This window comes from Phaethon aethereus (assembly GCF_964289735.1).
Source record: "Phaethon aethereus genome assembly, chromosome: 19".
NCBI lineage: Eukaryota > Metazoa > Chordata > Aves > Phaethontiformes > Phaethontidae > Phaethon > Phaethon aethereus.
Window position 1 is genome coordinate 535545 of NC_138595.1, and position 71252 is coordinate 606796.

The window sequence follows — 71252 nt, forward strand, 5'->3', positions numbered from 1 at the left end:
TAAAGCTCAAGCCTCTTTCACCCTTCAATAAGGGAATTTAATTATGACAGTGGTGGCTGAAATGATATCTTTGACACTGCCTAAAGAGCACGAAATTTGCAGAGGTATTTTGGGTTTAGAATAGTTTTCAGTTGGTATCTGAAGGGATGAAGAGGACAGATTTATTTCCCCTGATGAGTTTTTCTTTTTTTTGGTTTGTTTGTTTGTTAGTTACAAGCACACTTGAGAATGCAATTTTAGTTTCCATGAAATTTTGATGACTTTTTTTCCTCACTGTACAGCTATATAGCATTGGGAATCGCTCCATCCACATTCAAGCCAGGGTCTTTAGGCATTGAACAAGTTGTGCAGCCTGTCGTCATTTGCTCCTGTCTTGCTCCTGGCTTGCTTGTGTATAGCAGAAAACATGGACTCTCACATTCAGGACTTTTACACGTATTCTCCCTTGCAGACCATGAAGGCTTTAATAGCAAGCTGTTACTGTCTCTTTTGTATGCTTTGCGTGCTTTTCCCGTACGCATGTTGGAGACAGCCAGGTGAGAACCAAGTTGCTACAGACAAAATGGGTTAGAAAATGCCCATTAAATTTCATACTGGAACTTGAAAATGGGTCATGCTTAATTTTCATTTTAATGTAATCTCACAGTAAACTCTTCTAGGTGAGGCGGTTACAAGTGCGTACCTTCACAGAAACCTCGTCCTCCTGCGCATGTCACACTACTGATGCTGCAAAGCGTTTTCTGCTGCAGGAGTTACTACAGGGACCTCTGGCTTAACCGTGAGGAGCTGACACTGGGTTAAGTAAATCCTTGCAGGCTAAGGTGGGCTGCCCTGGCCATCGCAGTGCACGCAGCAAACCTGCCCGGTACTGTACACTTTGGTGCCGATAGGCTGTGATGGGCTTGGTGATACAGGAGGGTGCTATGAGCAGTGGGGTGTGGCGCAAATCCCGCAGTGCCGGGGAAGCTTATTTTTGCAGCCTTAGGGTAAAAGCAATAGTCGGAGGCTCCTCTGGCAGGGTAAGGTAGCATAGGCAAGTCCTGTACATCTCACTCCCTTAAACGGTGAGGCTGGGAACGTAGATGTGCAATTACCTCATACGTCTACTGCCCCTTCCTTCCAGGGGATGTTTTACTTACAAATTTGAAGTGTTGTGCAGACTAAACTCCACTTGTGATGGTGTTTCTCCTTCTCTTCCCTAAAGTAGGCATGGATAATCTGAGCTGGTGTTGAAATATTTCTTGCAGCTGAGGTGCTGTGGGAGAGGATCTCTTGTGCTGAGGATCCTGATGTTACGGGAGAAACTCAGTCTTGCAAATGGATCTTTATTGGCCTTCTGAACTAATACAGCTCAATTTGACATTCAAAATTGACCTTAGTGGACTGGAAAATTAAAGGGCTGGTGGTGCCATTTGGTTTGAAAGTGAATTTCAGCCTTTACAGTTAACTTTCACAGTACTTTGAATAGGAATGACAGGGTTTTTTTCTAATTTATACCAAGTTGACCTTCTCGATAGCAAATGCACTATAAAACAAGTAATGTAATGGTCTGTCTACAATCCATGTATTTTTTTCAGGGACAATATGAGGAATGCCCTGGGTGTATTCAAAATATGATGCGAGTATCACTAGAACAGTTATTGTTCCCTGATGTAAAACTCAATGAACTTTGTACAGTCTCCAGAAAACAGAGTGGGTCTCCCGTGGTTTGGCTGAGCTCGGTGTTCTGCAGAGAGTGCTCACTCACCCTCTTCTAGTCTCAGAGGAGCACGATGGCCTCAAAAGGATGATTAAATGAAATGCTCATTTGAGAGGGCCTGTCAAAAGGTGAGACCTGTTCTCTCAGCCTCTTTATTCAGGTTACTCAGCTGACTTCTGCGGTTATTGATTTACACAAGCATGAGCAGAGAATCGGGCCCTAGCTTTTAAGACTCCTCACAAACCAGAGAAGTCAGTGTGATCCAACAGCCGTTAACGTAAGTGAATAATTAAGACTGCCTCTTTTTTGCAAAAGGTCCTTTAAATGCAGGAAACGTTTGTGCCTGGCACATCCCGCTCGGCTTCTAGCGTAATCTGGTTCAAATAAATAATGCACGCCGATGCTCTGTCGGTTACTGTGCTCGCCGCAAAGAGCGGGGATGCAAACCTGGTTCCTGTGCCTCCAGCCACCACTGCTGGAGCAGAACTTCCAGCACCAAATAGCCAGACATGGCACTGCAAGTACCGAGGACTGTGCCCTCGGCTGCGTGCTCGCCATGCAGAAGCCGTCCATCAGCGCGGTGTCGGGACACCCGCCAGCGGCGTGACTTAGAGCGGTCGCGTGGCATCCCTGTGCTCTGCGTGACTGCCTACAACAGCCCTGGAAAGCAGCTGGGCCCCCCGGGGCGGCGGGCCGGGGCTTCGGCCCCCCCCCCCCACCCGGGGCGGCGGGCCGGGGCTTCGGCCCCCCCCCCACCCGGGGCGGCGGGCCGGGGCTTCGGCCCCCCCCCCCCCCCCCCCGGGGCGGTGGGCCGGGGCTTCGGGCTTCGGCTTCAGGCCGCTGCGCCGGTGGACCGCGGGGCCGTGAGCCCCTGTGGGTGTGTGCACAGGCTGCCGTCCCACCGGCCCGGCCCGGCCCGGCCCCGCCGCTCTCTCCCTCCAGCCTGGCACCAGCGGGTGCGGGGGCCAGGGAGCACCCCCCGCCCTCCTGTCCCTCCTCGCACTGCGCTGGGGCCGTGCGGTGAATTGGACCGGGTTTACTTACACCAGAATTTTCTAGGGGGGGGGGAGAAAAAGACCCAAAATGTGTGGGTCTCTTATAATAAGACCCAATAATAATAAAAAAAAATTACTCCATTCATCAGCTGGCCTGCTGCTTGGGACGAGTGTTTTGTCTAAACTTCACAGCGTCTCCAGGTTTTCCCGTGGTACGTAGTTGTACGCAAGTTCTGCCATACAGGAGGACACAGGCTTAACTTAGTCCAGACTCATGTATAGCAGGTACACTTCAGATGCATCCTATCTGTTATTGTAGTAATCAAATACAAACAATTTATCTTCTAATTGGGACTAAATTGTCATTATTATTCCTGAAAACTGAAATAATACTGCTACTTGATCCCCTGAGACTATTACTATGCCCGGAAAATCCTTGCAAATAGGCATTTTGTCAGACTGCATACTTAGTCAATGGCAAACTGGCAGCTACACAGTTTTATGCAAAATTAAAATGCTTAATTCTTCCCCCCCTTTTTGGAAAACGTTATGCACATTTGTAGTCTGACAGTTTTCTGAGGAACGTGTAGATGTTCCATACCGAGGAGAAAAGTACATGCTTGTCTTAGGTCACTTTTTTCCCCATCTGCTGTTTAATATTAATAATGTAAGTTGCTGTGTTAAAATATTAAGTAATTTTAACCTGTATAGGAAAGGAGTTCTATTTTAACCTTTGAAAACTGCATTTACATGTTTTAGTATATATGAATAATGCATAAAATTAGGTGCTAAGGTTATTTTCAAAGTCAGTTATTTCCAGATCAAGCCGAAGAAAACAATAAAAGAGAAGAGCGGCTTCTTTTCTCTTGCTTTCCCCCTTTCTTTTAATTCCCCAGGATTCAGGAAATAACACTGAAGTCTTATGCCATTGGGATTTCTCACTAAACTTCAAAGCTTAATTTAGTCTCTGCTGGAACGGAGAGGGGCATAAAACAGGCACAGTGGAATCCATTTAAATGAATGACTGCAGAAGAAATACAGTTTCTAAGAAAACAAATGTTCTGCACAGGCTCTTAACAAAAAATACCCCATTGGAGCGCGGTGGCTAAAACGCAGCTGTGCCCCCGTCCTCTGCACCCGCGGCGGTGGGCGTTCTGCGCGACGCTGCCCGAGCTGCGCCCTCCCCGGCGCGGGGGTGCGGAGCCCGGCTGGGGACGTGGGGTGTGGGCCCCGGCCCTGTGCACCCCAAGGCAGCGCAGCGAGTGCAGGGGACTTGCGGCAGGGACAAGCCGCCTGGTCCCCTCACAAAGGGTGCGGGACCAACTGCCTGCGTGGTCGTGCCTGCACGTGCTTGCGTACATTTAACAATTTTCCAGAACATCATTTTAATAGGGTAAGTCAGCATGGAAGATTTGGGTTATTTTCCAGCATATTTGATGCTTCATGAAGGATGCAGTTTTACTTCAGAACGCTCCTTTATAAGCCTACTCATCAAAGAAATGTTCTTGTCATTAGCAAGGTATTTCCTTTAAATCATTTCCCAATCTGTAATTTTTATCCATTGTGACATGAATTTTTTTCTACAAAATGAGCTGTATAATTTTGCTAAAGCAGTGCTAAGTGCTTTATTTTAGCAGCAGTATAGGTTAATGCAGCCTTTCGACATATCTTAAAAAACCAAAGGCTATGATCGTTTGTTCTGCCTCTGCAGTGGTTTTATGATAATTGCCTGTAATCCGGTCAATGCCTATCTGCAGGAAGTGCTTCAGCTACGCAGTATTTCTTCTGACCCACCCCACTGATGCAGAACTGACCTTGAACGATCTCTCCACTGTGGTCCACACAAATTATTCTCCTTTTCAGTAATTGTAAGAGCTTTCAATTACATAGCATCTCTCATCTGCAAACCTCAGTCCTTTATATTTGGCGCTGCTGAAATTAATAAAGGCAGCAGCGATAACCAGGTGGGCAGCTGGATGTTATTCACTACACTGGGGCAGGACCTGAAGGAGCTCTGCCCAGGCTTTGGTGAGCCTTGAACCTCAGAAAAATCCTGCCTCGCGTCCCCAGGGTGGACAGGAGGCAGGAGCCAAATTGATGGCTGTGGACCACCCTCCCCTGGGCAGGGAGGAGACGAGCAGGCTCTGAAAGTGTAGGAGAGACTGGCTTGATGACATGAGATAGCATTCATTAGAATTGATTTAATTTAAAATCTTTGCGCCTATCACACCATCTTAACTATTGCATAAAACATTTCATTTTAATAATGCACTTTAATCGTATGTCTTTCATTTATGGGAGTGCTTGACACCGTTTCATGTGACTAGGTACAGCCGTTCTTCTCTTTGCTCTTATAGCTAGCTTGGTCAAAAATATGCATCCTTTAACGATGACCACGCCCCATATGCAGAAATTATGTACTTTCTAATATGTTTCTTGGATTTTCTTGGATGCACATGTGAGTTGCTGTATTTGTAAGAAAAATAGCATTACGGTGCCGCTTGAGAGGCCTGCCGATTGAAACTGCAGCACGGCGTTTGGGTGGTAGGCTGAGTATTGCAATAGGAAAAGCTTCTGACCCGAGAACTGTTAATTGAAAATAAATAGATGCTGTAGGGAACATGAAGAAATGCTGAGAGATCGATGTTTGCTGGTCTGAGTATGAAGAAGGCTAAAAAATGCCTTCTTATGAGATGTTGTGGTTCAAAGGGGAAGAGCTGATTTACAGTCCATTATAATTTGTACATCTGGAAATTTGTTAGAGTAATTAAATGCTAATATAAAAAGGACATTCAAAGGAATAGCTTCCTTAAAGATTACTCTCAACCACCCAGGGTCAGAAGTAAATTATAAGTAATGCAGTTGAGAAGTTGGATCTTTCTGGTTGAATAAATGTCACAACTGAGAAAAGCGGTAACTCAACTTTCTATATTTGAACATCTCATTATATTTAGGCCATTGAAAGACACAGTAGGTTCCGGAGAGGTGACACATGAGGTCTCGTGCTGATAATCCATCCTTTAATTATTTTACGGAGGTTAATGTTGCTGTAGTAGAGTAGTAACTTGGGCTTAGCAGTGAATAATAGGTTTTAGTAGAAATGAATTTAATGGAAAATTAATAAAGCGGTGCAGAATGGCTGCATTGCATGTGAAGGCTGGTGCTGACGTTCGTGCTGCTTTAGCATTGCTTTAAAGGCTTTATTTTGCAGCTGGTTTCCAGGAAGCAAAACTATTTTCTCTCCTATTATGTTCTCTGTTCCTAGCAAGGTTTACCTCCTTCTCCCCTGCTGAAGAGTGCAAGTGCTCTTGAGGAGTAAGTAGATCCCTAACTGAGATACACTTACCCAGCCTCTTCCTGCAGGTTGTCTCCTACCTACATGTAAAAGCTTTCCAGGACCTCAGCTTTGGCAGGTGGAGAGGGGCTCCCTGTTCCTGTCTTCAGGCCAAGTCTGGCAAAACTTGTTTTTGGTTTTGTGTCATTGCAGCGTGTGTCTGTAGTAAGCTTACGTGCGTATGGCAGTTTTTTACCTGGCCTGGTTCGTAGGGAATGTGGCCACCTGCGTTGCTACTGCCTGTTGTCTTTGGGGATGTTAGCTTGAGCGACCAGGCTTTTTGGTATCGGGGAACATTGCTCATTGACATGATGGGCCTTGCAGGGGTTGCAGAGTGGTGGGAAGGGTGTCTGCAAATGTTTTATTCTGTAGGTCCCGGCAGTGCCTATTCTGGAAGGAGAGGAGAAATGCAAAGCATGAGCAACTTGTTTCTTTAAGAGACAAGCTGGTTGAACTTGGTGGTGTGGCTGGAGGTTGGCTTCGAGCTCTTGAGTCAACAGGAGAGTGGTTGGGGTAACCTGAATCCAGATGTGCAGCAGGACAAAATGTAGCTGCAATTTAATGGAGAATCTTGATTCCAACTTGTTTATTGTGACAGTTTTTCACTTTGAAAAATTCAAGTGTTAAACTCCCCTTCTTCAAATGTAGCACCTCTGTTTTGTTCTAGTTGCCCTCTTATGACTCATCATAGCGTTAACTTCCCGAAGAAAGCTGAAAGCTTGAGGGAATGGCATGCATGTTTCTATTTCTAATACGCTAGTATTGAATGCAAAATAAGAAGGAAAATGTACATGGAGTGAACATCAACATGGCTTTTAATGGCATGATAGTTTGTTGTTTTTTTTTTTTGACTCAAACGTCCTGGTTAATTAAAGTTAAGTGTGATAAGCATAGAGCTTGTTCAATGTAGGAAGAAAACCTTCCTTGCAGGGAAATTGCTTGGGTTTTTTTCAGTAGCTTTCTTAATCTGCCCCTGTGTTTCATTAAAATGGATGCAGGGGGAGAAATAATTCAATACAACCTAACATTCACCAATAGACTTGTACTGTGTGCCAGTCCCAAATGCAACCTAATTTGGCTGATTTTAGTAGATTTATTGCTAGTGTCACTCCCTGACCCAGCATGAGGCATAAGAGTCCCAGTAAAATTTGGTCCAAAATCTGTACTGGATATCTGCTGCTTCAGGGCCTTCTGTCCTCTCGATCCTGGTGGCAGGTTTTGGACTCTGACCATTGCTTCACTTGTCCAGATACATGGAGAGGTTTACCTGGGCAATTTGCAATGTATGAGGGTCTAAAATGTTATGTTACTTTGGGATATTCTCTATTTAATAGAGATAACCCCATGGAGAGTGGGAAGGATGAGCAATCTCTAAACCAAGGTCTGGGGAAAATGGGACAAATACAGCTACTTGAGTGAAGTTCTGTGGGTCTTAATCTGCCAGAAGTCCTCTGTGGTCAGAGGGAAGTGGCCTTCCAGGAGAGGAAAGAGGACAAAAGCTTTCCTCTCTGACCTGGACAGCAGGAGCCGCACGCAGCAATTCAGTCTTCTTTCTTCTGCGTGTCCCCTGCGGTGACCTAAGGGAGACTTGCGTGCTGGTTTTGTAAGAAATGCATATTTTTGTATTCCATGAATGGGTATAATATCCGTGCAAAATTCTTACGGTGCAGTGCTGCATGCCGGCATCAGTTTCTGCTGGGCAAACCTACTGCAGTGCTGTGGGTCAGCTGTGGCAGAGAGCTTTGTCTTTCCAAACACCGTTGAATTGCTGACTTGGGATACAGGGTAAAGCAACATGGATTATTTGCAAGATGGAGCTGGGACGATCAATGTCCGTGAGCACATCTGGGGGCAAATAAGAAGGGCTACGTAAGCTAAAAGACAATGCTGGCAAAAAAGCAACCAACAACAACAAAAAAAAAAGGGAGGGCAGTGTGAACTACATCTATGTTCAGGCTGTCTGGAGATGGTTCCTAACCATTAGAGGAAAAAGATTCTGCAACCTTCTTTCTAGGAGAGTAAGGGGTAAAAATACTGCAGCTTTTTAAGATAGAAGTCAATGTATTTGCCTGAATAACTTGCATGTGGTGGTGTGGGCAGTAGCAGGGATTGTGTGCTGGCCCAAGAAGCCATAGAAGTCCTTTTCTATTCCTACGATCTTAAATGAACCCTTGCAAAACATATAGCAAGCTGATACTTACGTGTGTGTATACGTATATAGGTATAATGTATATAACGTGTGTGTGTAAAAATATATATATACAAATAAAGAGGCAGTCCCTGTACCTCATCTACTAAGAACTGGTTAGGTACAATTTCTTTTTTAAATGAGCTGATTTTTGGCATGCACAGAGGTAATGAATATTCATAATTTTTCCCAGTTCTAATTCTAGCCACCTAAAGTCTTCATTACAGGACACGCACATGATTAAATAGCCTTCCTGAGAGTTCACAAACTGTCCTTATTCTCATTGTTTACAGGTTTGAAATAATAAAACCATTTTTTAAAATGATCCCATAAAGCTATACCAGGCTAGAAAGGCAATATGTATTTCTCATAATCTTAATGTTTTGTAGTGGAACCAAAATTCTGGTCCATGGTCTCATGCATGTGATCCAGTGAGGCCGAGAGCAACTTCTTTCTGTGAAGTATTTGTGCACCTTGCATATGCTGGGCTCAAATTCCCCAGGACATGAACTGCATCCATCAGTCGGTGCCCAAAGGAACCTTCAAAGTGTTTTAATGCCTAATTTCAGAAAGAATCTGCGCTTTATTAAGTCACAGTAAAGATGATGATAGCCCTGTTTTCTAGCATCCTAATTTATCCACTTTACAGGTGTGTTTCTGTACCCGTGCGTTTATACACTATCTGTGGTGGTTGCTACATCTGACTAGCACAGCGTTATCTGGTTTGGAGGCTAGCAGGGGGCTTGGGGAGAGAATATGAAACACGGACTAACGTGCACAGCAAGGCGTCTCGGGCAGGACAAGCCCGGGTGTTCGGCGTCTCCGCCCGAGCAGGCGCTCTAATGGCCGTATTTGCACCATGTTCGGTCTCTGACTCCCTGATCCCCAGCCCGGCCTGCCAGAAGCCGTGCTCCCGCAGGACGCGTGCCCGTGCGTGTCTGAGCCGTGCCCCTGCGGGACGCGTGCCCATGCGTGTCTGAGCCGTGCCCCTGCGGGACGCGTGCCCGTGCGTGTCTGAGCCGTGCCCCTGCGGGACGCGTGCCCGTGCAGGACGCGTGCCTGTGCGTGTCTGAGCCGTGCTCCCGCGGGACGCGTGCCTGTGCGTGTCTGAGCCGTGCTCCCGTGCGTGTCTGAGCTGTGCTCCTGCAGGACACGTGCCCATGCGTGTCTGAGCTGTGCTCCTGCGGGACGTGTGCCCGTGCAGGATGCGTGCCTGTGCGTGTCTGAGCCATGCTCCCGCGGGACGCGTGCCTGTGCATGTCTGAGCCGTGCCCCTGCGGGACGCATGCCCGTGCAGGACGCGTGCCCGTGCGTGTCTGAGCCGTGCTCCTGCGGGATGCGTGCCCGTGCAGGACACGTGCCCGTGCGTGTCTGAGCCGTGCCCGTGCAGGACGTGTGCCCGTGCGTGTCTGAGCCGTGCTCCTGCGGGACGCGTGCCCGTGCAGGACGCGTGCCCGTGCGTGTCTGAGCCGTGCTCCCGCGGGGGGGCTGTGCAGCTTCCCGGGGCGGGCTGTGCCCCATGCCAGCACCGCTGGGTCTGCGGCACATAGCCTTGCGCACGCTGCACTCCAAGGCCAGCCCGCGCCCCCGCACGCAAACAGCGGCTGAGTACAAGGGCAGGGAAGGCTCCAGCTCGCAGAAATCGTGATTTGCTGATCTGAAGGCAATATACAGTGCAGTGCATGGATTTAGAAATATGACCGTTTTTGCTGTTTAAAGCAAGTACTACTTTCAAATTCTTCCACTTGCCTTTATCTGGGCTTACAGCATTGTAACTCAGTTGCTTTTCTTCCAGCTCTGCCACTTGCATAAACAAAAGCAGATTTTGGCTTTCCTTGTGAACCAGCTCAGTTGACTGCAATCCCACACCGCTTCCCCGTGGCCTTCGCTGCTGGGGGAGGAATTGGGGAGCAGAGATGAGGGCATGAGAGCCCTGCAGCGAGGCTCGTGCCAGCTGGGTGGTCCTGGGCGCAAAGACGAGCTGCAGGTGAAGTGCAAACCGCGAGAGGCTCAGGCCAAAGTGCGCTCCATGGCCTGTATTCTTTTTTTAAAGCACCAATGATATACACACACACACACACACACAGAGAAAGTCCAGCTCCCTTTATATAAACTTCTTGTTTTATTAAAACTAGTATTTTCGCTCAAGTTTTTAAGGAATCCTTTATTTCACACAAACAGAAGCATCTCGCAGCAGGGCAGCCCGCGGGCTGTGCGGTTTAACCATCTCCGAGCTGCTCCGGCGACTCCCGCGCACAGGCCGGACCACGAGGCCACTGCCCCCAGAACCCACCGCGCTGCCTCTGGGACGCACGTGTGGCCCAGCACGGGATGAAACGAACTGCAGGGAACTGCAGTGAGTTAGAAATAAAACGCACATCGCTGCTGAGGCTGACTCCAGAGAGCAGCAATAAGTAGCTTAACGCTTTTCAGGTTGGACTGCCCCGGTCTTCCTCCAGGGATGGGAGGGGAGGTGGGATCCTGCCTGTGCTGGGGCCTGCAGGGCTGGGGCTCATCCCCTTTTGCCCCCGCTCCCCGGTGGTCTGGGCTCGCGTCAGCACAGCCAGGCCATGGCCACTTCTAGCACCAAGTGCACCGAGACGGTGACATTTGGCCCCGGAGTCCGGCCGGACTCACCGCAACTGTCCGGGCGCAGGGATTGAGGTGCAGCAACCTGTGCCCGGCCCCTGGCACGGGCAGCAGCCCCTCCTCTCCCATACCTCTGGGGCCACCTCCATGCCCCTGGGGCCAGGTCTTGCGCCTGTTTGGGACTGGTGACAGCCAAGGGATTTCCATCTCCAGCCATGCTGAATTTCTGTTTTCTCCCACGGGTCCTGGGCCATGCACCTCACTGTGGGGGGGATGTTGCAGCTGCCTGCCGCCCTGCAGAGCTCGTGTGGCCCCAGGCCATGCCATTCCTGCAGGGAAGCCTGGGGTCAGTCCTGAAGCATCTCTTTGCCCAGCATCCAGGGCACCTTCGCCCACCAGTGCTTTTCTCCCCGCGCACCTCTGACACCGCTGTGGCAGGCGACCTGACCAGGAAGCCCAGGAAAAGGAAGCTAGTTGGCTATACCGAGGAGAAAGCAACTGATTTTCTTAAATGCTCAGATGAAAATTGTTGATCAGTGTTACGACTGGTTTTTTGGTTTTGTTTTGTTTTTCTTTTCTTTTCCCCTTTATGTACATTCATTTCCACGACAGTTGCTGTGAAAGCCTAAGCAGCCTCTGGGAGGTCTGCGATGGCAGCAGGGGTGAGAAGGCAGGATGCCTGCCGCAGAAGCAGGGGTGCTCCACTTGTGCAGGGAGGGGCACACGCAGGTAAACACTAATAACTTTTTGTCGTGATTTATAACGCAATTTCCATCCTTCATTGCTTGCCTTCTGGAGCACTTAGTGCCCTGAGTGGAGAGAATTTGCACTGCTCAGCAAACTCTACAAGTATCTTTGCTTTAACTACTATAAAGCTCTTGGGGTTGGTTTTTTGTCATGTTTTTGTTTGTTTGTTTGTTTTTGTTTGGTGGGGTGTTGGTTTTTTTTTTTAATTACTTTATTTTTAAACACAGTAGAGTGCTACCAGGCTATCATCTTGGCACGTACTCCCTGGGCAGCCCTGTAAAGTTTCTTTCCCTCAGGGCTTCATCCACTGTCAGGATGTATCTGTTAATAAGATCTTTCATTTCCTGGGTGAATGGCTCAAAATCCTTTTGCTTAGCACCAGACCGCTTGAAATTCCCATCCCTGTTGTTCTCGACACAGAGCAGTCGGTCCTCTGTCACTGTCATGTTCAAGAACTCCACCATTTCCTTCAGCTTGGGGATGAGGCTCTGCTTCAGGTCCTCATAGTGGACAACGAGCAGGCGCTTCCCGTACTTCAGCCAGTCCAGGACGTGGGAGGCCCACCAGGAGGCATAGCTGTTCACGAAATCAGGCCACTCTAGATTACCGGAAAACCAGGAAAATGAGACAATGTTAGTCGCACTGTGTTTCAACAGTTTTCCAAATGTTACCTTGTGCAACAAGCCTGGCGTTGCTGGGCACGGTCCGATGTTGCTGGATGGGCGCGTGCTGGAGAAATGCAGCGTGGCCGGCTGCTGGGGTACGGCAGCTTGGCTTTGCAGCTGCCGGCATGGAGACAGAGGATGCTGAACCCTGCTGCTCCCCAGGGCACCTGGCCTGGGCAGGCCTCATGGCTCTTGGAAGGGCTGGGAGCGTCACCCAGCTGCCTGGGAAGCCCTGGGGGAGGGACGGGGGAACTTTGCATCTTCGCTGTGCCTTGTTTATAGGAGCGGAGACCTCTGTGCGCGCCCGCAGCGTGTGCGCCGGGCAGGCGGCTCACTGCAGGGGCTGCGGGGGGCCAAGCGCTCCGTGGGAAGAGTTGGCTGAAAGCCAGTGAAGGGGTATGAGCAGGGAAGGCAGCGGGTCCCACTCGGATGGTGGCTTAGGCAAGGCTTTGCCATGTAACTTCAAGCAGATTCTTTAATTTCTGTGGTTTTCCTACCCTTTTGCCTCCATTTCAGATGCAGACTGAGACAGACAGACATTTTTTTAATACATATGTAAACAAATAATGTATAATAATTACATACTAATGTATTAACTTTTTTGTTATGTAAATGCAGCATCAAGATACCGATCTTGGCTGGGGCCCAAGGTGCTGATGACTCCCAAATCTGTCGAGTAACATATCTTTCTGCATGCTTACCAGCCTGCTTATGGGGAGACTGGATAAGGAAATAGGATTAATAGGGAAGGTTATTCTGTTCCTGGCACATGGGAGGGATTTAAGGTCGCCTGCCAGTATCACTGGGACAAAATTTACTGAATTATTTTCCCACCTTTGCCTCGGGCATTAATGACACCTCAATCTCTGTTTGGTCTCTGTGATAATTTAATTTTCTGAGGGACAAGATAGTCCTAGCTAAAGCTTTTGGGCTGGACAAAGAGCATTTCTGGATGAAATGTAACAATTTGTTTGCAGTACAGGAAAGCCATTGTCTCCAGACTTCTCTTTTCTAAAGGCCATTTTGGCTGTTTTTGGATGAATAGGTCTTCAGTTGTGACTGATGAGAGGTGATACATGAACTTGGGAAAGAAATGTGCTGTGACAGAGGAAACGTACCCCCAGCCCCCACAGCCCTGTGCTGCGTGGTTTGCCAAGCCACAGCTGTAATGCCTAAAATATGCATGAGGAGAAACGCAAGCCGAATCTCTTCTCTGCTGCAGAGTCTGAATGCAGCTGTGTGTTCAGCGGGGAAATTGTAGTCACACTATCCAGCTTGCCAGTCAAATGCATGAAGCATGGCAGGCATATTATGAAGTCTTTTCTTGTATTCAGGGAACACTGAATCTCAAGTCCCCTTATTGCCATTATCCTTATTTATCTGCAGTGCAGTAGCACCTGTGCAGTGCTGTAAAATTTCCTTCAGGAAGTGTCATGCTCCACTGAATCCTCCAAATCTTAAATTAGATTTCTCACGGTTATTACATGCTGCAGGGGCAAATTTTCTTCACCTCACATAGCTTGGCAAATGAGCTGTACACAAGGTTGTTGTATCTGGACGTGTTTTCTGCCGAATAGTATGATGGAAGCAATGATGCTGCATGCCTGTGGCTACAGCATTGGTGCTGTGCTACCCTCCCCTCCGTGGTGCTGGATGTATGGCAAGACCACAACCACACCCAGAGTGCAGGTCTGAATGCTTTTGGGACTGATCTCAGCTGCGATGGGACTCGAGTCCCACTGAATTCGTTTGCAGTGCTCTCCCCACCATGCCGAGAAGAGAGGTTTCAAACTCTGCCCAAAGCGGCAGCGGGCACCCCCAGCCCACACTGGGGCAGTACGTTACCTTTGCTCTTCCAGTTGCGGTCGGTGGCGTACCCCAAGTGCCCGGCGTATTTCCTGTTGAACTCCGCCATCAGCGACTTGTACGGGTTCCTTATCAACAGGATTGCAGAGTCGAACATTTCAATCTCCGTCTTGCCACTTTCATGTGTTTTCACACAGATGGTCCTTCTGCTTCTCCAGTGGTCTTTTTCGCCTTTAAAACCTGTTTTACAAGACAGGATTGTTGGATTTTTTCACTTGATTATATGTCTGTTCCTTTTCACACTCTAAATCATTCCCTACAGCGTGTTGTGAAAGTACCAGTCAATTAAACCCGTGGCTGGAGCTCTGGCTGCTGAGCAGGGCATGTGCCTCCCCTCCACTGGGGAGGACTTCGTCGGCATCTGGCTGCAAAAGGGCTGTTTTTCATGGGGCTGCTTGGAGCTTGCGAAATATCATGCCCCCTCAGGATACTGTCCTCCCTGAATAATTAGTAACATTTAAAAGTTCAACCCTTGTGTTTCCTGTGCTACTGGAGTCTTACCCTCAGGGTTTAGTCAACTCTTTTTTTAGTCAGCTGGACTTTTGGACCAGTCTTTTAGGTGGGACCTGCGCACGTGCACAGCAGCACCACTGCAGGTGACGTGCAAATTTTGCAAATCGAGAGCCTGGCTGTCGTCTGTGAAAGTAGCTGCCTGTCAGGCTCAGCACACTGCTGCAGCAGTCCCTGCTGCTCTCTGCACCACGTGAGACTGCTCATTCCAGGCACATGTTTAAATTTTACCAAACATGCTGACAGTACTAGCCTCTGCTGGCTCCAGGCAGAAGGATGCCAGAGTGAGTAAGTAAAGCTTCGTGCCTCGTAGTCCCATCCCTCTGGATACGGTACCTTTGTTATAGAGGGCTCCATCGAAGTAATAGCTTCCCGTGTAGTATCCTGTGGCATGCTCTATCAAATGGCGAGCCCACGTATTCCCAGCCCCAGGAAAGCTCGACAAAGCAACGAACACTTTGGATTTGGCGGTTAAGAATTTCCTGTCCGTGCAGCGGGTGTCTGCGAGTACAGAAGATATTTCATTGTTAGCATTGTGGCTTTTTAATAATTCCACTGACAGCTCTTGATTACAGGGTTTATTGCTTCTTTCTTCTCTCCCTTGCAAATATAGGATATCAATTTGAGTCCGGTTGTGAGTCAGCTACTTCCCAAAATTAATTCAGCCATAAGAGGCCAAAGAGATTATCCTCAGAAGAGGCTTTTGCTGGTTTTGTGTTAGGCAACGCTTTTTTGATAGAGCCGCGGCAAACTGTTGTACTTGCCAGCAAGTTGTGATAAAGGCACCTTGAGGCCCGTTTGTTAACAGCTACTTGCCTGGCAGGTTGGCTCTTCGATGAAACCCCAAACATGCTGTTACAAAGCTCACCATTTCCAGGTGTAATGCATGAGAAACCTCTCCTACTGAAAGGAGCTGGCATTCAGTTAAACTTCTAGGCTGTCGTTCCTCTCCAAAGGGCTCAAGGCAGCGAGGAGCCCACATTGCATTAATCTCCCCTGGGGGCTAGACACCTGGTTTCCATGCACGCTTTCGTAAATCCTAACCTTATTTCTCAGTGTGCCAATAAAAGCAAGGATAGGATGAGAACCAATCTTGACCCTCTGTGACGATTCAACAAGAAGCCAGGAAATAAATTAGAAATTACTCTCTTTATTCTTCAAAGCAGCCTCTAGATGAAGCCATGGCTAGAAAGTGCCAGCACAGTCCAGAGGAGGCTGTCTTCTGCTACTGCTTATCTACACAGATGTGGGAAGTACTAGCAATTTCATGAAAGCAAGCATTCTTGCGTGACCTTTTCCTGTGTTGGCATCTGCAGACTACCTCTGAACAGGGAGATGGAGGGGGAAAAAAGGGCTTTGGGTTAAAAAAAGCCCAGCACCAATGCAGAAAAGCACTTAATTTGTTTAATTTTAAGCTTGTGAGAAGTTTCACTGAACTCAGTGCAAATCATTGCATGGATAAAGTTGCCTAAATGGTTTACTGGATTGGAGCCTTACTCTCTGCTTTATTTTCCATCCTTGAAAGATGTATGCAGATGAATATTTTAGAGGAAGATGGGTAGAGCAAAATTAGAGTCTGCAGAGCTGCCTCAGTGGCTGCATGACGTGCGAGCCCGGGTGTGCGTTTAATGAGCAGGACTGGAAGCAGAGTATGGGGTCCTCGTCCCCGGCTGCCCAGGGTGCTGCATGGCTCGGGGTATGCCTTCCCAGGCTCTGCCTTGTTCTCTCCATCTGCAAAATAATTATATTTTTCCAGGGTGGAGAGAGGCTGTGCTGCTTAATTAGAGAATGGAAAGATGCATATTTACAAGCACGATTGCAAGGGGGGATTTAGATAAGAGGTGTTTCCTAAATTCCTGCCTGTATTGTGATACAAACATTGTGGCTATGACTGCTGTAAACTAGATCGCTTCTACCCGCTGCAGAAGGGGCGCAGGGGCTATTTCCAGCAGTAGTGGGTCTGGCCCCGGCACAATGAGGGTAGAGCTTGTACCTTGCACCGGTGTCTGATAGACCAGGCAGTACTTTCCCTCGGCGGTGCTGCTGGCGTTGTGCATCCCGCTGCAGAGCAGCCCGTCTGCACTGTCGCGCAGGGAGAAGTGCCCAGTGGGGTAGCCGCAGTAGCACTCCCGCCCTCGGATGACTGCCAAGGGAAACTCCTACAGAAGGGAGAAAATAGATCAGTGCGTAAATGACATGGCATCAACAGCCTGCAGGGAATGCTGCTGCTATACAAAGAAAAATAAATCTTCACAAGGCCACTGTGAAGATCAAAGCAGTATTTGATATATTGTTGTAAAGCTCATGCTGCTTATACTACTACTGTCTTTGGTATGGCAATTTCTTAAAAATTGGTTTTCAGACACAAGCCTTGTAAAGCTTGAAAATTCACAATATTCTGTTTTTCATTATTCATAAAAATGATTTTATAATATTCCTGCAGCACCAAGTATGTAATTCCACCTGCAAAACATCAATGTGGGAAAAGTTGTTCTTATTTACCTCCAAAATGAGCATTTTGAATAGGATCACCTTTTAAATGTCCATTTATATTCCCCCAAACTGAGGAGTCGGCTATTAAAAGGTTTGCCTTATTCAGTTGATTTTACCAGAGTTTGTGTAGAGGAAACTTGCCGTTCAACTTCAAAGAATTAAAAGGAAGAAGGAAATTTAGACCCACTAACTGCTGCAATCACATTTAAAAATAGAAAGAAAAAAGTCAATCCATAAAAAAAGTATGCATGTTAGTATGACTTCTTCACAGTTTGCAAAAAATGAACATGCATAGAGGGGCTGGTAGAGAGTTTGAGAGCTACTGTGTATATTTTTTGAAAAACAATTTAGAAATACAATACCAAGTAATTTTTGGTACATCTACTCAGAGGGGATGCGCTGATGGCAAGCATGGGGCTGCACCAGCAAAGGCGCAGGCCAAGTGGGACCTGCGGTGCCTGAGCGCAGCTGCAGCCGTACCTGGTGCTGGGAGTGAGCTCAGGGCACGCGTGGCTCTGCCCGCTGGTGCGCGCAGGGTTAGCTCAGCTGGCGCCTGGGCTCTGCCTTCAGGCACGGACGCTTCTTGCTTTATGTTACCTTGCTTTAGGTAGGGAGACCGCCTGTGAAATCCAGACTGACCGCTGCAAATGATGGGTCTCTCAGCAGAACGTAAAATGTGCAACTACAAGAAAGTTATAGGTAGTGTTTATCGCAAAGAAGTAATTCCTGAGGAAAACCTTTGGATGTAAGAAACTTTTTTTTAAATGGATTTGATGAAAAGTAATTCACGTTTGAGTGTACCAGTCTCACCCAAAACGGGCAACAGGCTGCAAAGCAGCATTGCTGTGTGGTGGCAGGGCAGTGAGGCCGGGCTGTTGTGCTAACACTGATGAGAATTAAGTTTGTGGGAAATGTGTGATAATCATTAGCTGAAGGAATTAGCAGTTGCTTATGTGCTCAGTGGGAAAAGCACACTTACTACTTTGCTGAAACTGGCCCTACAACTCAGCCTTTCCCCTCTTTTCCAGGAGGACTGGGGTGGTTTTTCCCTGGGTTTCCTCAGTCCCCTGATGGCTCGCGCAGCGGTGCCGGGGTGCACTGGCGTGCGGGGATGGGCTTGGTGCAGCCACAGAATGGCTGAAGGAAGCTCGGGGGTTATCTGAGTGCAGAGCGTTCAATTCCGCCTATTCCACATCAACACTTTTTGCCTTTTAAAAAGTCTTTTGGAGTCTGGGAGTGCGTGACAGGACTGCTGCGCAGCTTATCTCTCACTCTTCCCCACGTGTTCATCCTCTGATAAGGAGTCAAATACAACACATGTGCCATCTGTGCCCAAACAGGCAACATTTGCTTAGCGAATGAGATACGACATCGTCAAAAACTATTTACAGATTTGATCCAAGGGCAAAACAGTTCTCATTCTGCCTGCAAACAGAAATTTTCCCCTTACGATGAAGCAGTGTTTCTCAGTTTGAGAAACTAATAAGTGTCTGAGCCCTCAAACACAGCCTAGAATAAAAATGCACCTTGTACGTTGTGCCAAGTGGCACCTGCAAGCGATTTGCTTTTCTGGAAGGCTGGAGGTTTTGTGAAGAGACCTAAGTAAACGCTTCTCCATACTTCTGTGTCTGCAGAAGCGCTGGTCGATACGGTGCTCTTCTGCAGCCACTCTGCTCGTGGTTTGGGGTAACGGAGGACCGGGGTGCCTGGCTCTCCTGGAGACAGCGGCGGTCGGGCTGACCCATCCCTGTGCAGGCTCCCTGCTGCTCGGGCAGCAAGTGGTTGGAGGAAAGGGAGAGCCAGGGAGTGGGCTTCACAAGTGAAAGTTTCAAAGTTTTAGCGATGGCAGCACATGTCTTGAGAGAAGCACGACAGTAGCTCTGGGAATCGCAGCAGGATCCACAGCGTTGGTGCAAAGCGCTGTAATCAGCCGGCTGATTATTCGGACTGACTGTCTACCTAATGCAGCGCACAAAGTGATTGCAGGGTAACGGACTCGGTCTTGCCTTCCCATCAGTATTTAAGCAAGACTACAAGCCATCTACTCTCCTCACCTGTGTATTTATGCAAACACTAAGCTGTGGTTATGGCTTTAAGTCAACCATGTAACTTTTAAGTGCAGGACTAGTCCTCAAGCTCAGCGCACGCGAATCTGCGGTGCTTCACTTAAACACAAGTGTATTGCCAGAGAAATCTGCAGGTCTATGAATAAGCATTTTTGTGAATTGAGCTTTAGAGCATGTGTTGACAGGCTCAGGTGTCCATCCTGCAAGCTGTAGTTCATGAGAGTTGATGTCAATGGAACTATTTACATGAGAATTTGTTAGATGAAGCCTCAACAGATAGTTTAAGTGCTGTCAGGAAAGCAATCCTTCTCCAAACAGCAACACAGGTGATGTGATGATTCAATCACTGATTGTTTTTTATTGGATTGTATCCAAAGTAAGAATTATGAGTAGATTAAAAATACACTTATCTGGTTCTACTCTGATTACTAAATTCCTTTCTTTTCCAACTTCCTGTGCTAGCTCTCCTATCTTGATGCAGTTAAAATTTTTCTCTCAATCTACCAAAAAGAATAAGAGATGGGGGGCTAAACATGGAAGGAAATTTGTCTCCCAAGTAAAACCAATGCATTTGATTTATTTAAAAATGGACATGTTCATTTTTCAACAAACCTAGAAGTCATTCTTCAAGTTTTCATTGAACTGGATATTCTAAGAGCAAAGAATAAATGCCATAAAGCCAATCATGCCCTTGTTTTACACTGAGATCTGTTGAGGCCAAGGGACAAATCCTCAGTGCACTGTTCTACCCAGTGTGACCCTGATTTGAAATACTCCTCTCTCACCGCTACAGTAAAGTCAGTGAGGCTGTGGTTGAGGTTCTGGCCTACTAATCTTTGGTTTATTGTGTGGGAAGAAAAAAAAAGAAAAAAAAAAAAAAAAAAAGTAAATGAAGCTATGGAAGCACTCTGTATTAATTCTACAGTGGGATTTGGATCAAAAACAAAGGAGTCTTTGTTTATGGGTAAATAAAGGCATGTAGCTACATCTGGAATCCAAAACAGCACGTCTGTTTTTGAAATTAGAAGATTGCTGTATTCTGTATATTGCTGTATAAAGAAAAGAGAAAGCACCTTAGATCTAGTAGTGTTCAAGCATGCAAACTTGCTGGCATGGTTTTTGGATGCAGTGAGTACCGTGGTTCTCTCAATTCTTAGTGTTCTTCCAGATTTTATTCATATCATCATATATAACTGCATACAGCAGCTGAGCCATAAAAGGAATGTTTGTTTAAAAATATAAATTCAAATGGAGATGGCTCATTTAGTATGCAGGTTGGCTTATAAAAGAGCATATATGAAAACTACAGCTTCCGGCCAAGGGACCTAGCACAGAAACACATTCATGTATCTATGTTATGGGGAGATGATGGCATGGCTTAATAGCAACCTATTACTCTGTTAATTAAGAAGGAAATTGCTAAGTAAGGGTATTAGGAGGTTTCATCTGAAGTTGTACCTCAAATTCATATTTCAAATGCTTCCAAGGACTGGAGCTACCATTTCAGCTGCACAAAGCAATTTGCAAGTCTTACAAATAAATATGGTGTCCTCCAATTTGCTTTTCTTCTAAGTCCCAAAGAACAAAAGACTTACTCATGTGTTTAACTTTAAGCATCCAACTAGCTCCTTTTAAAAGCCCACTAGCTTTTTCAGGGTACACAGAAGTTGGTGGGATAATTCCTTTCAGCATAACAGGCTGGACTAAAATGACAGTGATTCCAGGAGGGCTAAGATGTTGCTATCAGCTAGGAAGTTGTCCATCTTATTTTGAAAGGAAAGGAACTAAAGTTGGGACACATGTTTGTAGTGTCATAATAGGACTTGTTTTGGTATCTAGAGTTAAAGCACAAATTGGTGTGTAACGGTTGGACTTGTGGATATGCAACTCCTGCTTCTTAAGTGGAGGGAGACCTTGCCAGTCTTTTTGTAGGCGAACATTCTCTAATAGTCACTTTCCAAAAGGTAGCATGGTGCCTAGCAGAGCCAAAGGAGGGACGGAAAGGGTAAGCAGGTTGTCACCTGCACCATTTTAGGGAAGGAATAAATGAGAGAGGTACCAAACTTCTTCTTCCGCTTCCTTCAGCACCTTTTCCTCTTAATGTTTTCATTTCTGCAGTCCTCTTTATGCCCTCTGCGCAGAAAGAGTCTATTTAGATAATCCTTTAGAATATCTGGTTTGCTGATGGCTTTCTCACACAAGCTTCATCAAGCAAATACGCATTGACTCTAACTCTGGAAAGGCATTAGCTGCTCTGCAGAGATGGACAGTGTCCTCCATCCTGCTCTCCTCTATCCTGGTCCTGTTCAATGTCACGCTAATGTGGTACATTTTGGTTGTGGTCTTTTTCCTACCCTTCTCAATCACCAGTAATTTTAGATGCTTCCACTTTTTGACTGTATGGCCAGAAAACCTTGAAGGACCTACACTTCTGAAAATCCACTTACTTAGAAAAGTCATCCCCCAAAACCAGAATGGCATGACTGTCCTTAAAAACATTGCTCCCATGTTTAAGCACATCTGAAAACAACTTCTCCAGACATTTCGTACCATTCTCCCAGATGGAGAAGCAATAATTAATTGCACTTCATCAGTAAATATTAATACAGTGATGTTACATGTGGGTAAGCTGACACAGAAAGATCAAGATTTTTTTTTTCCACCATTAAACAATAGATTAATGGCAGAGCCAAAAGAATTACTCATGAAGTCCTGCTTTAGTGAACATTTATATGCATAGTGGATGTGAGAGTATGTTTGTAAGGTACAATATACAGGGTATGTGGGCGATTTACTGCAATTCACTGCACAAAGTTAATTCCATGATGCATTCTTAAAACACTGATGGGCTGGTATAGAGGATATGTTAACTGGGAAAAGCTTTCCCACTCTACCTAGTAATTAAGAAGATTTGTTGTTCATGCCTTAATAGTTTTAATCAATTTTGTGATGCTAGAAGACAAAGTAATTGAATGTTCAGTTTAGTGCATGAGGCTGAATATGGCTGCAGGCTAAATCTGACCACAGAGTGAACCCTCCTCTGCACAAAAAAATAAGCCCCACCAGAGTGGGGAGGAAGGGAAGGAAACCAACTGCAGCAACAGCCACTAAAGCAGAGGGTGCCCTGGGCCAAACGTTCCCTTCCGTGAGGATGCCCATGTCCATCGGAGTCAAACTCCTGCAGTTCTTAAATCCATGCTCTTACTCTGTGATAAGTGTGGAGGACGAGCAGAGGTGATGCTTCAGGCCAAGAGTGTGCATGAGGACAGCAGATGTCAGCATGTCCCTTCTTACCTTCTGTCCAAAAGCCAATAAGCACACAACTGACTGACTTTGTTGCTTTCTTGTTGTCTTCTATATCGTAATAAGTTCTACAATGGTTCCATTTTAAATTAAAATAAAATTGATTTAAATTACATAGGTTATAGTGAAAGTGGTATAAATTCTTCTGGTGTGGAAAGAGACACATTTGTATAAAAGTACCAGGGAAGTCCACCTGCTTTCAGCGTGCTTATCTGCTAAAATTTTTCTCTGGCAGCTTGCTTTTTTTTTTTTTTTTTTTTAAATTTAAGATTGTATCACGTTCCTAGCCAACGTAGTTACACAGTGGTGTAAAAAATTATGTGTAGATACCTCAGCATTAAATCCTCTTGCTCGCTATGGCAATGCCTGCTGCTGCAGTGTCAAGGAGCCTGAAACCAAAAGGACCACCTTGGAGGGAGCACACAGGGCTGCACAAGGTGGAGGGCACTGGGTGTTGCTTCTCCCTGCCCTGGGTGGCTCCCCAAGAGCTGAGTAGGGACCAGCTCCTCGGAGGGCACTGGAGCCACGTTTCGGGTGCTGCCAGGCTGCGTGCACCCTCCGGCAGCATGTATGAGCTGCAGCCACTGAGACCTCCCCCGGGGTCAGATCTGGCTCTGAGCTTGGTTTGAATGTGACACGGAAATGGTATCGATTTCCTTATGGTCGATACTCGTCACTTAAAACGGCTTTTCTGTGCATCATATTTCGTGGCATCGCCCTGATGGCTTTCCCTCCCGCCTTCCCCACTTAGAGAGTGGTTGGACCAGATGCATCACTGGGTATTTACTCTGATGAGTTTTGTCCTTTAGAAACTCATTTACAAATTCAAAGCTCTAAGGCACTAATCTCTGCTATTCCCTTAGTAGATTAAAATTTAAAATAACAAAAAAGAAGAAAGGATGTGAAATGAGAACTGTTCTTACTTTCTTGGAGCAAAATTCAGAGCACATCTCCACCGTCAAATTGGGCTGTATCAAAGAGGCTGGAAAGGTGTCTGTTAAATTTTCTGGAGCTCTAAAACATCCTCGATAGATAACATTCCTCCCTGCAGGGATATGAAATAGGTTTCTCTTGAGAAAACAATGTCTGTAGTATCCTGCCTCTTTCACAAAGAACAATATTAGGTTCAGAAGCTAAAAATAATAAAATAAATTTTATATTCCAAATGCTGTAGAAATAAGAGAAACCATGATATACACTAGAAAAATGTGTGCAAATCCTGTGGTATTGAAAGGAGCACATGCCTTTAGCTTTGTACTAACCACTGAAAGCAGGGCTGCAGCAAAGAGTTTAAATTAAATTCCACCAGTGGAGGGCATTGCTATTGTTTGCAAGTCCCAGTTTTCTTTTGAAGACATGCTTTCCCCTGAAAGACTTAAAAGCCCCGATAAAAATCTACAAAGCTTCCCATGATCTGCACCAGAAAAGGAAAGGAATTTAAATGAATCCTGAAAGCCCCCACAGGGACCCACCTTCCTGCACATCTGCTCCGTTGTTGAGGATCTCTCTTCTCTTCCCACTCTTTCTTTTCAGGGCAAGGGAGATTGCTGCAGCCTTCGAAATCTAAGCTAGGCTTTTGTAAGCTGTTCAGGGAGAACAGCTTTCGTCAAGTCTTTAGCATCAGCCTCTGATCTCACCTGCTCCTGTATAAATGCCACAGAGCTTGGCAGAATTATCATTTTTTCACGTCACTGTGATTGAAGTCAGGATTTGGCCCAAATACTTGTTACAAGCAGCAATACAATTTTCCCTCCTCCTTAAGAGAGAAATGTCCCCTGACAGAACCAAATGAAAACCCAAAGCTATCATGGAAGCTCACCAGCCCTGGTGAGGCCATGCATTTACACAGATGAGCTAATGGTAATGAAGAAAATAACATTGTGTGGCTGGTCAGGAAAAAAAAAAAAAGTCTGCATGTTGTACGACACTTCCATAATTCTTAGGATTTTGTGAGCTTTACACGGGTGGAAAATGCCTTTACTTCATCACTCTTACTAACTCTCTACTGACAGAATTTGCCTAGCGTGACTCGATAGGGAGAAAGCTGGGTTTGGGAATGAATTTGGGTCTTCTGAGTCCTGGTCCACACCCACTGGCTACCTTAAACAACACCCAGCAGAACTGATGTGGGAGATGTGTAGTGTTGGATGACAGGAGAGATGCAGTGCGGTTTTGAAGTAAAAATTTGGTTCTGCATGAATTTCCTGGCAGAAGGGCCCTGATTCATGAGCCAAGAGCAATCTAAAAAGAAGCTGCTTACATATTGTTCCAATAACTGTTCAAACCAGTTACTAGAAGCAGTGCTATATCTTTGGGATCACTCAGGGGATGTGAAAATGAAATAGCTTGATGCAAATTGGGGGGAAATGGGAGTCTCCATGGGACCAGGTCACCGCAAGCACAGCACCAAAGAATAAAGGAACACACATTTTTTTGGCTTCTCAGGATGCCCCTAAAAGACTTCCTACTAAATCTCACACTAATCTTTATTTCCTGAAACAAAATGTTTATGAACATGTTTAGAGTTGTCGCAGTGGGTCAGGAAGGAAGCTTGAGCTGTCCACGCTGGTGCTCGGGAGGGAGTGGGGTTCGCAGAGAACCCGTGGACGCTGGAAATGTGCTGTATTTCTGTGGCCTGCCTGCTTTCTGGGAAAGGACGGCTGACTGCTGCCCCGAGGAAAATGGCACTCTGTGCCACAGCGATCCCCGGGCTGCAATAGCTGCAGACTTTGAGCTTCATTGCATTTAACATGATGTGGGGGCACAAGCCCTGTGGCGCAGGAGCTGCGCGGCTCGTGGTGCCCACGGAGCCAGGATGGGAAGGGGCAGGCGAGGGACAGAGAGGGCAGCCGGCGAACCCCATGTCGAGGAAGGTTTAAATGGAGATGCGACTGGATCTGCTCCGCATACGGACAAGCTTTATGCGAGGTCTGTTTTCTGTATTGCACAGTGTAAATCACAGATGCCATTACAGTTTCAGAGTTACTTTCCAATATACTTGTTCATCGTGATTAATACTTCTGTTGGCCCCTCAGCTAGCTTGTATCAGTGGGATTCTTCAAACAGTCAAATATCAGGGATTACTAACGACAAATGAAATACAAATCTAGCTCCAGGCTAGATTAATTAGATGACTAATTCATTAATACTTAAGAAAAAAAAAAAGCTGCCTCTTCCTGTGACATATGTATATATATTTTATGCTGAAGATTTAAACAGTGATGCATGTCCTGGAAAACCTGCCAATGTGCCTATCAGCCTGACACTACCAATTTAGATCTGTATACCTTTGATATATAATTTATATGTAGCTGGGTAGATTATTGTACAAACCTTGACTTGTCTTTAAGAAGAAATGAAGTACCATCAATACTGGCACAACCTAAGGTCTTGGTGCTTCTTCTCAGCAAATATCCGTTCAGGTCTTGTGAGCTTGCCAAAAGAAAAGATTGCTCAGCTGTTTAGATATTCTGTGTGCTTTGTGTTGGCCCAAAGGTTTATCTGTTGTATCTCCCATGGTGACTAATTGAATGACGAGTAAGTGTTGTCATCTAAAGATGAAACAAAAATCCCAACCATTGCTAGAATAGAAGTCCTTGGAAGAGCAAAACTCTGTGGTCTCATTTCTCTCACTTAGGAAAGACATTGGTGTGCCCCTGTCTCTGGCCTCTACTTATTCTGCTGCAATCACATAGCACTTACTTTGTTTAGGATAATTTCTGAGCTTAGGGTGGCATTGCTGCGAGTGCTTTTCTGCCTTTGCATTGTAAGGCACTCACTTCCAGGGTTGTTTCTTAAATACATGTGGGTTTGTCCCTCTGCAATGGATACAAAAGGGAGTAATTTTTCAGCTGAAATTCTGCTGCTGTTGCACGCTCTGCACTGTATTTTGTTTCTTCCCTCGTGACACTAACTTTCTATGGGGCAGCCCAGCCGTGCCGGTCACGTCTCGCTGCTCCCAAGGCGGTGAGCAGTGCTGCTATTTTGGGGAGGGAGCCAGGGATGGGACCAGCAGGACACCTTGCCCGTGGGCACCTTTGTCTCGCTGGTGTTTCAAACTCTGGTGACAAATGGAGGGAGACGAGCAGCGAGGACAGCCCGCATGGCGTCTCCCCCCATGGGGCGAGCGTCGTTCCTGGGGAGGGCAGCCTCCTCTCCCGTTGCACACCCACTTACGTCGTCTTGCTCCTGCCCGCAGCTCCTCCACCCTGTAGACAGAGAGCCGGTTCACCCCTCCACAGACGGAGCCCTTTTCCCCCTTGCACTCGCTGTTGCACTCCTCGGGCTTTGAGGCGGTCGCTGGGAGCTTGTTCCCACAGTAGCACTCCGCTCCGTACGCCAGGCCTGCGTAGGTGTAAGCCCTGCAGGGAGCAAACCAGGCACTGTCAGTACCGGCACCCTGTCTGTTCCCAAGTTTAATACTTTTTATTAAGTATTAAAAAAATAAATGGCAAACGCCATTGCACCCATGGCAAACGCTTCGTCCTGCTCCAGAGACGCAGCTGGCCCTGGGCGCCAGCGCAGCTCTTCGAGGCGGGCAGCCAGTGGGTACCACAGACGATGGCGGGGAGCAGTGGTGGTCAGAGTCCACCCGGCACAGCTTGCCTGGACCTGGGGCAGCCCTCGGGAGGCTTTGCCTCCAGATGTGGGCGTCTGAGCAACAGCCCCATCTCCAGCTGTGCGGACAGGTTTGTGCCATTCCTGCGGGAGCACAGCTCGCCTGCGCCCGCCTGGCGCTGCGGGCATGGCGGCCTCACCGCTGGGGGCGATGCTGTCCCCACCCAGAGCTACCACATCAGGTTTTGATCGGGAAAATTTAGGACGGTTTAGTGACAGAGGAGAAAAGCCCCTTTCAGAGGTTCTGTGAACAGGCATTTTGAATTGGACACTTAGGTCCTGCCAGCCGATCTTCACATGCTCAAGTCAAGGCGAGGCTGGTGTTCGAACAGCAGGCCCAGGGCTCGCTGCCTCTCCCGAGGTGCCCGAGCCACGGACTGCTTCCTGCCACCGCGCTGGCGCCAGGAACGGTTGCTGCAGGCTGCCAGCACCTCCTGCGCCGTGTGAAACCATTGTCCGGTCTGGGTGGGTTCGCAGCGTGGGAGCTGGCGCTTGCATGGAGGCGGAAGCCTGCGGTCACGGCGCGTGGACCCTCGGGTCCCTTTTGCAGGGTGAAGCGCTCCCTCGGGCCTCTCGCACCGAGGCAAGCACGCGTCATGCCCACGCAGGGTGCATGAGGGTCCCTGCGGCCAGGCCCACAGCTGACCTCTCTGCGGGCCGCACCGAGCCGGGGCCTGGCCCGTGTCCTCCAGGACGTGTCTGACGAGGCCCAAAGGTCTGTCCCTCCGAGAGAAGGGCGCCGTTTCCTTCACCCAAGGGACAGCTGCATCTGGAGCACCCTTGAGTGGCTGCAGGGGACGGGGCTGGAACAGGGGGGTCTGAACGCCAGTGACGTGGGGCTGAGCTGCAGTTCAGGCACCCCTGAAGCAATGGCACTGTGTTGCCCTACGGACCAAAGGAAGCAAATTTCGCAGGAATAGCTCTAAATTGCATTGTTTCTTCTGCTTTCTCTTGTGCTTGGGAGCAACAGAAAGTCTTTTTCATAAATATTTTCGTATAGTCCTGCCCCAGGTACTGATGATTGTCCCCGGCCCGCACCCTGCCTTGGCCGACCGGGGCGGGCAGAGCGGTGGCAGGAGCTGTGCCTGCCTGTTCCGCGACGACCGGCGGCTCTCTGGGCTGTGCTGGGAACAGCCCCGCTCCCTGCACCTGGTTGTCTTGTGTCTCCTGGTTCTGGGAGCGCTAGTTTGTTCACAGTTTTTTTAATATTTTAGATCAAAGATTGGGGCTAGAGGGCAATATCTAACACATATCTAACAAAGATTATCTAACAAAACAGTATTTTTTGACCAAGACAACAAAAAGTATATTGTAAGTAGTCATGCTGTCATAAAAAGCATAGGCAGCAGTAAAATAGTCTACTTTAAGCAAGGTAGCAGAGCTACACCGTGCCTGAAGGTATGAGATAATCATGGTTTTCAGAGATACTATATGTTTAAAATATGGATGCTTTTCCCATTTCAAATTCAGTTCCACTTACTGTCAGAAAAGAGAAAACCTGCAGTGAAAAAATACCACTCACCTCTCAGCGCAAGCTTCCTGACAGTGAGACACTGTCATTTTTCTCAAGTCATAAAACACAGCTCCCTTCAGTGTCCTCTCCCTCGACTCATCGCTGAAGCATCCCATGTAGGTGCCTGTGTGCGTGCAAGATCAGAGTTAGGCAATGCGCACGGGATGGAGAGACGGGCGGGAGGAAAACGCCGTCCAGTGGTGATCCAGCACCGCAAGGTGCAAGCAGCGCAAGCAGCGCTGTACTTGATCAAGTCACGACCTGCCTGGGGTCCTGCCTCCTCTGCAGGCCTGTGCACTGGCACCGAACCTTTGTCGGTGCGATTGAAGGGGTAAGCTCAAACGTCCAGTGGGAACGAACGGAAGGGAAATCAGACTTCCCCCTCACCAGGTTACTTTAAGCGGGCTTGCCTTTGCAGACCCAGAGCCTGCGACCGCCAGCTGCTGCCTGCTCAACTCCCTCCCTTGGGTGACAAAGCATGGCGAACTTCTAAAGTCAAGGAGAAGGTAGTCTTCAAAATGGTAGAAACTTTGAGAAATCCCGTTGGATTTCTCCCGAGTTTTCTTGAAAATCTCTAGTTAGGAATAAGATAGTGCAAGCGAAATATTAAGAAAATCAATTTTCTTTGGGTACATAGAGTTATATTACAACTGTAAGGGAACTTCATTCTTAACTAGGCAGCACTGTCTAGCTATCGCATTGAACTCTCTCTCCAGTGCAAATGAATCTTTTAAAATACGTCTTGCTTTTCTTAACATATGAAAGATAAATATTTCTCTTAGACTGCATCCTGTGTTAAGCCCCTTTTTTGTTGTCATGAACAAAATGCTATAAAAATCCAGACCATTTTTTAATATATGATTGGAGGGGTGATGTGGAGTCCCACTATTATACAGCAATTGTGTGTATATAAGTACATTTTATCATTAAAATATGAAGGAAAAAAGGAAATTTGATTTTAGTAGTAGCAGTGTCGAGATGATAACACAGGGAAATTAAATAACATGAGCTGTGGACAGGAAGAGAATATATGATGAAAAATGAAACTAAACCCCATTATATTACCGATAAAATAATCCACAAGAAAAAGAAAGTTCAAGCCACTCTAACAGAGATTTTGGAGGTAGGAATAATAAATCAAACAGCTGAATTTTACAAACACAACAGCAGATTCAAAGACCTGCACACTGGTAATTTGGAAACATGCAATTAGAAAATTCACAAGCTGTGAATATACACCCACAGCACACTGTTAATGAGACGGGAGTCACACACCTGCAATAGGATGTTCCACATTTTACTGGAGACTTTTGATTTGGGTTCTTTGATGCAAACTAGTAGGAGCAGAAATCTCGGCGTACAGGGCCAAAGTGCCTGAGTCGGGAGGCACAGGCAGCGTCCCTCCCGGGCTGCCACCAGCCCAGCAGCAATATCTCACGCACATTCTCCTATGAATAAGTCACAGAGAGGCTCCGTGGTCTTAGAGCCGAATGTCGTGTCAGCGATCCAGTCCCTGTCACCTCTGCATCCTGTGCAATGCCGTAACCAGGCCGGTGAAACAGTATGAAACACCCCATCTGCTGGAACCATTCGTAACAGAAAATTTTAATTTCTACCTAACAAATGCCTGTTTTCGTTTCTTACACTAACAGTATTTGCCAATCTCCCTGGCAGGCTCAGATGTGGTCCCTACCCTCACCCACTTGCGACGTAAGCCGGCAAGATAGCTTGACGTGGAGAAAAATAGAAAAAGGACTTGAATTTTCTCACCCAAGGCCGTGTGACCCTGGGCGGACACAGAGCAAGGCGAAGCGAGCTGGGACGCGTTCACTGTATGCCGAAGCAGATGCCGTTGTTTTGTCTCAGGTTCAGGGTCTGCCCCGCGCATCCCGCTGAGGGCTGGCTTGCAGTCCCCATGCACGGGCAGGGGCAGAGCGGCCGCGCCGCGTCGGGGAGCGTGGGCATTATTGGGATGGCACTGGTGAGGAATGCGCAAATACAGCCTCCGCAGTAAGGTGACGTGCCGCGTTACTGAGCGGGAACCGCAGGGCAACGCTGAAACTTTAACAAGCGTTATAACCACAGAGGAGTTCCTTATATCTCAGAAGGGATCCGTAATGAAATAACAAGCCTGTAAGTTTACTAGGAGAAGTCAGGGGGGGAAGATAACATGCTCTGCATAGGCAGTTAAATTTTTAATTGATAATAATTTCCAGAGGCATTTCAATGCTTGTTAACAATGCTGTTATTAATAATGTCACTTCATGTTCAGTCAGATATTCAAATGATACACATTTGAATCAACATAATTCAGTGGGATGTAGCAATAAATAGTCCTTCTGGCTCCTCTCAGTGGGTAGTTGTTAGAACTTGAGCAAGGCACTAGCTTAACAGCTGATATGGGCACTAGTCTTAACTAACTTTATGGCTAATTTTCAAAATTAATCTTTTTGGTTTTAATTGAAGTTTTTAAAGAACAGGTTCATACTCTGCCTGGTATTAGAGTAGCTCATAAAGACTCACCACGTTTCCCTATTTTTTATCCATTCTTTAGTTCATCGGGAGGGAAAGAAGTCAGCAAAAGCAAGGGGGAGTAGAGCAGCCCAAGCAGTGACAGTCCGTGAAGGGAGAACCAGGCATGCCGTCTTTACACAGTCGGGACTGAGGAAGAGGCAAAATCAAGGGGCTCATGGGCACCTGCCGGGTTCAGCGAGGCAGGTTTACTTCGTTGAACCCACCGAGACTGTCCGTGCTGCCAGAGCCTGTGCAGCGTGGAAGTACAAGCCCCGGGGCACCTGGAGCAAGGGAATGTAATGGTGTGCCCTGTTCTGCTGTATCGCCTTCCCTCCTCCCCGGCCCCCTCAGATCCTCCCAGCGCGGCACAGCAAGCCTGCCCGGGCAGCACCCCCCTGAGCCCCTCCGGCGTAAACCAGCCTCTACCGGGCAGCTGAGACCAGGGTGTCTGCTGCTTGCAAAAGAGTGAACAGATGGTACTTCGGGAGTATTAAATACTGGGTTTATGATGTACAGGTACAAAAGTGGTAGCCTGGAGGATTCATGTGATTATTTTCTGCAACGGCCCATGAAGAGCTTATTAAAGTAGGTGGTGACCAAAGTCAGCAAAAGACTTCTTTGCTGGAGGTGAAGGTGCGTCTTTCTCCCGCAGAGCTGGTGGTGTCTGCGTCCAGCGCTTTCCAGCGGGGATGGGGATGGGGACAGGGACAGGGCCCCTCCCCAAAGCTTTCTGCCCCCTGCACCAGGCTTGGTCACTGCTGCATGCGATGGATTAGCTGCAACCTCGTGTTTCATGCTAGTCCAGCACCTTCATTAGGCTCTGAGCACCCAGCTGTGTGCTCGGGGCACGTCACGAAGTGCAGTGGGGTTCTCTGGGAGACATCCACGCTTTGCAGCCTCTCCTCTGCCACCAAAACCTGGTAGCAGCGGGATGTTATGAAGCACCTGTGGAGCACTCTTGAAAGCTCCAGCTTGGTGCTTCACGTAACACCAGCCGTTACAGTTTGCCTGACTCACGCTGTGTGACTCACCTCCCATACACCATCACTATCACCTTCTTGTTCCCATTTCTAACAATCCGCTCAGTAGGAGTCATGAGGTGACACCCGTTCTGTGGGATTTTTGCAGAAGGTACCCCTTTATTTGGGTGAATTTATCCAACAAACTAAAGAGCAGTTTAGTAATGTGTCTAGTCATCCAGATCCCGTTCCTTTTGTTATTATCAGTGAAACGCCTCCAAGAAAAGCTAGTTCTTCTAAAAGGCGACGGATCAAAGATCACAAAATCATAATTTGATGCTGCAGCCTTGACGGCCTCGGATGATGCAGCTCTCTGGGGGGGGTCATAAGGGTATAAAGCCATGCAGGAAATGTGACCATCTACAGACTCCTGTTTTGCTGCTTTGCTTGCTCTGGATGATAGTTTCTTAAAAGCTTTCCTACTGAACAAACCAAAGCTGTCCGTGCACGTATTTATCGGCAGCAGAATCAGGCTCACAGTGAAGTGAACTCACATTTCTGTCAAACCTGAATGGATTTCCATTTGGATTGGAAAATGTACAGTTCTGTACCGTGTGCTCCGGCTGCTGGTGCACCGCACCCGTGCAGCGGTGCGAATTCCGCTTGCACGCCCCTTGGCCTGCTGCAGACCTCCAGCAAACTCGCCAAACACCAGGAGTTTGTCTCTGATCCAGGAGTTCTCGTTTCATTGTGGTGCTGCTTTGGCGCTCAGGAAGGGCAGAAGGGTTGTTTGGCCCACATCTTGTCCCCTTAAGGACAGTGTGTTTGCAGAGATGGTCACAGAGGGCAGGTGAGGAACGTGTTTGCAGTAGCAGTGTTTAGGATATGCTAGAAACCTCCAGCGGCAAAGAGGCACTTCTAGCGTTAAGGTATTGTGTGGGTTTGGATAGATAATTTAATAAAACCCGCTTTAAGTGTTCCCTGTTCTGAGAAAGAAAATGTATTAAAGTGTTCATCACTGCCTGATTGAAAAGAAAACAATCTAAATTAGGGAGGCATATTTCACTGTCTGGGCTTCCACTCAATCAATAAAAATAGGTTTTTGGAGGAAGTTACAGCTCAGCACAACCGGGGATGTCAGGACTGTACTTTGGCCTGTGCCTACGCTTAAGAACTGGTTTGAAAGTGGTGACGAGCCAGGAGGAAGGTGTTTCTGAGGCAGACTTTGTGGTGCTCAGCAGTCTGCCTGGGACGGCCCTGGGAGGAGGCGCGGTTCATGTGTGTGCCGGAAAACGGGGCATCCCTTACCTCTGTGTTCAGCGCTGTGCTTCACTGCTTTAAATCCCGCTGTCTGCATGGGCTCCTGATCGCTGATGAACCTGTGAAACCACCTTCTTCTCAACTGCCTGAGCTCTGAGTTGCGGGACACAAGCCACCGTGGGCTGTGCTGCTGGTCCAGGGCCCGATCCTGCAGCGCGTCCATGCCCACCAACAGCCTGGGACCGGGGTGGGCGTTTTGCAGCGTCCTGGGGTCTACAATCCCAACCCCGGCCACCCCGGCCGGCACTGGCGGGGCCTGATTAGCAGAGGTCCCACGCGAACCTTGCTGGATAACCAGGCGCGTCCGCTGTAGCAGCAGGAGGCTGCCAGCCATCAGGTAAGCTGCTGTGAGGAAGAAGAGCAGAAACTGGGTCCGACGGAGAAACTTCTGCAGCCTGAAGAAAGCTTTGGCCATGCCCTTACTGAAGCCGGGCCCTTCACGCCTCCCGACGGGCCCCTGAATCGCCGCCTGGCCGGGCGCTGGTTTCTCCCGCAAGTTCAGCCCATCACTTCGCTGCCTTCTCCCGACAAAAAGCCTTCCCCCGGTCAGCTGTGGCGGAGAGCAGCCTGGCGCAGCTCCGCTGCCAGCCTCAGGCAGCCGGCTGGCCCAGGGGCTCCGCACGCACCCGGGGTGATGCCATCGTTGCGTTCCGCTGAGCTGCCGATAGCCGGTGCTGAAACCTGGAATACCAAGGGGGAGGGTTGGTTCACATCCAAATAGAAAATACCCGTCATCAGGGTGACCTTCCCCCACCCTCCCCTTTTTTTTTCAGCTGAGCGTTTCCCCATCTGTCGTTTATAATTATGCACTTTAAAAGTTATAATCCAATGAGAATGATTGATTAAACAGAAGCTAGTTTCAGATCTTCAGCCTTACTTTTTTTTTTTTTTCCTTTCTTTCTTTTAACTTGGAATGCACAAGAAATAGCTTTATGATGAGGTTATTTCTCTTGGGGTGTTTGGAAAAAAAGTTCTTTATTTTCCTTTGTCAGTAGCTGACATCTTCATTCTTTGTCACTGGCTGGAACAGGCAGCAACGGTATAGGCATCTTTTTAGGAAGGTATTATCAAATTCCTTCCTTTCAGCTAGCAGTAGCTAAGCTACAAATGCAGGTCGGAAGGAAACAGCAGTTTATGTGTGTGGGGGGAAAAAAAGATACTGCATCAACTCACAAAGGATAAGATAATAATTATTAATCTCTTTGCAGCACAATACAGTCAGGCTTTATGCTGGAAGGATATTTGGGGATTCTGTACTTGCACACCAAGCTGTGCGAGTTGCTGTGCATGGCGCTTTAAAAGAAACCAGAGGTCCTTTTAGTAGATGTCTCTTGCCAAATATTGACGTGCATGGATAAAAACTAGTGAATGTTTGCAAAAAACTCATTTCAAGTTTCACCAGATATCTCTTGACTGCTTCTGAGCTTTGCAGGCTTTAGTTGTGCTGATGTATACCATGATGGGATTGTCTGGGCAAGAAAAGCTTCTTTGTGCTCCAGGGAACCTTTAACCTCTTGCAGCAAATAAAAGCTGGCATCTCCCCATAAGTTCCTGTTTTCCCAATCAATCACTTCTCTGTGGAGCCAGGGGAGTGTTGAGAAAAGATGCAGTGTTTTCCAGAAAAGAAAATATTATGGCTTTTGCTTAATTTGCAATTGGGGCACACTCTTGAAATCCACAGTCCTGGCAAAGAAACATCCGCTCACTGTATTTCTTGTTTCAGTATCCGATTTAAAGTGGTGTGGATATTCACTTATGCCCCTTTCTTAAATAGATGCTACCAATTAAGTATCCACCCATTTCCTTTTTAATTTAGTTGTGCAACTTCTTCTTTTATCTTAAGCAGCAATGAAAAACAAAGCTCAAAAACTTCTAAGCCAAAAACATATTAAAGCTCAGTTGAATCTTTTGTCAACTGAGCCTGAATTCCTTTTGTGTGACCTTTCAGCCTCGATTGCTAAATGGGGTTGGCAGAAGGCAGGAGTCCCTGTCTTCTGATCTGACAAGTTGGGTGGTCTTGAGGACTTGTTCAGGTGCTTTTTTTTCATTTTTTGGTTAAAGTTCATTTATGCTGGTCTCAATTATATAGGCATGAGTAATACCCAAAAATATTCTATGTGTTTATCTCTAGACTTTCTCCAAGAGACCAGTCCGACAAGGACTTGCTCTCTTTCTTCCAGTACCTGTGGATCTATTAACAGCCAGTGAACTCGAGAGAGGGAGCAGGGACAAAGGGCCACGAGACTCCAGCACGCTGTAGTAAATTAAGGCTACTCTCCCCACTGTAAAAGTTACCACAGCTCCCTTCTGTTCAGCTCCAAAGACAAAGAAAATGCATTGATTTACACCAGCTGAAGAGCTGACCCTTAAAGTTAAATTATTGAAAATCTCTGATCAAGGTTGTGAGTGCTCAAGAATTAGAGTAAAAGGGTCAGAAGTACCTAGACAGATGTACAGGAAATTAGCCATAATGTGATACTGCAGATTGTTACTGTGCTAATTTATCTGAAGAAATACTGCCTGTCGGCATAGGTATGATTTGATTCACTAATTGTTCCTAACATGGGGCTACTGGAAACTTGAGCTATTCCCAAAAGAGGCTGTCTAATGTAAAAGAGAGATGCACGCGTGCATTAGCCGTTTGAGATTCTGACTGGGAAGTTACCGTGCTCCTTCCAGCATACAGCGTTGTGAGGTAAGGCTTGGCCAGCGGAGGAGGCAGCCGCACGGCTTGGTGGCTGAGCAGGCAGCACGCTGTTCAGGTTGTCATCTGTAACGCAAAGGGATGGCCCTTCTTAATAAAATGCTGCTGCAGAGCCTCTCTGGTGAGACGGTAATGGCTGCAATCACATAGGTATTAAAAAGGTTTAAGATTCGCCCCCCGCCCCGCAGCAAGGTGAGCCTGGATGAATTTATCAGACTCGCAGTCATCTTTGCCCAGCTGTAATTCAGGGTTTCATAGCTCTTTTGGTTTACTCACAAAGTGATCAAGTTACAATATCAAGAAACGCTTGGAGCCGAAGTTCTCAAGCGCGTCCAGGTCATTTGCGCGGGAAAGGCAGCGCTGCGGTAGCTGGGAGCCGTTGGGCGTTGCTAGTAAGCGATGCTGGGGGTGGCAGCTCAGCTGGAGAAGGACCACTGAAGCCACGTCGCGGAGGTCAGGCATGTTGTGCTTGAAAGTGCATCACCGGCCCAGTTTAGTTCCTTTTAATGGCACCGTGTGCTTGAGTCTTTCAGCGGATTTCAGTCGAGTTTCTCCGCGTTTGCCGTGATGTGGGATGGAGCAGCTGGAAGCTGCACCATCCCCATGACAGGAGGATCTGCCACTTGTCTGGGCGGCACGCGGCAACGCCGCCTGGTGCCGGGGGAGACGGGTCTGACCATCGCCTGCCCAGACAGCGCCTGTGCAGGGCGTGATGTGCTGCCGCCCACGTGAGCAGGCTGAAAAACCTACCAGGCATCAGCAGGACTAGAGGAACTGCCCGAGATACCGGACCTAATTTAAGCGTGCAGCAAGCTCTCCGTCCAAACACCAAGAAACGTGTGGCATTGCTTCTGTTGCTCTGCCTAGTTTATTTATTTACTTACTTATTTATTTGCTAAGGAGAAGCTGCTTCTGGGTCTCAAATGGCTAACTCTGCCCTTGCCCAGTGGTTGAAGAAGTTTAACTGGTACAAGCCAATTTTACTGCAGTCAATATGGCACATATAAATTACCTCCAGATGCATTCGCCCTCAGTACAGTTGCCATGACAGTACATTGTAGTAAAAACCAACCAAATAAATAAGCAGACTCTCCGCCCACAGCAACTGCTGCAAATGTGCAACTCAAAAATTAAATGTTGCTTTTTAGTGGGGAAATAGCAGAGTGCTGCGGACATAAAAAAAATCATTTGATTTTTCCATAAACCGCATACTGCAATATCATCAAAGCGTGCCTAAAAGAATTGAAGTACATGACTTCTGATGATGATATTAAAAAGGAAAGAGTAAGGAGGAGATGAACTAGTATCTGGTAACAGAGACTGTATCATTTGTCTTTTTCATACACGTTTCACTTGAAATGAGTGAACTGAAATGGAAGAAAAGTAGAGTCCTCTGTTCCTATTTATCAGTTCTCGCAGCCAAAGGGGCTTTAGGACCATATTAGTTGAGAGTTGAGTTAGTCAGTAAAATTATAAAACGATAATTGAAAGGACTTTAAGATGGGCAATGAGAAGTGTTAAACAGCAGGGAAGACCTCTAGGTGAGGAGAACAATGAAAGGGTTAATGCTGCAGCCAAAAGCAAGGAAAATAATTCGCAGTGGCAAGGATCAGCTCTGGAGATGGTGAGTGGTGGTACAGAAGATCTGCTGGGTGCTGCGCCTTCAGCAAGGACAGGATCCCTCGCACCACTAAAAAGCCGGTGCGCCTGGTGGCTGTGTTTCTATAAAATGGATAATTATCTGGTTATTGAGGGCAGGAATTTGGTGGGGTTCAGAAAAGCACTGAGTGATCTTATTTTATAAAATATTAATTTATGCACTTTACTAGTGAATTTTTCACTGTTCACAAGTCAGATAACCATTCAGTTGTTTGAACAGCATTTTTAGCTGTTTGTGCCTGAAATTATTTGTTTGGAAATGTCATTAGAAAGAATGATTTGAGGGTTTGCTTTCTGTAAGACCTCTATATATACCAGCAGGACTGAATGCAGAGCTGAAAAATGCATCTTAGCTGAAATCCCAGAATCTCAAAATATGAATCTGTTCTGATCTGTTTCCTAAAATGGGCAATGCTGCGATTCTTCTCACTGTCTTGGGGAAAGCCAACATCTTAAAAGAAAGATCCCTCTAAATCCGGCACGATTTGATCGCCAGCGGGTTTGCCGGCTGGTAGCCAAGCTTTCAGGCCGCGGTCGCAGTGCTGGGGAATCCTCCCGAGCACTGCCACAGGTGGGTTATTTCTTTATTCGGGTGCTAAAGTATAGCTTCAGGGTGCATGGTGCTGGGTGCCAGCTGCAAGAGATGCCTTCCCAAAGGTTTTGCAGGAATCTGCAGCGCTCAGGCACGGCACGGTCCTCCCAGCACCCACGGAAAAGCTGCTTTTCTTTTCTACCCCTTTCCTGCGGGCCACATGGCTCAGAGCCTGCCCTGTGGGGTCTTGCCGTTGCCCAGAAGAGCAGGGTGGCAGCGGCGGCAACCCTTGAGGGGACTGTAGTGGTCTCCCCTGAACCCAGCGCCGGCAGCCGCGCAGCACCCAGCTCCGCTGTCCGTCAGCGGGCAGCCGGCCGCTGCCGAGGGGCTGCCAGCCCCCGCTTAACTCACTGCGGGCGCCAGGAACAGCCGCTGTGCCTGTAAAGGGCAACGTATCTTTGTAGAGCTCTATCAGTATTTCACAAAAAGGACGTGGTTAACAGGTAGGGGAACACCTGCACCGCTGACATGGCCATAGGAGCTCTTCTTGGAAGGAGGCGGAGAAGGGAGTTGTCCGCGTGTGTGACCCAGTCCAGACCACTCCGGAAGCGTACCCCTCCCTCGGTGCCCGTGCAGCGTGCGGGGTTACGCACAGCACTGGGGAATGCAGAGCGCAGGCTGCGAACTCGGCACGCTGTGTCCCGGAGCGCGCTGACGGGACTAAGCACCAGACCCGAGGCACTTCCGATTTTAAGTGCTAGTTTTCTTTTAATCCTTATTTTTCTTTCATTACCTATATAATACCAGATTTATGACTGCCATTAAGAAGTTGCTGTAAGGAAATGCAGGTCAGTACCTTGCTTCCAAAATGATCTCGCAAAGTGTGACAGGAGGTGTTCACACTAGGCAGCTGCATTAATACATTTGTAAAGAGAAATAGAAGAAAAATTGTAAAGCTCTTAGCAATTCTACTCTCCTAGATAAAGGAGTAGTTACAGAATTTTAAAGGGAAGACTGAAGACTTCCAGGGATGCTGTGAAAGCTGGTAAAGGCTGAAGACACTAAAGAACAGCCCCAGACTTGCAGGTGAAGAGTTGCTCCGTTGAGGGCTGTCCCTTAATAGGTCGCTCAATGCAGAACCTTAGGTCGATACTGCATTGACGGCTGCAGCTCATCAATAGTTGATCTTGTCTAAAGACCAGCAGGATTTTGCAAATTCAGAGTTCTTGGCACAGAAGCAAGACTATGTTTTCTATTGTAAACTGAAGGGAATTGGACTCATGAACACTATTTTTAGAAAAATCCATCCCTCTTCTACATTTCTTCTTTCTCCTGTCAGCTTGCTTTGAGGACAAATGTAGTCAGTTAGTACCTAGCTGAAGGATTCTGGCTCGCAGTCTTTCTTTTGGATACACACTGCCATTTTCTTGAGGCTCTTTGGAAAGTCAAAGCCAACATCATACTGTGTGAATGCACATAGGAAGAAAAACTCTTGAGAAGCCACAAATTTAATGTTGGGATCTTGTCAAATATTTGCAGTTCGCTTTATACCGATAGCTAAAAGCACCCAGAGTAACCCTGAGTACCTGCCAGTGCTGGTCCCGAGACAGCCGGCAGCAAGTGCTTCTCGCAGCCATACATCCGTATGTGGCCAGAGCTGCCTCTTGAGTTTTGAGGAAGGGGTTAAAAAAGATGAGTCGTCTGAGCTCTCCCTTCATACCTCGAGTGGAATTGACAGTGAAACTCCACATTATCCCAGTTTCCAAATCATGGGAAAAGAGAGAAAAATGAAACTGTGGATCATATTTGTGTGGAAAGCAGCACATGCTGAAAGTAAAACTGAGACGAAAGATCCTGGTACTCTACTGTCTTAAGTCGGAATCCACTCAGATCAAGATAGAGGTTGATGCTGATGGATTTTGGCTCAGCTCCATTGTTACTTTTTCTAGCTCCTTAAGAAAGCGTCATGTGGAATCGTCTCACTAACTTGACAATGTAATTTCAGAACTCGGGCAAAGGAAAGAGAAAGAAGTAATTTCATAATTCCATCCCCTTTCCTAGGATATTCTTTCACCAAAAAGAGAGAAAGTGTTTGATGAAGAGTTACTATAATACCCATTTCCTTCGCCGACTTCGACATGTACTTTTCTATGAGATAAGGCCTATGGAATATAACCTGACCGTTGACCTTTCTGGCGTTACGATGCAATGCTCAACCGAGACCCAGTCCAACAGCCTGGCCTCGCCAGAGCGTTTGGCTTCAGATGGCGAGGCAGAAACGCCCTGCAACTCCGGCCCTGGGCAGGCATCGCCCTTGCGGTAACCCTGCAGACAAGGCTTCTACCGCAGGCCCCGGAGCAGCCGCTGTCCCAGCAGCGCGCGAGCCGTCCCGTGCGGCCGGGCCGGGCGAGAGCCCCGGCAGAGCTCAAGCCTCACACGGCGACACGCCGTGTGGCTCCCGCAGCCGCTGCCGCTCACGCCGGTCTGTCGACCCCAGTTTTCTCGTCCCTGCCCTTCCTGCAGGGCAAGTGGAAAACTCAAGTTGCTTTTCTTCTTTGCTCCGAGGCAGGATGTCTGTCTCGGGCACACAGGGCTGAGGCTGAGTTAGCGCACGTGCTTTGCTCGTGCGCATCCTGCGGCACCCTCCGTGCCAAACGCGCCACGTCATTCAGCTTGCTGCTGCAGAACTGGCTGAGGGTTTGTATTTAACTAAAATAAAAGGGTGTCTTCCCCATCTCTTCCCAAGTCACCTCCAATTGTTTGATTTAGACAATAACTTGGCTTTTAAATATTTCTAGAAACTAACTCTTCCGCCCCTTTCTGGTCAAAATGAAGCTTATTTTCTAGGGATTTTCAGTAAAGTAATGAGGTGACCAACGAGACAGAGGTAGAGGGACCTCCAGCCTGTCCTGGTCCGATGTGTCATGCCACCTTCCGTACCAGAAGGTCTGGCCTTACTATTTGGGCTTTCAGAAGCAATAAGCACTTCTTCCAACTTAGACAGTTTTACTTGCTGGAGGATGGATCTGTACTGACTGTACGCCCAAGCCCGCCTCGTGAGCAGCTCTTCCCCGGCACAACGCTGCTTTGAGTGTTACGTCAAGCGTGACGTAAGGTCTGCCAACAAACTAGAGACGAGGCAGAAGCACCACAGTTTCTCCACACACTGTAGTGGCAAACGTTGCAGCTTGGGAGGACTTTCCAGCAAGCTTCCCGTCTCCTCCCGCGCCTGCCCTCCCTTCCCGCACTGTGGTGAAAGCACGCTTGCTACAAGATGTAATCAGATCGCAAAGTTATCTTTGGATGCTGATACCGTGTTGAAACTGTTACATAATGAACCGTGGTAAATCAAGCAGAAAAAAATCTTTATGCAGAGATAGCAGAAAGATGGCGAAAAACTCGATAGTCCATAAACCAGTCAAATCAAGTTGAAACTACGCAAGTTAAAAATATACATCGCATCCACCGTATACAGTATGGGAGGTGTTTTACAGCTGACAGCTAATTCAGCTGTGGAAGTGACAGGCGGTATCACTGAACAGAGCTGCAGCCTGAGCGCGCTGGAGAGTCGGCGCTAACTTGTGCAAATGTGGTCACAGCAGCTCTTTCACGAGATACTCCACTTTTTTGAGACCGATTTTCTAGCATAGGTGGGTGTAAATCTAGGCAGTAATTTTGGTGGTGAGCGCAGCAGTCTCTGGTGAGGGATGCAGAGGAGCCTGCCGGAGGCAGCTGGCCCAGGAAGGCTGGCTGGGAGACGGAGCGCTGACTTGGAAAGTGTTCCAGTGACGGCTTGTAACAGAAAGCACACCGTGGCCATACCCTATTTTTTCCATTAATCCGACACTTTTTGCCTAGCTCAGTGATAAAGTAACACAGGAGGACCGACTCCATGCCAGCACGGAAAAGATGCAGACATATACGTACTTACATTGTGTGTGTAGGCAGACACAAACACCTATATGTTTGTGTGTATGCATTCTGTAAATAGAGGGATGTGTACTCAAAAGATAATGTCCAATCTGCTGTCACCATTGACTGATAATCTGAGACCTATCAGCAAACAGCGTTCTTGAACCTAGAAAGTATTTTGATCAATAGTAAGCCCTTCATGCGTAATCGACATCCCTTTGCTATTAAGAACTCGAGCACCCAGCAAACGATGCTTTATCTGCAATTTCAAAAAAACCCCACAGTATGGTTCTGTGGCTATCGGCTGAAGTTATGCGAGGAATTGTTGTAAAAAATGTACCAGATGCCGATTTTTGCTTCACCCCGCAGTAGCTAGAGATGAGATCTTTTCCTGTGTGCAAGGAAATCGACTGGAATTAAAATAACATGCAGATTTGTAACTAAATCCTAGGTATTTAAAAAGTGTCTTTCATAAACTCCTCAACGTCCAGATTCCTGCAACATCCACCTACTAAAAATTGTTCGACACTATTTACTTAGCACAATGATGCTTCAGAAACTGTTCAGAGAAGCCAAGCATTCTAGTCTGCCTCACCAGGCTATGTGACACAAACACACACTCTCATTATCCGTCTCTACTTTTCAAGTATAATGTTGTGTGGATGCTCAGAGAAGGGCATCTCGAGAGCAAACTGCAATCTTTATAAATAATACAGCTAAGTCTCGTGTGCTTAGATGCCATGGATAAATTTAATAAATCAAACGGCCATTCAGACCGCAATGAATGCTAATGCCTCAGCCTCTGCAAAAAGTTGTCTGGTTATTACTTGTGTCAAGGCCAGCTGACAAACAGCTTGCAGACGCAGATAATGCAACTGTATAAGAAAAAGAGGAAAAAACCTCACCTTGCTTTTATGGTCAAGGAACTCCTGTTGTAGCCAGGCGAAGTCCTAGACAGTCCAGTGAAATATTATAAAAAGCTGTAATGCGTATCTGAAAAGCTGATAAATCCTGCTCCCTCTGCCCTTCCCCGCTAATCCTCCTCCTGCCTCCCGCCTCCCGCGCGCAGAGCCGTAATGCTCCCGAGCACCCCTCCGTGCGCTGCCAGTGCCTGCCTGCCGCTCCGGTCCCTCCAGCTGTTGATAACAGCAGCCGACCCAGCGCCGCGCAGCCCCGCACACGCTCCCTGCTCACCGCCGCCCGCCGCGGTCCCTCGCCGGGGTCCCTGCGGCTCACCGGGCCGGGGCGCCGGGGTCCTGCGCCGTGCAGGGGCTGGCGGGAGAGAACCGCTCCATGGCCTCCTGCGCCACAGGCAGGATCGCAGCAGCCTCAGCGCTGCGCTGCCAAAATCCTCAGCCACGGTCGGTACGCTCGTGTTTCATAACGCTCCCCCCGTTCGGGGAAACAGAGCCTCCCCTTTACGTCTGCTTCAGGGAAGAGCTCTGCAGCCTTCCGCAGCTACAGACGTTTCCAGACCTACCCGTACACTCTGTCTGTCTGTGTATTTGCCTAAATGCATGGCTGGCTGCATAGGCAGATACCTAAGCGGTGGCGGCGGCGGCGGCAGCGTGAAGACCTAACGCGATCGGCTGAACAGATGCTCTCTGTTTGTTTCCCGGTGCCTCTTCCCACTAGGGGCAGATCCCTCTGGAGCCGCTCCCCTGGAGACCCAGACCCCTTCCCAACAGGTCCAGAGGGTCCCGGGAAAGCGAGTCCCCGGCAGCCTCCCGGCACCAGCTCGGAGATTTCAGGCAGCAAATTGTTATTCCGGGCACAGGTGGATAGAAGTAAATTATTTATAAATGTGAGAGCTGAAAGGCAGTTTGCTCGGTGTCCTTAGGACTGCCTGCTCTGCTGTCCTCACTGCACGTACGGGCTCCTCTCTGCTACTGGTTCACATGGAGATTGATCAAGTTATGATTATTCTTAAAGTGTCTGCATTTAAGTGGGAGTATTTCGCACACTTGTAACTGCATGTGGTTTTGAAGCACCCCGTAGTCTTTGCATTTTTAAATGAAACCTGTGGACATTGGTCTCTTGGAGCCAAAGCTGGATGTGGTTATGGGGACCCTCGTGTACTTCCCGTGCGGGTGGGTAATGTGAGAAAGCAGCACTCGGGGATCCTCTTGGGTCGGAGAGGAAGGAGGGAATTCGGATGCCACAGGGGGACTGATCCTGTTTCCCGTCGGTATGCTGCACAGTACTTCACGCTCTGGCCAGCCCCGCGGGTTTCAGTGATGCTGCGTGCGTGGATCTCTCCCCACACGGCGCGCCCCAGGAGCGGGATCTGAACCTGCCAACGTGACGCTGGCGGTACTTTAATTACACTTGACTTTCCCATCTCTGCACAGTTGAGGAGAAGAGGGACCTGGTTGCTCATTTCAGTCTCCGCACACGTGCTAGCTAATTTCAAAATCTTCTAGTTGCGAAGCAGACCTGAATTAGAACCGCAACCCAGGACAGGAGCTATAGACTAAAAGATGAGAGGTACAGGCCACAAAGACGGGAGCATTGACTAATCTCACTTGTTCACCACCTTGCAAAAAATAGCGCAGCGATGCTGGGAAGGTGCAGTCTTCAGTTGGCACCAGCGTCAAGGGATGAGTTGTACCACCTTTGTGTTTGCATTGCTGTAGTTACATGTGTGTTTCTTGTCTTAGATCTACGTAAGCAAACTGTGCTGTGCCTGGCTACTGGAGTTTGCCAGTTTACTTTTTCTTTCCTTTTTTGAAGGATGTTTTGTCTTCTTGTGTTTTGCTTTAAAAACAAACAAATGGAGGAACTTCTGTTTCTGGCTACAAAATGTGGGAAATAATTTGCAGTCACGGCAGACCGAAAAGAACGATTTCGCATTTCTGCTCACTGCCTTTCAAGGGCCAGATCCTTGACACCCCCAAAATCCCCTTTGCAGGCAGCTTTGCTGGGCAGGCGTCGGGACCCCTCGGCTGGGCGGGCAGCAGAGCCCCCTCGCCTCGGCGGCGCGCCCGTGCAGGCGCCGCGCAGCAGGAGCGGAGGCCAGGCTGCTGCCACCGGCACCCAGCACCCGGCAGCGCCTCTTCAAAAGGCGACCGCAGCGCTTTGTGCCTGGCCCCTTCGCGTGTGGCATCTCCAGTCCTCGGTGTGCTTCCAAGGGGCGAGGGGAGCAGGCGAGCAGGCACTGGCACGTGTGGGGTGGCTGCGACACGGGGGTCTCCCTCCAGCTTTGCCCCCGAGGTCCGGGTGACCACGGGCGAGCTGCGTGCCTCCCCGTGCCGCGCGCCTCGTCCTGCTCTTCGCGTCCCTCGCCGTGTCCGGCTATGGGCCCCAGTGCCGTCAGCGTGTACTTTGGGGGTTGTGATAGAGTTTAAAAATACAAAATCGTAACGACAACTTCAAATCCCTTTAGCCACAAGATATACCCATCTTTGCCCACAAGAAAAAATTTGCAGTTGCTGGCAGAAGATCCTTCTGTGAACAAATTTGCAATAGTTGCAAATAGTTTTCATATACAGAAATTCAGGAAAGAAATACAAAGAGTTTCAAGCTGTTACAGTATTCAGATAAACCTGATGATCCTTCAGACTTGGTAAGATGTGAAAATGAACAGCTAAAATGCTTATGCTCTTAACAAATGTTTTCTGGGACCTAATGTATGGATAGCGCTGCAATTGTAGAGTGATTTTGTGAATTCTGATTAACGGAGAACACTGAGACTTAGCAATGTAGCATTCAGATTTTGAAATACTGATGTCTGGAGTTGTATTCTCACCCTGATTAAGTTGTGCGTCTGTTCGATTGCACCCATCCAACCTTTATGTGTGTCTACAGCTTTAAGGCTGCGAAAGCTGAAATTGATTTAATTTTACTGAAATTAAATTAATCAAATGTTTAATGTAATGACATTTTTAAATATTATGCTGGGTTGGGGCCTAAATCAATAGAATTACAGGAATCTGCCAGGTGAAGCAATGGCAGGAAATTAAGTTCAGCATTATCAGAGAGAAAAATGATGCTGAAAATGCACCAAACTCCCGATTTGCGCTACAGCGTATCAGCAGCGCGACGCGCGCACGTGTGACGTTGTGTTGCTCGGCGCTGTCGCCACGAAGGCGAACCTCCCCTGCCCAACACACGCAGGTGGGCGCAGGAGGTGCTCTGTGAGCCCTGCTGATGCTGCGCCGCACCGTACGCGGCAGTCGCGGGGACGTGCCGTCGGGGGCCCCTCGGCGCGGGCGCGGGCAGCGGCAGCACGCGCGGCGCCGTGCTGCGCTCGGGCGGGGTGCCCGCTGTGGCTAGGCACCTGGAGCTTTTTGGTACAGGAAGTTTCACTGGTTTCATTTAACTTCGTTAAAGCCAGCAAAAGGCAGTTTTAGAGCGTGCTTTGTTATTTCGGTTCAGCTTGTCTAGTGCGACTAGTTAGGAAGTCGGTAAACCCTTTGGATGGGTGCTGGTAACGTATTATCCCGGGGAGCTGTGAAACCTCGGTTCTGTGAGGACGAGCATTATAACGTAGTTTCAGTAAACAAAAGAAGGCATTCATAAATTGGAGCAAGGTTGTCCACGTAAGGCTTGCAAAGGCTCGATCAAGCCAGCTGAATTCAACCGAGGTGTACTTCTGCAAGGCCACCAGACTAGGTGCCGTAGTAGAGTGCTTTCCTGTCACCGTACTCAGCACTGGTAAGACTGGCATCACATTGCACAGTCTCTTTGAAAAAAAAACAACAAAAAACCCCACCAGTTCCTATTCTGTGACTAGATAATTAGCAAATCTCTAGTAGTACCTTCTGGCAACCGACGATAAGTTTGCTCTCTTCTTACCCAAGAGTAACAAACAGGGATTAAGTCCACGCTAGCTTTGGGGAGACCATTTTAGCCAGTATGCTTGGCATCTTGTACAAAGTATCTATCTATTGAGTCTGGGGGGTCTCCTCTACCCTGCGGTGTGCTGGTACTTCATTTTTTCTGTATGTTGCAATTATCTTTCATTTCACAGCGCTCATGTCGGCTCTGTTCTGTTACTAAGACGCTATTACATGGAAAAAAAAAAATCAATGGAGTGTTCCAGCTGAGAAAATAGGAGGCCAAATTCTGCTTTTTCTGTGCCCTGATGTAAGTCTGAAGTGATTCCCATAAAGGCCGTGGGAGCAACTCCAGAGCTGCACCTCTGTAAATGGGAGCAGGACCCTGCCTGGTGAGCCTGAGATTGTGAAGGTAGATGACAAAAAGCACAACGCCGTTAAAAAAAAAAAAAATCAGAAGAATAAATGTAATGAAAGTTTCTGTGAAAATGACACATTTGTTTTGGTGAACGGAAAGGCAGCTGAGATAATCGACCTCTATATGGAAACTGTGATGTGAAAACTAGGGGTGGTTGTAGGAATCGGAAGGTCTTTTGCAAATGCTCGTCAACAGCGCTTTGGTTTTTCTAATCCAAGAATATGTAGGATACCAATTCACCAACGTCTGGATTTCAATTAAATCCTAAGAGGCAGTACTGTCTTTAGCAGCTCATCTTGTCTGCGCATCTAGCCTAATACTTTATTTCACATGGCTTCAACAAAAAAAGTGAGAGAGGACTTTCTAGGACTGGGAATAGAGCCCTGACCGGAGAAAAATAGCTGTGGAAGCCCTCTGAAACAGGAAAAGCATTTGAATTTTGGTGAGGCGGCTGACTGCGGGGGGCTGTGTCTGCTGTTGGTTATGCCAAATTCTACTCTCAAACACGGGTGAAAATGAGAAACGCGGCGTTTTGTCTCCGACGGCAGCCAGTAACTTGAGGGACCCGGACTCAGTTCCTAGCTTTGCCACACACTCACCAGCTGATCTTAAGATATGGGGGAGGTCTAAAAGCCTTGACAGGGAGAATTCTGGTGCCTTTTACAGATTTCAAAGAGAGACGGAGGCCTAAATACCCTTCACAGTCTTGGACATAATCTCTCCACTCTCTAATTTCCTGTCTGGTTAATAGTACTATTTTTCTCCCATTCCCTGGGGGATTTTTCCGTCCCTCACAACGAGCAGAGGCTGATCTTGCGATGCGCACTCTGCCTCAAAGCTGCGAGATGATCACCTCTGTTTAATCCAGCCTGACTGGAGGGGGTGCTTGTTTTAATATTTTATTCTCAGCTGCGGTTTAAATGCCTTAAAGAGAGGTATCTGTTCTGTGGTTGAAGTGCTAACACAGTCTTGAGTGTGGCAAAGCAAAGCCATCACTCTAAAGGGCGAGCAGTGTAGAGCCTACCTGAAAAGCTTTAAGGTGACAGTCGATAACGGGCCTTCAGCACCCATCTGCACTAGCTCTTGGGCCACCACCTTCCGCTCCCTCAAACGGGACTGCGGAGAATACCTGCTGTTCTTCGGAAGGAGAGCTTAAAACTACGATGCACTGTCAGGGAAGAGGCATGAGTGGTGGTGATTATGAAGAATGACGTGTGAGATTGCTTCACGTTTTCAGACTCAGACCTACAGGACCTTACTCTTGTTTTACTCGCACTATTTTCTCATCTGTGTCATCCCATTGACTACAGAGAAGTTGTACCGTGGCAAGACTCAGTAAGAGCCTGTTGCAGCTCCTATTAAATTAAGAGGCAAATGGATCAGATTGTAAATTCAAAGGATGATTTGATGTTTTACATGGCAAAAGTAGTGTAAGAATGAGCAAAGAAAAGGAAAACCAGGTACAAAGCTGAGCAGGATGCAGACGTTGAAAAATGAGATCTAATAACACTAAGAGAAAAGGGGCGAAACTAGGAAAATAAAGCATGTGTGCATTATGGTCATGTTGTAAAACCAGTCATTTGATGGAATAAGTGGCAGCGGGAGGCATTCTGCATCTGAGTAAAATCCTAAGCACTTACTTTCTCTGCTTGATGGTTCTGCTTGGTTGTTGCACAAAATACAGCCCAGAAATTGGGAAATGAGTGGCATTACTTTTCGAATCCTGTTGTGGGAGCAGTTCTTGTGCTAAATGACTCAAACTTTCAGTCACTTCAGAAAATAGGCTCAATTGTAGAAGGATCAGTTCAGGAAAGTGACGGGTTTTGCTACTGTGGTTTCAAGAAGAAACATCTAAAAGAGTATGTGATTTCACAAATGAATGTAATGTAGCAAATAGTTTCCTCCTCCTTTTTATTTAGTAATGCTAAATACTCAGGGATTAGGCATTCCGTGTAATGCCTGCCTACAATTTTCAGTTATTTCATGAAATGACTGAGCAAAACAGCTGTTTAGTGCAATGGTTGACAATGTCATTCTTTTTTCAGAATGACTGGTTTCATAACATAAATGCCGTATTATGCATAACGTAGGGAAAACTATCAGGTCTAATACAATTATTGGCAAAACTCCCAATGATTTCAGATCGCCCAATATGTCAGATGCCATGCACAGAGCATTTGTTGAAGATTGTGCAGATCAGCAGAGCATCTTACATTCCTAAGACATCTCTCAGAATTTGCTGCAGCTGTGAAAATAAGGGCAGATGCGAAAATGGTGCTAATCTGTGTAGCAATGCTGTGTGCCGTATAACAGGTGATGCTGCAGCACCAGGTGTTATGCTGTTGCATCTGATTCAGATAACGATGGAGCGTGGTTAAAAAATGGTGGGAAGAGGTGCTGGAAGGTGCAGCACAAATCAGCCCCTCTGGGTCTGGAGCTTCCAGCTCCGGAGTCGCTGCTTTCCTGCTATCACTGCTGCTAAGGTAAGTTGTAGTTTTGGAAGCTGCTGATATCACTTTGCATGTTTTGGGGGTCTGAAAGGACAGATGCTGTTCCCAATGACAAGTGCTTGAAGAAACAACCCCTTAAAAAATAAATGAACAAAAAGGATAATGTAGATGAAGGTCTTGAACACATTCCTAGTGTCTAAGTGGAGGTGAAATAACATTCAAAAATATAAGAGATGTAATAAAGGAAAGCTGAGTTAATTTCCAAATTCATGAGGGATTTGAAAGGTGAAGGTGAACTTTCAGCGTAAATAAGGATTGCTGTAACTATAGCTGTTCCTATTGCTCAACTTCCAGTTTGTTAAAGACTGAAGTATGCTGTGAAAAAGGAGCCGGTAAATATGAGTTTTGGTCAGGATGTTGCTGGCCTAAAGGTCGTAAAGATTTAGTTTCTCACCTTTAACACAGCATCACATAAACTGGTGAGAGGAACCTTCAAAATAAACAAAAAGTAGCGGCAGTTCTTTGCGCTGTGTGTAATTAAGCTGTGCAGCTCCTTGCTGCTTCAGTAATCGTCACCTAGCACTAGCACAGAAACGTGGGACTGGTTTGATCCAACTGAAAATGGAAGGGGTTTGTGGGAAGCAGCTTGTGTGTGCACACTTTGGGAACAGGCTTGCTTTGAAGCGAGTGGGTGTGGAGCGAGTTCTCGCAAACTGCTGGGAGAGAGGGATTGTGTGGCACTTGTGCAGGGTTTTTTTCCCCATTTCAAACATTGTGAACTCGTTGATGTTCCCTTACTTCAGGCGTACGTTATGTTGTGTTACGGTTTTTGTCATGTTTCATTTACACTCTTATAAGTTCCAGAGATATTTAAATGTTTTTTGAAGAAGTGCCAACTACACAGATGGCAATCGCACATACTGCTGCACAAGAAAGTATTGGTGGTGTGGTTACCATCCCTGGGAAAAGAAATGCAACTGGCGGAACAAAAATCCGATGATGGCATGGCTTTTCTGTACTGTTGGCAGGGAACAAGACAGTTAGGTGTTGACAGTGGACAGGAGAGGGTTCAAGGGAATCAGCTGCAGGCACTGAGCAGAGTAGACAGGCGTGTGAGCATGACTTCTCCCCCATGACATGGGGTAGAATTTATTCTTGGTTTTGCAGTAAAAATCAACATTTTGCTGATCTCTGCTGGTCTTTGTGCTTGCAAATTCATGCAAAAGCCACTAAATAGAGGCTATCATTTGACTCGGCCGTTAAGAGATGATGGTGATGCAAAGGAATTGTTTCTAAGTGCTAAAAGCACCAGTCAAACATTTGGACTCAAAGAACATAGTAGCACTTCTGGCTGGTAATGTGTTGAGCATATTGCAATATGTGTGCAGAAATGTTTTTATATACCTGTAATCTTTGAGGTGATTTGTTTATGATTTGGGCAGTAACAACCTTAGCCATAAGAGGTGGTCTCTGGCATAGCACAACCACAGGACATAGTTATGGTGCAAGTTACTGGGCATTTAATGGTCTGTATTCTATAGGAAGCTGGACTAAATAGTCTTCATTCTCTTTGGCCTCAAAATCTGTTCAACACTTCTGGTCACCTCCTGTAGCCCTCTCTGTTCTGGTTCTGTTGGTTCGTGATGTCCACCTTCCTTTGCCTCAGTAGAAGTACTTTAACCTACTGGGGTGGCCACATGTTGGGGGAGCTTGGGGTGCAGATGAGCTGCAAACCAATCCCTTCTGTTCCGCAATGTCTCTCCACCAGGGCCAGCAGTGCTGGCCATGTCTGAGCCTGGCAGCACCCACTGCTGTTCTGCGGTGCATGTCTGGGCCCTGGCCATGCCACCATGGTCCCACCGTGGCCCGAGGAACAGAGCCAGGGAGCAATGGCAAAATGCGGAGCGTCCTGGTCTTGAGTGTGTAAACTCTAAGGTTTGTGAAGGTACACAGACTAGATGAGAACAGCATGTTTGCAATCAGGCTGCGTGAAGCGGAGTGCTTCCTGCTATTCAAGTGCCTTCAAACGTAACTTGAATGTGTATTCCTTCCTGGTATTGTGTGTCTAGCTGTGGGATCCCTTTGTGCTGAGCTCAAGGGAGATGGGCAGTCCTTGGCCAAACCAGCCTACTGTCTTTGTCCTTCCTATTCAAGTGTTTTTCAGCCTCAGAAAACACATTTAGCTTAAAGTACTGGTATTTTTCTGACTGGTGCCTTTTCATGTTCTTGACTGTTACTAGCTTTTAAATGCAGCTGTTTGCTGAAGAGAAGAAAGGCAAATGTACCTCCAGTTTCACCAGCACGTTGCATCACGGCTGTCTTTGTTAGGTATGCAGTGGGTCCTGCACCACACCAGGGTCTTGAGACGTTGCATCCCCCCCTTCCCATTCAGACCCAATGCTGTATTTCAGGGGGTGCTTTATTGGAGCTGCTCAGCCAGTCTGCGTGAAGGAATAATGTAGATGGTAAGACTTCACGCTGCGGTAATCTCAAAGCAACGCCAGCTAAAGTCTTCAATCAAATAAGCCTCCTTTTGTTTTCTGCTTGAAGGCTTGGTCATTTGACAAGTGCAAGTAATGTGGTGTTCTTTATTTTTAGTGGACCATAATAAACCTGAGTAGACGGAAAGTCACCTGAGCCGTAAACATTTGAATGTTGTCGATGTCTGCCCATTTCATAAAATAGCAGCACCAGCTCAGAAACCTGCGTAGCCTCCCTTTCAGATTCTGTAGAGAAGAGCGAGGTGGTTATGCCATTAGATCAGGCCATTAGATCATTGAGCCAGTCTCATGCTGGCTCAATCATTCGTTATCAGGAACCGACAGCAACAATTAGTGAGCCCTGAACACGCAGCACAATGAAGATCACGCTGATCCAGGGTTTAAATGAGAGTCAGGATACCGTACAGCACGCTCTGCAAGCTGGCCTTGCAGTTAACACTCATCACCTTTTCCCAGCTTTGAAAGGAGAAATAGTCGAGTCGTGGCAATTAGTCTGCAGTCTTCGCTGCCCAGGAATTAGGTTATTGTCTGGCAGCACTATCGAGTTGGCAAAAGCTGCCCCCTCCCTCCAGTTCTAAGCGCATCACAAACAAGGAATGTGGCAAGCTGTCAGAGGTGAAGCCAGAGTCAGGGATCACGAAGGAAGGACAAGGGCAACACCACAGAGAAATCTAGGAAGACGAACAATAGAGAAAGTGAACTGGAGATGCTAAGTTCATTTCTCTTGTAACATTGGGACAAACTGTTCAGCAATGCTCAAAGTGAGTTTCAAGACTTAAAAAAAAAAGAAAAAAGAACAGTTGCCTGGTGGCATGCAAAGAGAGTGGAATATATTTATACAAGGAAATAATAACAGTCCCATTAGTGATAGTTAACAGAATGAAATACAGGACTATAGCAAAACATTTATTTTCTCAGTTATCCACAGAACAATTTTCCTGTGCACTCACAAAGTATGCGCACGTAGTCAGCATCAGTGACAGGATGCTGAATTTGGTTTATGTCCCCAATCTTAATTTTTTCCATGAAGAACAGAGCAGATGTAGATGGGCATTTTTGGAATTGGAGTCCTCAGCTGTCTCATACAACATTTAATCACTGTCTTTCTGCTAATGGTTCAAGCGAGATGTTTGAACCCAGACCCCAGCTCCAGGCAGCTCGGGGTGTTTGGGGATGCGCACTGCCAGGGAGATGTTTGGGGTGGTGTGAGGCTTTGAAGTTTTGGGACCAGTTCTCTTCACCAAGTGGGTGGAAATAAAATCCCTCATCTCTTTGTACAGCTTGGATATAAGCTTAGATTTTTGCCAGCTTAACTCATAGCCTAAATTAAGCACCTGTTGTGCCTAATTCTTACCGAGAACAGTAACGGAGGCAACAGAACAGCTCGTAGATCAGGTGAGTGTAACGGTATCCCAGTCTGGAGTTACTGGGATGAAACACCACGGAGCTCTGCAGGCAGCCGCAGCTGTGGGTCTCGCAGAACCCGCCTTGAAACGTTGGGTCCCAGGAGGGTTTATTTTCTTCTTTCCGTGTTAGATGGTCGAGCCGTACAAAATCGTGCAAAACACTTCAGTGTCTCCGAGGCATGTGAGAACTGTTAACTCTAATTTAGAGTTTTGTTTTCTGTTGCCCTGGGTTTTGGCAATACCCGTCAAATAACGCTGACGGTGACACCCCGCTAGCGCTGCAGCTCTTCCGCGGCAGCTACTGGCTTTACCTCGGCGTTTCCTCCGCGCCCTGCTCCCCCCCCCCCCCCCCCCCCCCCCCGACGCTGCCCAGCGCAACGCAGCAGCCGGTTTCCGCCCCCGTTTCTTTCAAAGCTCCGGCCTGTGCTGGCGCCGCGGCTGGGCCGCGCCCGCGCCCCGCGGAGGCTCCGCGGGCCTGCGCGCCGCGGGCGGGCGGGGGCGGTGCAGGGCTTGCCCCGCCCTGCCCGCCCCCAGGCAGCGGAGCGGGGGCTCAGCTGTTGCTTGGTAACCGCAGCCACGTTCCAAAACCGGCCCCTTTTAGAGCCAGCTTCCCAACGGGGGCTCTGAAAGGAGCGGTTGTCCTTTCAGGACCCTTTTCATTTTGTTCTTTTTAAAAAACAAAAACAAAACAACCAAAAAAAAAACCACCCAGAAAAAAGAGAGTCTGTCAGCTCCAGCTTTTCTTTTCTTCTCCACTCTCCTTCCTCGCATCCGCTCCCACAAAGGGGAGCAGCGTCACGTGCCCGGGGGCGAAGCCCTTTCCTCCTCCTCTCCGTTGGGCTTAGCCGTTACCATCTCTGAATTTCAGTCCGAGCGGAAGGAATCCTCGGGCGCTTCCCGTAACGTCTGCGTTTGTCCTACCGCCGCTCTTCCTTGAGCATCGTTTTCCTCTTCTAAGGGCTCTGTGTTCCACTCTGCTGAGGGAGGGTGATTAGTGTGGCGGGTAGGACCGGTGCCACAGCAGTGTTCGGTGTCTGCTCCCGGCTTTCATCGTGGTTTGCTGGATGTCCCTCTTCACCCCTGAAACTACGCTGCTGCAGTTCACCTAATGACAGCCTTGTCCCCTTTAGCCTAACGGACAGCCATCTCGGCCCCGCGGGATGCGCCTGCCTGAGGCACTGCAGTGTTGGCTGAGACCGGCAGAGCTGCATGTAAACCTCCACGGGCATGACCAGTTGGCTTGGCTTTGATCTTCATGTTCCTGCCCATGTAGCGCCTCTGTCATGGATGATGCAAGCGCTTTGATCTAGTGGGGAGCTGAACAGCCATTGTATGTCACTCGCAATGCAATTATTCCCAAAGACGCAGTACAGAACTGTTGTTAGTATTTGGTTTCTATGCAACCTTAAGTTTTTGTACAGCATCAATATCAGGACATCTTCCACATAATTACTTTTACAATGCTGGTAATAAATACCAGGAAGATGATCAGTCTATACTGATCCCTTGATTAACAAATTAGAAACTTTCCAAATTGCACACACAGGGCGCAAATTCTCACAGCCATTAAATTGCTGGGGATGGAGAAGTGGCTCTGCAAAATAATCAGAGTTCACTGGTGTAATGAAATATAAACCTTTATCATCAGAGCAGTGAGAAGGTCTGCTCAGTATTTTCATGCCAAGGCAGGTTTTTCAGGTTTTAATGATAGTTCTGCAAGCTGTGATGTTCCTTGGCTGTCCAAGTGGCACTCTTCCTACCTCTGAAAACATCAAACGCTGTTGCTGTTGTTTTGAATTTCGGTCCAGCCTTTAGAACAGGATGTCACAGAGCAGCAGATGAGAAGGCCAACCCCATTACCCACGAAAGAAAGTCGTAGTGAGGTATCTTTCTATGCCGCTAGCAGAATAATGTCTAATTGTCTTGGCGAAATTCAAAGAGAGACAGAGCAGGTTGTAGGCACCCTGATGACCTGCACGTTGCTGCAGTACCCTGTGATGAAGGTGTTAGCCATGCACTCGTATGGTATAGGATACCAAGACAATTTTGTCTTGGTCCCTGTTGCTGTAGATTCTCAAACATCAGTGAGTGAGCCCACGTAGGGATGGGAACAGAGTCAGGTTCTTCACGCAGATTTAACGCCGGGTGACTGGTGATCTGAGGAGCCTGGTGGAAGAGCCCGAGATCATTCCTTGCGTATAGGACCATGCACCTTGCTAGAATGTACCAGTAGCAGCGGTTCCAGTGTCAGTGCCGTGCATCTGAGAGGGCTCCTGAGCGCAGATGCACAACCCCTTTCCAGCAGTATCCAGATCGCTGACTGACTGGCAGTGGTATGAAACATCAGGTCATCCCTTCTGTTTTAAACAACACTACTATGTCTTGGGCGCAGAGGTCAGTTCCACCAATCATGCTAAAGCCATTTAGTGCATCTGAAGAGTTGCATTCAATTTGTGCCGATTCCATCTGTTTAAAAATTGATATGACAGTGTCTTAACAACACTTGATGTGGACTGTCACTTTTTATTTCACCACTGCTGTCCCATCATCTAGAAACACACACATCTACAAAAGAAGAAATGGCTAACAGTGCAGAGAACATGTCTCTGAGCTATACCCCAAATCTGTAGTGTCATAGCAAATGCAACAAGCTTGACAGCAAGATTAATTTGGTGCTGGAGCCAGCCTAGCTTCATGAGTTCAACCCACTGCTGGACCTGGAGATAAGGCTGACTTCAGATGTCTTTGTGCCTTCTGAATCTGAGCACCGAGGCAGGTCCTGAAGGATATCTGTCATGGCTCAGGACTACCTGTAAGCTGTTTCAAGTGCCCGGACCTGTCTTGGCTCTTTGGGGACCATTTCAGGGATAAGATGTGAAAGAGCACGTCATGCCCCGGCTGTCCCACAGAATGGTGGCCTCCCTTTGGAATGCTGGGCTCAGTGCTCTGATATTTGGCTGAATTGTGGTGGATCAGGTTTCTCTAGTGTTAGTGGGCAACAGTCTATTTTCTGTTTATTGCCTTTCCTTTGCCCTGTTCCCCTCTTAGGAGATACTCTGTTAATGCGTTTGCCTGTGAAATCTGCCTGAAACTCTCAAAGAAGGTGAAGTGGGATGAGGGAAAAGAGATTTTATAGAATAAATTGTAGAAGAAACATTTCCTTGGTAGTTTCCTTTAATTCTTTTTTTTTTTTTTAGACTTTCACTGTGATGAACAACAAATCTATAAAAAGTCTCTATGCATCAGAAAAATGCCAATACATAAAACAAGAACACTGTTCCATAACACAATTAAAAACAGGTAAAATTTGATCAACATCAATATTCTTTCAGAAGGTAGTGCTGCATTACAGAAGTAAGCACTACTCACACATTTATAAACATCTGTCAAAATTATTTCCTGAGGCAAGGGAAAGTGACATCCAGCACAATCTCTTTACTGAATTTATCCTAATTTTCACAGCTGTGTAGGTAAAGAAAAAAAAATGCTTACAGTAAATACCATCTCGTGCTGTAATGCTTTGGTGGGAATTGGGCTGGAGGAAGGAATACTCGCTTGGTCTCCACCCATGCCAGGAACTGTGATTGAGACCTTGTTGACCACTTACCTAATGTATCTTTCTTCATCCACGGCTGTTTTCTTGTGTCTCCTTCGGCTCCCATTGAAGTCACCAAGCCCCTTCTGCACTGGCCCTCTGTGCTTCTCCATCAGCCCTGGCTGGGGTATGATTCTTGAGGCAGAGGTGGTCTTCACTTACACCTCAAGCAGCACTACACCCATCCCTGAGATTATTATTCTTTATAATAATCATTACCATCATTTAGGTACCCTCAATTGGTTTTGTATTACAGGATGAGACAAAAGAATTTCTTTACTGAGAGAATGGTCAAGCGTTAGAACAGGCTGCCCAGGGAAGTGGTGGAGCCACCATCACTGGAAGCGTTCAAAAAACGTGTAGACGTGGCACTTTGGGACATAGTTTAGTGGACGTGGTGGTGTTGGGTTGACGGTTGGACGTAGAGGTCTTAGAGGTCCTTTCCAACCTTAATGATTCTGTGATTCTATGAATTGAAGGTCTCTCTACCCTTGGCACCATTACTGCGTCATGTTTTCACACCAATTAACACTTCTTCCAGAGCAGGCATTCAGGGCATCTGCTCATAGTCCAAATTTTGTAGCTACCTTTTGTTCACATAAATGTTAACCGCGGTCAGCTGGGCGTGGAAAGAAAAATCTTAGTCTGTATTAGTCATGTATTGCTGATGTCCTCGGTCAAGCCAACCAAATAGTCAGAATGTTTAAGAAGAATGAGACAAGAAAATTGCCCATCTAATTCTTAGAGTAGCAATTAAAAACATCCAGAGAAACAGGCTGTTTACACAATGAGAGTACATGACACAAAGAGCCATGGAAGAAAGCTAGCGGGACAAGCTGGGAAATATGTGGGCACTGTGACAGCTGGGTACAGAAACTGAAAAGCTGTGATGATGAACATGGTGTGAAAACAGAGCTGGCAGAAATCACACGAAGAGGTGCATTAATAACAAAAAAGGATCACTCACACCTCGAGCTGAATATATGCTCGCCTCCTTTTTTAACAGCAGGTTCAGACCCAAGCGTTCATTACCAGGTTTTGTTCTGCCTGTTTGCTTTTAATTTCTGATTCTCTGTTCTGGATGGTTGCAGCTATCTGAACCTTTGGATGCATTAATATTTTAGCAAGATGGGCAACAGGAGTCTGTGAAGTGTCAGTCATCTTTGAAAAGCAAAAAGGATTTGGAAGTAGATGATGGGCAGGTGGTTGTCTTAATTCAGCATTAAAACAGCAGAGGTAACACTGACTCCTTCCTCTGCCTCCTCCCCCTCCCACACACACTCACACTGAAAGAAAAATAAAAGACATTTGCATTCATTGGCAAGCTGGTGCTGTACTCAAAAGGATCTTTATCCAGCCTGTAAACAAGAGTCATGATTCCCTCCCCCCTCCCCAATTTCTGGGTTGATGACTACTTTCCCTTTGCTTCTCAGCTGGATAAGGCTTTTCAAAACATAAGCATCTATGTAATAAATCAGAGAAAGAAAAAAAAAATGCACACTCATACTTACGTATCTCAAAGGACTTGCTCAAGACAAGCACAAATGAAGTCAAATGGCACAGTACTCAAAGATGGCATTTTCAGACAACTGGAGTCAGACCTTCCAAGTCCACACTTAGTGTCCTTTTAGGAACTGTTCATTCATCAGAGTATTTCATATAATCTGACAGAAAATTATATTTACGATGCTTTTAGCTCCATTTGGGACATTTTTTTAATACTACTTCTGGGATGTAAATTATTTAAAAGTCATCAATTTAGTTCTTCACATGAAGAGATGAAAGTAAGAGAGAGAGCTTAACCAAAAAGCTTTCCTGTTCATGGCAGTCCTAAAAATCTGTGAGAGATCTATGTATTGTTGCTTAATTGAACACCTAACGAAAAAAAAAAAAAGCTTGGCCTCATAACATTTTTAGTAGAAGTAGATGTTAGATTTATTTAGCCCCATTGACTTTTGAAATACAACCACTAATAGCATCTGTTTAAATATTGTCCTCCAGAATGGATAAAACATTTTATCACTAGGCATTAAATTCACTAACAGAGCATTTTATGTACCTCTCAGTTCCTGGTACAGCTTTCCTGGCAGCTCCAACCGTGTATTCCCAAGCGATAAGTGAGGATGGGCTCCCCTGTGGAGGAGGTGTTTGCGGTGCAGCCTCCCAGCTTCGAGGGGGGGAGGCAGCCCCAAGACCCCCTTCCCTGCAGCAGCGGAGGAGGAGGCAGAGGGGGTACCTCCACCCTCGAGGACGCTTGGGTGGCTGGAGGGGAGCTGGGGCTCAGGATGGAGCCCTCCTGCTCCACCTTGCCCATCTGGAGGTGGGGAGCGGCCCATGGCTTGCTCCCACCCAGGTGATACCTGGCAGAGCAGAGGCTCCAGGGCATCGTTGGGGAGAGGTTCCTGACCCCAGCCTTAGCCAGCTGGGCACGCCTAACCTTACGTGTCCGTGAACTGTACGCTTAGCTGTGGCACGGGGCAGTGCTTTGGTGCTAGCTCTGTGTGTGTTTCTTCCCCGCAGCCAACCCGGTCTGGATGCCAGCAGGGCTTGTCCTGTGGTGTAACCTTCTGGTCACAGAAACTGATACTCTTCTTCCATCGGTGACATTTTTGGTTGCATACGGTTCTTTTGTCTTGGTAATTCTTTTAAAGAAATAATGGGAGCAGTGTCTAAGAAATACTTGAACTTGTGGCAGATATATAGCAGTCGTAAACAACCTCAAAGACCAAAGATAAATGTAATTGGAAAGTCTCCAAATCAAAGATGTATGTATGGATACCATTTTCCTCTCTGAATGATTGCAACCCCAAACTAATCCTCAGGAAGTGGGTATGGGATGGAGCCACAAAACTGACTGCTTCTAGAAAAGGGACGGCTCTAAATGCACAAGAGAATTGCAGTGAATGGTTTTCACATTCTTTTAAATCCAAAATACATCTGTCATGAACAAGAGTGTGAGAACTTGCTAAATATTCATGAATCTGGGTTTTCTTTTGTTCCAGTTGTGCATGGGGAGTATGGGATGTTTCGCCCCTACCAATTACTGGCCATCTGCTCTCTGTCAGTGCCAATCGAGGGCAGAAGGACACATTTCACATCAAGATGTTGTGCCTGATGCTAACCTTAAAATCAATATGTGAAAAGTTGGTGGTTGCAGGTGAGTGTCACTACAGATGCACTAGAGACACTGGGATTCCCCACTGTAATTAGCATTGATTCCCCTTTCATTTGGGGCCTTTGTTTTCTGTGAACTCATTAAATTGTGACCTGCATGTAAGACTTGCATTTATGCTCTGGAAAAGTCAGCGTATGTGCTATAGGTTATTATACTTCTGAGGCTGGAGTTGTTTAAATGCATGTGATGAGAGGACTGTTTAGAAATATTTCAAGTAAGAACTATAAAAGTGGGTTCCAAGGCTACTTTTTTACAGCCAGAATCTGTTCTCTTGCCTAAATGTGACATGCTAAAAGGCAGCACTCTCTTTATAAAACCAGCGTGGAATCTCAATGCCTGTACTCATTGTTCCAAATGAATAGGGGGTGGCAACAGCACTGATGAAGCTTACTTGGAGGTTGATTTGGCTTAGTTATTGCTTTCTTTAGGAGAACTTGACTCTTTTTTTGTGCTGCATTGACTTCCAAGTGATACTGGAAAACCCAGATCCAGCACAAGATGCAATACATCCAGCGGGGCTCTGCAGAATCCCATAGGAGTCTTTGACTGAGTGCATCCATTTAGTACTTCTGCTTGGCATAGGCTCTCCTCAGACTAAGCTCCTATAACCAGGTGTTTGGGAAGAAGCACTGCTTGAATAGGGCTTGATGTAAATAGACATCTGTGTCCAAAAGGAGTGAGGAAAAAATGGTAACTTTCATCCAAGAATGGAGGTAACTAAATTCAGCTCTAAGAATCCACACACAACAAATCAACAGATCTTTGGTTTCAGTGTACGTTTAGACTGATCTATGATACAAAAAAATAGTGTGCTCTCTGTAACATGAAAGTCCTGAGTCACAAGCTATACTGGGCAAACACTTTCATACATCTAATCTTCTGGGTTGGACCCCTGCACAGCTGTGAGACCTCTCAGCTGTTGATTACCTGCAAGGTTGAGATGACTCGAATTTAGTTGGGTTTGACACATTTGCAGTATTTAGCAGGGTAGTGAGAACCAATGAGCTATTTGCTCTTCCTTTCCAGAATAAAATAGTACTGGTGTACCAGCTAACAGGAACTCATAATAAGTAACTCACGTTGCAAGAGTTTTCTCTTTTGAGCTGGAAGGAACTGCTCCTTGTGCGGTTGGCTACTTTCAGCTGTAAACAGCTCTCCTAACAAAGAAAAAAAGGCTGCAAATTAGGACTAATCCTAAGAAATGATGCATTGGTTGGATACCTGTAAGCTTTTCCAAGGCGGAATTCCCCAAGGCATGGTGATATGGAACAGTTCCCTAAAGCCATGTATATACCTGAAACCCTCTGTTTAGGGATGACACGGATTTAAAGGGGTGATGAGATCTTCTGTTGGCTCTCTGCAAAGAGATAAATGCCTCCTATATGTGCTGCCCAGCATTTAGAAACTCTTCTACACTCTAAGACACCAGGTAAAATGTGTTTATTTTTAGATGACATTCTGCCTGGAAAGATACCCTCAAGTGTATGCTGTAAATAAGCACACAGACCGAAAACACACCTGAATACATCTAGAGAGAGACTAGCACGTATTGGCATTGTGACAAGAAAGTTACGGTCCACCCTGAGCGTTTTAAATGATGCAATGGACCCTGAGAGTAGCTATGGTAACACACAAAAACTTCCTTTGTAGACAAAAACTTTTCTGCGTTTTTACTGCCATCGGACCACTAATTAAAAGAAGGGATCACAATAGAAAGGTCATGAGAATTTAACACAGTTTTCAGCTGTGGGTGAGGTTGGCGTCCACATTTGAAATGCGAGGAACTCGTGCGGTGGCGGTAGGGCCGGTTCTGTGCAAAAGGTGGAAACGCTGCGATGGAAAGCGTCTCCCCTCTGCCTGTGGTGTGAGGCAGGGCAGGTCCTTCCCCTGCCTGCTCCGCTGCAGCACAGCCATCTTGTTTGCCTGCTGGCTGCGCCCCTGGGACTCTGGTCCTGACCTGGGCCACCTAGAGCGGTAGCGGCAGCTGGCCGCTTCTAGAGCGAGGTTTGTGGGGCGGCCGTGGGGTACGTGCAGTCGAAGCACCTCGCAGGTCTTCGGTTAAAGGGCCCTGCGTTGTAACGGTAATTCGCCGCAGGAGAGGAGGCGTGGCGATGCGCGCAGGGCGTCCCCGCAGGCCTCTCCCGCAGCTGCTGAGGCAGCAGGCCGGTACCGGCACAGGCGAGAGCCCCCGCGGCGCGGCTCGCGGGCACCCGCTCCCCCCGTCCCTGCGCTCAGGGCGGGGTCCCTGGAGCTGAGATGAGCGCCTGGTGTCGGGGAACAGCGTGCGGTTCCAGGGCAGGATGCCACACAACCGGAGGCGAGCTTACGTGTCCGCGCTGCTCTGGCCGCTTTGGGAGCCCGTAACCCTCCGCGTGGCCAGCGCCTGGAAAGGAGGTTGGCCCGAGATTCTGCAGAGTTGTGAGCACGTGTGCGGAGACCCTCGAGGCTGGGGGTCACCCGTCTCGGTGGACATCTCTGGAGCCACATCTGGTGGTGAGGTGAAAGTGCTGAGCATAGTAATGCAGGCATTAATTAAAACTCAGCAGTGCTGGATGGAACAAACGTGCAAGTGTCCTTGTACTTTTCTTTAAGACAAAATTATTTCAAATTCAGGGGATTTTAAAACTCAGGGGATTTTGTTCCCTGTGTTTAAGGGGCACAGGGAATTAAAAAAAAAATTAAAATGGGGAAAAAGACCACACAACAGGATCATCTTAGAGCAGCAAGGTGATGATTAGGCAGTTGAAAAGTCTCCCCCTGAAAATTAAAATGATGCGAAAGTACAAATGGCATGCAGAACCATTTCCTAATCCAAAATAAAAAGAAACCCTTATGACTAAATGAATTTTGTTGTCTTTACATGTGTTAGGCTCCTGGGATATGGCTGTCCTGTGTCTTCATTACCCTCTTGAACATCTTTTATGTATATTCTTAACTTTATCAACAGATGCAGTTCCACTGGGACCATAATTGCACTGTGCTGTATTATTCTACCCTATCCTCTTTTATCCCTTTTCCTCCCCTCCTCACTTTTATCCCTGGGTATTATGTTATTCTAGGATTTTTTTTTTCTTCAGAAGTCCTCCAGTTTGTTTCAGTTAATGAATCAAGGACTCAAGCTTCCTTTTAAGCACTAATTGGGAATGTACTTTGTCCTTAAAATGAAAAATGCACCAAACATTCTTGCGCTGCTGACTGGGCTGAGGGTATTTACGTGACTTACGGTTCTGTTCCTTTATGGAGCTGCAGCACAAATTCTGATCCTGTTGTCAGGGAGAGAAAGCAACAGCTATTACACAACCCAGTGCAATTTTAAATTAACCAGGTGAAGTTCAGTTTTTGTTGCAATTATGGAGCCGGTTGGTTTGCTGATGTCAACAAGCACCACTCCATTGACTGACTGGGATGGATCTTTGTTGGTTTGCGCTAGCCATGTATCCTGTCCGTCGTGCAGTTCTCGCAGTGGCCTGGTGCTTTCCTGCAGGATGGTCTCACTCTGCCTCCAGCAAAGATACAGCCTTTGTAGAAGCTAGAGTAACACGGTTTCCAAAAATTACTGATATACAAAAACTGGACTATTTTTAGTCTTGATCATTACTGCTGTTTTTTGGCTGCTGAGGCCACTTGAGATTGTGCCTGCTCATCACTGTGTGGCAGTTACCAGTGCTGTGTAGACACACAGTTGACTCTGAAGTACGGATCCCATTTTCCCTGTGCCTCTGCTAAATAGTCTACATTTTAAATTAGTTCTGAGTTGCAGAGCTGGTACAGATTTACCTGGCGGATCTAGCATAGCTCCCCTTAGTGGGGTTTGGAGGGACATGAGTTCTGTCTCACATTACAGGAATGAAATTGCGTAGAAAATATAACCCTGCAGTAACTGCACCAGCATTGCAAAAGGTGTAAGAGAGGAAAGTGTTAGTGTAGCTGCAAGTGCTGAAAAGTAAGACTATAGCTGTGTCCGTGACCAGAGTTGCCTTCCACCTGAACACCCGTTGTGGACTACACAGAACCCTCAGCCGGCTTCACCTCCATCAGCAAGGCTGGGGAGCACATAGCAGTGCCACAGGACTGTTACATCTCAGGGTGTTGGATCTCACCGTGCATGTTTTTCTGCCATACAGGAGGCACATGTGCTGTGCCTGTTCTCAAACACTGACGTGGGTAAAGAGGATGGTATTTCTACAACTCAATGGATGCAGCTCCAGAAGTAGAAATGTGAGGAAGATCTAGAACTAGCGTGCAGAGCTGGGCTAACGTAAAATTAAACACACCCAAAAATCTTACAGAGATCAAAAATAGTAATATTGATTTGTCATAATAATATTGTAACCCTTAATGAAGAGCTGCCCTACAGGTATGGATTGTTGTAGCACAAGTTGAGTCATTGCTGTGTCGCTGTGCAGACTGATTCGTCATCCATGGCATTGACACAGAAACATCATCGGCCGATGGTGGGTTTTGGTATAGATTAAGCACCTTTGATGGAATTATGCCATTATCACAGTATCACACATTTTGATGATATTCACTTCCACTGATACCTCAAACTCTTGAGCTTAAATTTAGGTTAGTAGTACTGGAATGCAGTGGCAGCTGAGTAGAGCATAGATTTGCGGACCACAGTAGGAAAGTAAATAATTTATCAGCATTTCTTTTCCTACAGTTTTTATACTCCAACAGCAATTAGCTTAGGTTCTACTGGGATTTCTCTGTTTATGTGGTGCCCGTGAACTTTGATCTAGATAAATTTCAATCTTATTCAGTAACAATTTCTTCTTAAGTGCAGTTTGTTGGGTGAGCAAAGCACTGAGTGCAGAATGAGGATCCATCCTAAGGCCAGATGCTGCAAATGTAGTTAAATTGGACACTGAAGAGGAATACAGTTATAAATGAGACTCGAGCAACAGTATCCTGCACTTGGTACTATCTGCCATTGATCTGAGCACTTCTGTGAGCAATTTTAGTTTGAGCAAGGTGTAACTGCAGTGATCTAGTAACAGCAAGATGGGTTATTACAGCTATCCACGTGAAAAACTCACGCTACAGTAATAACTATTTCATGCAAACAGATTGGGTTTGGTAAATGCCTGGATCTTGGTGCAGGACCAGGGAATGCCCTTGAATGAAGGATATGGAATAAGAATATTTGGGATCAACTGCAAAAAATCTTTTTCTTCTGTTTTCTAACCTAATCAGGAAACTGAAGCAAGCATAATTCAGTCGTCTTTGGCCGAAGAGTTCTTTCAGCCTGAAACTCAAATTTGTCAAAGCCAACCTAGTGATCTCAAAAACTGACTCGAGAATAGCATCTCTTCATCCTGATTCAGTTCCAGCTACCCACTGCATCCAGGGGTATTTGACTGTACAACTACTGATTGCATTTTCTCAGTCAAGATCCAGGAAGTTAAAATCTCCTAGAACTATACAATTTCCAATAGCACTTTTTTCCTTTAATACCATTGTGTCTCTCTCACTCTCTTTGCCTTCCAGTACCACTCTTACTGACTGCAGCAGACTCTCAGTATCACTGCATTGACACACCTTTCAGCAACTTAGGCCCTAATAATTTTGATTCAGTTTCTTCTGTTGCTAATTTTCTTTATCTACAGATTGCAGGAAACGTTTTGCCAAACCAATGGCCTGCATGCATGACCTGGGTTCACTCCGTCTATACTGGAAGCCACCTCAATACGCTCCTCTTGCCTCTCCTCCCTGTCCTTTTCCACCTGAGGACGACCCTGGCAAACAACCTTTTTGTCTTACTTGCCAGACTCGCTCAGCTGAAATGGCTGTGATTTCCACGCAGAGCATGGATCACCCTGGGTTGCCTCAGAGCTCGGCCCCTGCTCCACAAATGCCAGGATGCCCGAGGAGGACAGACAACCACTGCTGGCATGGATAAACCCGCTTCTACTCAGCCAGGCTAGAAAACAAACATTGCCGTTTTGATGGCACAGAAGTTAGACAGCGTTGGAGTTTTTTTGTTTTATGTGTTTTGGGGTTTGTTGGTGAAATTTGATGCTGAACATCTTCATATAAACTGGGGCTCTCAGAAACACTTGAAATAATTACACTTTGCTCATCAAGCTCCTCCTTTCAAATAGAAGATGATGAACGACTTCATTTCACTACGTGAGCTATGAGGGCTGCCGGAGTTCGGCATCGGTGTAGCTAGCAGGCTTCTGAAGAGCTCGTGACAGACCTGGTCTGTCAGCTCTCCCCACGTGCTCTGAGAGAATATTATTAAACCACTTTGGTGGTTTTTTTTGTTTTGGGGGGCTTTTTTTACTGTTGGACTCAAAACAGAAATTTCATATGGTAAGGCAATTTATTGGTCCCACTCGTAGCCCAGTATTCATCAGGGGGCCAATTAAAATAGTGCAGTGCTTGTTAATAATAATTCAAAGTAACTTTTCAGCTCAATTTTGGTTTATTTAGTGATGTGCACTGGGACATACCCAGCATGCTTCAAAGGACCAAGTGCATTGCATGGACCAGATGTAGCTCAGGTTCTCTACTCTTTTATCTGTGACTTACCAGGGCAGCTGAAGGGCAGTTTTACTGATTCTCAGTGGAAATACTGATAAGTTAAGGAAAAATTAGCATGCAGTTTATAGATTGTTTGTGTCCCACTTAATTCCTGGATGCTGAAGTGAAATGTCTGTTAAAATGCTGTTTTCGTTCTTCGCCAGTCTGATGGACAGCGTCTCTACATTAGTCATTATAGTACATAATAAAACCATGGCATGATTTACATACTTTACTAAGTAAGTGGACACATATCCATAGGTTTCATAAACTAGTGAAGCTCCAGTGATTTCAATCCTACAGCTAATGAGTTGCTGGAATTAATTACAAATTTGGTTGATGATACTCACCTCTATATAGCTCCTTGTAATCCTCTCCCCTCCAAAAAGTACGCATGTGCTTACATTAGTTTTCCTCAAGAAAACTTTGACCTGTGTCTTCATTTGGAGTATCTCAGTGCAGTCCGTTATTGAAAGGAGGTATTGCCTTTAGATATGCTTTAAAGTGTATTCTTAAATGTGGGTGTCTATGTATAGTGATACTTTTGAAGTAACTGTGTAAGACCAGGAATTATGGAAATTTTGAAGGGGGAAACAAGTTTTTTTTTTTTAGGCCTACTGATACAGCTGGGAAATACAGATGCTTTTGTGGTGCTCCAGTCCCTCCTGACCTGGAGCAGGACCCTGGATGCACTCAGTGGAGCCGCATTTTAAGCGCTGTGAAAAGGCTCTGCTGAGGCTTCCCAGTTAATTGCATTTGTCTGCAGGGGCTGGGGCTCAAGCGTCCTCTCCAAAGTCCCACCGCCGAGGCCTCTCCCAGCTCGTTGGTTGCCCAGGCGGGAGCAGCTGGAGCCTGCGAGGGACCCCCAGGCCAGGTGCAGAAGGGCTGGAGGTGGCCGTGTCCAGCCCTCCTGTGGTGGGGTGACCAGTGGGAGCGGGGGGTGTCCTGTGCAGAAGGCTCCGAGCTCACTGGGGCGGCTGCAGAGCTCCTGCTCTGGGGCAGGGAGGCTTGTTTTGCACTATTCCGTCATCTCCCAGGTGGCCATCGGTTTTCTTTGGGGGTGGAGCAGCGACAGAGGTGAGCTACATCTTTCTGCTGACGCTTTGCATGGAAATTCCCCATGGACTCCCGGGGCAGGGTGTCTCTGCTGCTGGCACCAGCGCACCTCATGGAAAAGTTACAGCTTGTTGTAAAACTCCTGTTTTATATCCTTCCTGCTGGCTATTGTTCATGCACACACAATACCTCTGGCTTGGGGATGTGGGGAATTCCTCGGAACTCCGCAAGGTAATGGCACCCATCAGGCCGCGGTCTGATCTCCTCTCTATCCAATAACACATCAACCTACGGCAACTTTCTGACTCGGTGCGTTCGGGTGAAGTAGTTGTACAGGTCAGGCCCTACGATTCAGCTGATGATCAATGTAAGTATTTGCTCTGATGTTTTCTTTTCCCAATACTAAGATGAAAGAAGTCCAGGATTATCATTGTTTGATGAAATGAGGCCTGGTAACCAGCAGAGTAGGATTAGCGTGCGTGGTACAACACGGCGTTTTGTGCAACTTGACATTTGTCGGTCGTTGGCTCACAAGTCGGAGGAGAAACGTGATGTCGCGGGGGCGGCAGGCTGGGCTCGGCTGCGGCTAAAGGAGCAGCAGAGGAGGGGCAGGGAGAGCACGGCCTCCCTTGCTCTGTGAAAACCCAGCGTAGGACTTGGGGCAGTCAGACCTGTGGGCGAGTGGCGGATGCTGCTTCCCGGAGGGACTTGGGGTATGGCGTCTGTCTGGGGACAGACCGGCACTGCTGCCTGGGGCCAGCCCGCCCCTGAGGTGGGACCCTCCCTGTGCGTGTCCCCAGCCCCGGCGTGGGGCCCTCGGGAGGCCCCTGAGCCCTCCTGTGGTGCGTCGGGCAGAGCTCCGGGGTCGGGCTGCACGAGGTGACGGTGGTGCCCATCCACAGGCCGGGGGCAAGGCCAGTGGGGTCTGAGGGACAGTAACGGGCTGAAAAGGCCGCGGCAGACCTACGTGTGCACAAAAGGAGAGCTGGGCTCCGGGAGGCCTTTACTGGTGGAGCTGGGGGTGCCGATGGGCCTTACCCGTCTGAGAAATCTGCTGTGCTGAAGGCTGCACCTTCACGTTAGGTCTGGGGTTCAGCTGAAGGTTGTGCCTCCGTTGTGCAGAGCCGTGCTTGCCGTGCTTTGTGCAGGGAAAATACTTGTACCGGAGCGGTTTTGCAGAGACAGTCGCTCCTGCCTAAAGCCCAGGCAATAGGATTAAGATACGCAATAATTGGGTTCTGTATTTATGAAACCTTGTGAGAAGAAAATCGAGCTGAATATGTACAATACATTGAAGTGTAATAAAGCCAGCTTGAACGGGCATGTTATTGCAAAGCAGACTGTTTAAATGCATAACATTTTTGTGTTGCCTGACAGTACGGTCCTCTGAGAAACACAAGAATCCTCATCAAATATGACTTGCAAAAAAATGTGAATGAATTCTGCTACCCCTAGTCTGAAACCTGTAACGACTCAAAAAGCCCCCTTTTGTGCCTAAAAGCCTCAGGGAAGCAGCAGGCCTCTCCTTGACCAGCCCTGTGTGGTTCACCCGTGCTGCGGAAGAGGCCTTTGGAGCTGGGTGGCCGGGGGGTCCGCGGGCGGAGAGCGCCCGGCCGTCACGCTGCACCGCGAGGCAGGAGCTCGGCACTGGCGGGAAACAGCAGGTTCCCGAAGCTAGAGATTGTAACGCTTTTGGGTGAAACGTCAACTTTTGGTTTCCTGAAAAAAACGTGGGCGCTTCCTTTCCTCTGCTGAAGCCCTCGTCTCGCAGAACAGATCCGTCTTGGGAACAGTCTGCTCAGCCTGTATCAGTTCCTGTGATTTGCTTCCTCCCCAGGACCAAGAAATGCAGAAACAAAGATAACTGCGATGGTTCCAGCCTTTCTGGTCCTGTGGAAGCAGCTCACTCGGAGAGAGAAGAGCCAGGTAACGTCCCGAGCACGAGGTAAACCCTACGTCACGGCATGCCGCACTTGGGATGCTGAGCGCTCTGAAACGGCATGGGCTGTGCTTACAAGGGGTAGTCTTTGTGCACTTGTTTTGCCATATGACTTTAAAAAAATGCTCCCATTCTCGTCCCTTGGACTAAGAACATTTCCTGCCTTTAGTGTGGCTTTGCAAATGCTTCAGCTTTTTTTGAAACTCTTTCAGATAGGTTATATTTGTCAAAACACAAGTTTTGCCCATCTCTGTAGCCTAGCCTCCCATCAGTGATGTGATCCAAACCCCTCAGAGGCTTGTGTTCATAAGGTTCGTACTTCATTTTCTCTGTGAGCTTGTGTTTAGTTAACTCCATACGGCCATATCATAAGCTCTACCATTTTGGTACGATGATAATTTTCTTTAAAAAGTGGCTGCAAGTGTGAATTTAGTCTACTTATTTTTGATGTCCAGTGAAGCTTTAGACAGCAATTTAATCATTATTATTATTGCTATTGTACAGCTGCTCTCTGGAGGAGCTTAAACCATGTCAAAAAGGGAACCAACATAATGAGGCTGACAGAATTTCAGAGGGAGCGATTAAATTTAGGATAATGAGTTCTGCTGAATTTTTAATGTTATTGTAACAATTCACACCCCCACAGCCTGTTCATCTCTGGACTCAAAACTGAAATGTGCAATTGGGAATAGGGCTGTGCAGGTATGTCCTTCTCCAAGTCTATTCCTCTTAAGAAAAAAGAAGAACCAAGACAAAAGGGACCCTACAAGCACTCTCTCTTCCCCCCCCCCCCCCCCCGTTTCCTCAAATCTTCAGGCTGTGTTGCTGCTAGCCATCCTTCCCAAATTCAGCGCTTGCAACTGCAAACCTCCAGCCCAGGTGACGGTATGGGTATCTCTGTCCCGCTGCTTTCCCGTGGCTGCAGAGACTGTCCCAGACCAGTTTTCAGTGATGTGGATTATACTGTCCTTGATATTTGGGGATCAAATGAGTAGAGGTAAATCAAACTTCATTAAATTGTCTGTTTTTCACTCATTCTTTAGAAATGGGCAGTGGGAGCTGAAATGTGATTAGCTGCAATGAGAGGAGGACAGCACAGGTTTTTTCAGTTTTTACTTTGCTCCGATGCGTGCTGGGGTTACTCTACACAGCAGCTGCTGGAGCTGGCAGATTTGCAGGGAGAAGCTCTGATATTGCAGTACTTGCAATGCAAAGTGT

The 71252-nt window shown here is 47.2% G+C and overlaps 1 protein-coding gene across 1 annotated transcript; it reads right to left on the reverse strand.

Annotated features, from left to right (window-relative positions):
* Positions 1–10691: 10691 nt before the first annotated feature.
* On the reverse strand, positions 10692–34755 carry WSCD1 (WSC domain containing 1). The gene is made up of 8 exons (XM_082008517.1): positions 33367–34755; positions 28595–28709; positions 26632–26816; positions 23379–23500; positions 16587–16752; positions 14930–15094; positions 14063–14263; positions 10692–12150 (listed from the first exon to the last, which is right to left on the reverse strand). Exons 1-8 carry the CDS (start codon positions 33791–33793, stop codon positions 11798–11800), a joined length of 1734 nt encoding a protein of 577 aa, XP_081864643.1. The 5' UTR covers positions 33794–34755; the 3' UTR covers positions 10692–11797.
* Between the last annotated feature and the right edge of the window lie 36497 nt (positions 34756–71252).

Excerpts from the sequence above, each read along its gene's own strand:
- WSCD1 (XM_082008517.1), bottom strand. The coding sequence starts at position 33,793 with ATGGCCAAAGCTTTCTTCAGGCTGCAGAAGTTTCTCCGTCGGACCCAG. Across the intron at positions 26,817-28,594 it reads CAGGAAGCTTGCGCTGAGAG|GGCTTACACCTACGCAGGCC; the intron begins GTGAGTGGTATT and ends TGCTCCCTGCAG. Across the intron at positions 23,501-26,631 it reads GCGGGCAGGAGCAAGACGAC|GGAGGAATGTTATCTATCGA; the intron begins GTAAGTGGGTGT and ends ATATCCCTGCAG.